The following is a 72,089-nucleotide window of genomic DNA, read 5'->3' on the forward strand; positions in this document are numbered from 1 at the left end:
AAATTGTTTAACGTGTTTAACTTGTTGCTTTTTTTTAAAGGTTTGTAATAAACCATATAAAAATAATAATAATAAAAGAAAATAGCGATCCTAGAAATCAATGGAGTTCTTCATTTGTTCATGGTTCAGGACATTCTATTACATCCTCATTCTTTTTTGTGTCCATCTCTACCCCATTTTAAGACAAAATGTATCCAGAATGGACATTTTCTCCTGGTGGAATAGGCATTTTGAATCTTTGGCAAAGATGGTTAGACCAGAGCATTGCCAATATGTTCTCCGCATGATTGATATGTTTTTTAAGGATGGAGATTAAATACATAGATCATCTAAATAGATCACGACATAGACATTGAGAATGTTAGAGAATATATCATTTAGAAAATATGGAAAAGCTGCAGCTGTGTTGCATAATCCGAAGGTCATGATGAGATATTCACAATGCCCAAAGTATGTGAGAAACACTAATTAATAAGAATGTGGGAGCTGCGAGAACTGGAAACGAACATGGTTCAAATAACCTGTTATATGGAATGTCTACAACCACCTTTAATCTTACTCCACCCTTCACAGAGGAGACATTTCCATTTTCCTATCAGTTTGGTCCCACCTACCAGGGCAGCCCATCACCAAAATGCTAGATTATTCTCCTCTGAACATGAGTACCATCAGCAACCCCATACACATGTTTCGGCCTTGTAGGGCCCCCTGAGTGAGGTGAAGCTGAGCCTTTCTAAGGCCAGTGAGCAAGGGGTCAATGGGTCTCATTACACGGATGGTGGTAAGGGTTTACTGGTACCGGTATTTTACCGGTACCGGTAAATCCTTACCGTCTTACTACGAGGTCCCTTTGCGGGTTGGGGAATTTAACACCTGCTTTTTGCATGATCTACAATGTTATCTGTTTTCTTCTGTTTTCACAAAAATTGAAAACATTAAAATAATGTCTTTAGGCCAAAGAGATCAATCCCAAAAAGATATAAAATGTGCATCGTCTTTCTCCTATTTTCCCATTTCCCATTCCCATTTCAACTTTGCTGACAGTGGTGCAAGTGGTTTCAATTGCTCATTGTGGCCCACTCACAGACCTGGAGAGCCAGGCCCACAACAACTGTGGACTATATGTTTGCCTATGGTGTGAGTACAGTGCTGTGACTTCATAAGCACATTTTCTTACATCTTGCCCACTGCCCAGTCTGTCACCTACAAGAGGACAGGGTGGTGCCTTTACCATGTGCCCCTCCATTGCATCCACCACTGTTGTGTTGTTCAGCTCCTAGTGATGCTGGTCATCTGGCATGATAAGCATTGTGCAGCAGCATAATGCATCATTTGGTTCCTCCATGCTTTCCAAAATAGCAGCACACCCAAAGAGCGACCAACAGAAATAGACTGGAATGGTGATGGTGAGGTGACTTGTATATTAATCCTGGCGATTATTTGACTTCTTGCTCTGAAGGCAGCTGCTTTCCCTTCATTTTGATGCTTATAAAGAATCTCACCCTGACGTCACCTTCTCTGACTGGTCTGAAATCTTCAGTTTTGGGAAAATGTCTTCTCAAAGATACAAATGTCAGATGCTCCTAATTCAATTGTCAAAAATTAGAGAAATTGTGTAAGTGATCAATTTTTCTATCCACTCCTCAAACCATGCTTTACCATGTGCTTGATCCCACACAAACTCACAGCTCACTTTACATTATGACTACATTAATAGTTAAACAGCTTGTGTAGCACTTTGCTATTTCTCACACAGCTCACTGTACTGTTAATTCTCCTAAACAAATAAAACGGGCTCCCTGATTCAGACTTAGGAAAACAGAATTTTTATGTTTTGCCTTTGAAAATCTTTGTAATAAAAACCTAAAAATAGAATTGGTTCTAATTTGGCTTAATGGGACATACTGAAAAAGAAGCTTGGTCAGGAATTTCCCGATGGCGCTGTTTTCCACTTTAATCTGTAATTTGGTCAGCTTCTGCACATCCACCAGCTTCCCCATGCCCCTATTTGTGTTTCCCATTCTGATTCCTCCTACCTATCGTAATTGTATATAATGTAAATGTTCATAGAAGCATTTAAACACAAATTAAAATCACAGTTTGGTGTGTATGGACTATATTTCCAGTCTGCGGACAGACACACTATATGAGTTCAAGTAGATAATATTGCATACATTTAAATTTGCTATTAATTACATGTAATCAAAAAAATAAGATATTGAGGTGTGTAGCTCATACACAACTTTCAAACATTTAAATGTAATTCACGGGTACAGTATTGCAATACCCAAGATCAACAGTCATGACTGTCGTTTCCGAGTGTGCTCGCGAACAGGCACCAAAATCTGTGGTGCCGTGACACACTTTTAATTAGTCTGCAAACATCAATTCAGTGCTGAGGTCACATTAGCGCATTCAGATGACCTCACACTGAATGCACTGACGCTAGTGGTTGTTGCACTGCCCACCCTACAAAAAGAGCAAATAACCAGAAAATATCACTAACAAAAAGGTAGGCTCCTTTGGGAACCACCTGTCATAGTTAAAAAATAGAATGAAAGAAATAGTGTATCCTACCGTGTATTCCTCCATGGTGTACACACACAGGCAGAAATGTCAGCAAACTAGAAAATAAAAAAACTGATAATGGAAGCTGCATCAACATAGCTGCTTTTTTATCTCATTCATGTTGGCTATTAAAGGAGCCATTTCGTTTTTTGTAAGACTGTGCTGTCAACATCTAAACATACACTGTGTAGGCTTATAGATTCTCATTATATACTGGTGTTTTGACAATGTTTATTTTTTAAAAAAATAAATCAGTGCATTCTGGATATGACACAGAAAATGCTAATTTGCAAGATTTGTAGGATGTACTCCATCCTTTCTAAAAAATATTCACTGCATCATGACACATGTTGTCATTTTCAAAAGATGTGATTCCAAATCTCAAAGAAACACACAGACAGCCTGGCTTTTGCAATTATGGACAAAACAGTTTTGACCTTTTCCACAATTGTCTTTCTGTATTTGTGGAAAAAGAGTCATCAGACTTCTAAATGTATCTTTCAAACCCAACTGCAAAGATATTCCAGTAACATACCCTAAACTATAATCTCCACAATGAACAATAATAATTTGTGGATGTTTCAGATGAGCAATATCATGGAAAACAGGTAACAATTGATTTCACTCCATACTGCGAACTCCATAGCATAACACCTCACATTTAAAAAAAAAACAAAGATGTTATGAGATGTATTGCACTCCATAAACAGCACACTGGATTGGCTGAGCCTTCCGATGTCTGAAGACATCAGCAGTGTCCACATGCACTGCAGTCCTCTTTCCCAGCAGAGCATGGTAAAAGTACCTAGATGGCACGTGCGATCCGTCTGTGAACAACTGCATTTGTCCGAGGGGTTAAGGGCATCCCATTTTCTCTTTTACTATTATTTCTCTAACACTCTCCATTATGTGATACATAGTCAAGGTACAACATGTGCATAAGCTAAACATATGAATCATCACTCCTAAGACTACAGTAAGCACTGGCCAATTGAATTCATCAAACATATACAAACACAACTTCAAAACATGGACTATTTCAAGACGGATTCTTGTGCAACTTCTGTGCAGGTAAATAGTGTCAGACCAGTAGCATAGAACCATATTTAAATGAAGAAGCATACAGCCAACAGCAAACAAATCCAACATCTGGAAGAGGCTATGAAATAGTTGGAGATACTAATATCACAAAAGAAAGATTCATTGATAAATCTTCCTAAACAAATGTCCAACCAATAGTCATTCAAATATTTACGACAAACTTCTAAATCCCTGAACATGAAAGACAAAAGTAGAAGGACAATTCTGCAAAACATTGACTCCCGTCCAGTGCACATCCACATCAGACTACAAGGACATTCTTTACTCTGCATTCAGACACATCTCGCAAAAGCACATTTCATCACATTAAAATGTTACCAACACACCACTCTACACTGCATACCCTTGTGCATAAATTAAACTGTGTTAAAGGTCCCACTCTAGAATTCTAGAAAACCCATTTACATTCTCTTTAACTGTAGCAGCACAAGAAGTGCTGTGAAAAACAGAAGACATACACACTAAATATTTTGGAACTGAAGTAGAAGTACAAAATAAAACTAACATAGAAGTACCAAACAACAATGTGCAACCACTAACCTTCTTTCAAATGCATGAAAAAAAGAAATAGCAATGTTTCAAACCACCGCTGCTGCGATTTCAGACAACATGTGCTGTTGTTTCAGGACTTTTGACAAGCAAAGTAAAACAAACCAGTGAATATGTCCTACACAATTGTAGACAATAAGGAATCACAATGGTTCCAAAGGGTCTTGTATCTAACAGCAGAGAATAAATACAGCATACCAGGCCCCTTAATACTTTGCACATACTGCAATGCTAATCTTGATGATAACCACATGCCATATGAAGTTTTCAAGAATACTGTGGCTGCTTCCAAATGCTCTCCAACAATTTTCAAGGACTACGCAGATGACACCCAGTTGGTGGTGGAACTTAGTGGCCACTACCCTAAAGTGGCAACATTATACAACATCATTGAGACATGGATGGAAAAGAACTGGATGTGCCTCAATGGCAATACAACTGAGATGATGATTTTTGAATCCCAGCAGGCTCGAGCTAAACTGGGAACAGAATATTAATCTTTTAACATCAAAGACTCCCCCATTAAGGTCTCAGGGAAAGTGAAAATCCTAGGACTTTTCCTGGAGGCTTCAATGGGTGCAGATGCTCAGGTTACTGTAACACAATGGGTGTTTTCTCTTTTTTGGATCTATAGAAGGTCAACCTTACATTCCTACCGTGTATTCAAAATACATGTTAACACTCTATCACGGTCTATGGAGAAGTTATTCTAATGAACCTATTACATGTGTATACTCAGTACATCATAAACGTTTAACAACACTTACTAGGGGGCCATCCCTCAGAACGGGTATGGCACCACTAATACAGAGGAAAGAATGGCGGTGACTAATTCCAATTCTTACAGGGAAAACAAAACACAATTGTTAAAAATCATACTTCGTGTTTTAATAACAGCTAGAAACAACAGCTAGAAAAAATGGGGCATTTTACATTAGACAATGCCCAGTTCTAGATTTTTTTAGTGCTTTCTATGCATAACGTTGTGTTCTGTTATATTTAATTAAACAACGTTGTGCTAGCTACTAGAAAAATCTAACACCTATTACTGATATAACACACTCATAAGGATCCTTAACAATAAGGTCCTTATTTACATATAAACTTCATAAAACAGACCTAATACGCAACTCAGGTCTCATTAAATTCTTTTGGACTATGTCAGATTGCTTTATTAGTTCAACATGGCCGAGAATAATTATCTTGCATACGCAGAGGAACTGGTTGAAGGCATTTTATCTCACCCTTCCATGCTGATTGCGGTTCTGGCAATTCATATCACCCCTAATTCAGATGAATGGAATGAATTGGAAGTCATCAGAAAAAAAAAAATCCGAACAGAACTCCATTGGGCACTCATGATAGAATACTTAAGAGCGCATGCTGCCCCAAATGGCCTTATTATTCGCATTGAACCGCAGATCTTTTTGGATAACTTAGAATTCAGGAAGGATTGGTCATATATAGCCAACGAGTGTACTAGAGACTGGCTTATCCTTATAATTAATACAGCAAAGAAAGTGACTGAGCAACTTCTGAAAGAACTGAATGACAAAAATGATGCTATGAAACTGAAGATCACTCTGGACATTTATAATGCAAAACCTTTGGCTCTAGAGACATCATTGAAAGAATTCAAAGATTTCAACCTAAATAAAAAGTTGTCCAAATTAAAAAAAGATCTGGCAGCATTCTCCCACGAGAAAATATATCCCTATGTGGGAGTTGATTACTACACAGAAGAAGCCAAACAGTCCAGACATGACACAGCCCAGCTTAGATTTCATAATATGCAGAAAAACACAAATAGAAACAGATCAGGCTCGTCATCTGGGTCATCGAACAGTTCAAGTAACCCCAGAGTACGCTTTTATACCAACCAGGCCTCGGTAGCACTCACAAATGCCCCTTTTTTAGGACAACGCGGAAGGAACAAAGGCAACAAGCATTGGCAAAACCAATCTCCGCGAGTTACCCGAAGCAGAGGACGAGGTCTTCCTCAGCCAGTGTTTCTCTAATTGTGAATCTATCTACACACACATTAACGAAACCAGAAGAAGAAATCCTGCAAAAAGGCTTATCTTTTGTCCCGACTGCCTACTATGACCCTTTTCAAACTAGAATAGAGGTCATTCAACTTATGAGGAAAATTAGATTGAAACAATACTTTGCAGCAATTCCACCAGGCAAACAAGATGCAACTGGCTCGAAGCCACCATCACAATTTTTCCCAAAACATGGCACTAATACAGTAGAGTCAATAACTTTCGAACAAGCTTTACTTAAGAGCAAAAGCAAAATGGAAGAGAATATCTTGTTTATACACTCTAACTGTACTAAACAACAAATGGCAGCACTGAAAACCCTTGCTGACAATGAAGCCATTGTCATTAAACCAGCAGATAAGGGTGGAGCCACTGTCGTGATGAATAGAGCAGACTATAACAACATGGTAAATGCCCTTTTACAAGACACAACGAGTTATCGCGTTCTCCCAGGAAATCCTACAAATCAACTTAAAAATCAAATCAACATTATCATCGAAGAAGCGGAAGCAGAGGGACATATAAATGCGAAAGAGGCTGCTTTCTTAACACCATCACATCCTCGGATACCAGCCTTTTATGCTACCCCTAAAATACATAAATGCATCAATCCGCCACCTGGAAGACCAATAGTGTCTGGGATACAATCCATTTTGGAACCTCTTTCACAGTTTGTGGATTATTTCATCAAAGAACAAGTTCCAAAAATGCGAGCATGCATCAAGGACTCCACTTCTATGCTAAATTTACTTTACACCATTGCATTTAATCAGGAAACAGAGTGGTTAGTTATGATGGACATAGAATCGCTATACACCAAAATACCACAACGAGCCACACTCTATATGGTTAAACATTTCTTGGAATCAGGAATTGAATTACACAATACACCATCTAGTTTGATAATTCAACTGGAAGAAATAGCTTTGACTAGGAACTTCTTCATATGTGACGATATTTTTTACCAACAGATATCTGGTACCGCGATGGGAGCTACCTTCACCCCTAGCCTAGCGAACCTATACGTTAACTCATTTGAATGTGATGCCATCTACCCGGTTTCCAACCCTTTTCTAGAAAGGATAAAACTCTGGAAAAGATATATAGATGACATTTTTATGATATTCACAGGCACAGAGACAGATCCTCAAGAGTGCCATACCTGGCTTAATGTACAGAACCCATACTTTAAATTAACTTTGGAATTCAACAAAAAAACAATACATTTCTTAGATCTCAATATCACGGCAATAGAAGATAAGTTATGCTCCAAAGTCTACAAAAAATCAACAGACAGAAACTCACTCTTGACATATTCAAGCAACCATCCTCAGGCACTGAAAGACAATTTGCCTTTTGGCTAATTTCTTTGATACAGAAGAACATGTACTCAAATAGTTGACTTTGAAGAACAAGGTAAAAACCTTAAAAAACAACTAGCTAATAGAGGTTACCCAAGAAGGATTATTGAGTCCACCTATAGGAGAGCCCGCAATATTCCTAGAAGTATTACTCTCCTGCAACATCCTAAACCACCGCAACAGGACAATATAATGGCTGTTTTGAGTTATTCACCTATGGTGAATAAACTAAAAAAGGAAATAAAGAACTTGTGGCCGATTCTTAATACTGGACAGCACAACCTGGAAGATCCAATATTTGCTCTAAAAAGAAGAACCAACATCAGAGACAAACTAATAACAACATTACGTGAAGATAGAGAAAAACGTACCGCAACCATTTGGCAAAGCAGCTATCCAACAGGGCATTCCCCATGTGGGTCTTGCTCTATGTGCCCACAAACAGAACGCACAAAGGAAATAGACCTGGGGTTACGAACTCCATGGGTACAACAACAAATTACCAATTGTAATACATCAGGAGTAATATACCTGATAGTTTGGCCTTGCAACCTGAAGTATGTGGGTATGAAAATGAGACCTATTAAAAAAATGGATGATAGAACATTGGTCGTGCCTGAGAACTAAAAAACTCACATCTCCAATGGTCAACCATTTTATATCAAAAGGACAAGGTCCTCAAGATTTTAAATGGACTGTTATTGAAAAAATACAAATTCCCAAACGAGGTGGCAATTATCATAACATTCTCTTGAGAAGGGAACAAAATTGGATTTTTAGACTAAACACGCATAAAAGCGGTCTGAATGAACAAATCCAATGTAATGAGCTGGCAGTTCTCCCACGTTGATCCATCGATAGTGTCACTATAATTCCTGTGGATATTCATAAGTCTTTGACCCTCTGATATAATAGTCGCTACAGTTCTCAGATGAGAGGGACCCCCAACAATAGTAACTGATCCCCTGGGTTGCCATATGGGCACAATTGGTGAACATAATGTATTTCTTGCTAAAACCCTGTAATATGCATTTATGGGTAAGTGTATCCTCATTGGACATTTAGACGGTATGATATCATCTGAGAAGTGAATTTTCTAAGAAATAGGGTCGGTGGACTCACTCCCCTTCTCCCTCCCCCTCTTTTTCCCCCATTCCTAACTTTATGTGTGGGATCTGTTTTGTGACTGTCTGCTATGCATTATTAATACCTTTGTTAACAAAGCATTATAAATGACATTCACAACGCAATGTATAACCAGTGTCATTGTAAAATGTCCAATGATGAGAGACTGTCAATCTGTACAGAAGCATTTATTACTTCACTCTCCATCTGTTTAGATACACCAGAACATTGGGGCACGTGCCTGTTAGGGCCGCTAGACACGCCCATTAATTCTGAGCTCATCTTTCGAGACTTTACCATTTGCTAACAAACAAGAAAAAAGAGTAGGAAAGATAGTAAGTTTTCCAATAATGTGTATTCTTTTGCGCAAGGTAGGCACACCTGTGCGATATGAAAAGGGTTCCACTAAGCTCCGTAAACATATCGGCCACATTGCAGCTGCCTGACCAAAGATGGCGACGCAGTTGACGAAAACCAACATGGCGTAGCAACCATAGAGTGTTTATGGACGCGAGCCACTAACATAGGATACCGGTCTCATGCAGCCCGTTTTGAACAGTAGCTGCAGAGTGACCAGAGCAGCAGACCCGACAGTGTTTTTCACACGTCAGGACTCTAGGTATGAATGAATTGATTTTGCACCTTTTTTCTGTTTCTGCCCTGCCGACGCATCACGCCGGCATTCAGACATTTTCAGAGTCATGTATCTATTTACAACGCTGACAAAATTGCGGTCTGGGTTTCTTTCCCTGTAGGAAAGAAGCAATACAGCCGCTTACCCAGCCGATTCCACGGCACCTCCAGCCCTCTCCTCCTTTTCTCGCGCAATGAGCTACGTGCGTTAGAAGCACAGTAAAGAGCCGGTAAGCACCCCAAGAATATGCACTGCATTTCTCTGTGAAAATGAGATGTACTTTTCTGTGAGTTAGTTATAGTGCCATGTAAATGGAAGTTTCTTCCATTGTTCCTTTTATCTCCTTGTTGGCCGCAGGGAAAAAGGGAAATTGCGCATTGCGTACTAGGACTGGCACCAAAAGTCAGCGCCATAAACCCGAAGATGGCGGTAAGATAAAATTCTAAAAATACCAAAATAATTTTTGCACATATCCATTGCACAAAAGGGTTATAAGGTGGACCAATTTGTGCCCACAATGCCTGTATAAGTCGGACAATGAGGAGCACCCCTGAGCACGCCCCCCCTCCCTTTTTTCCCCTTCCTTTGCTGAGTGCTATTTAAGGCGCTGTTTTGAATTCTAATCAGCAGCCTTGTTTTATCAGTCAATATTTCAGTCAGAATTCTTTGAGATACTTTTTTCCAGCCCTGTATTTAGAGGAAATTAGCACACAAATGCTACACTAAGCGACTTTATGAGTGATACATCCCTTCTGTTTGTCTAACTTCGTTGTAGGAGTAAGAACACACAACACTGGGAGAAAAGATTTTTCCGTAAGGGAGTTAACCCCCTCTTGAAATCAACGTCCTGAAGAAGATGACCTAAACAAGTGTGGTTATGAAACCGGTCGACCCCGTTATAGTATGAGCTGGTCTCATGCTTTTTTATGACCTATGTAATAAAGCAATCTGACATAGTCCAAAAGAATTTAATGAGACCTGAGTTGTGTATTTGGTCTGTTTTATGAAGTTTATATGTAAATAAGGACCTTATTGTTAAGGATCCTTATGAGTGTGTTATATCAGTAATGGGTGTTAGATTTTTCTAGTAGCTAGCACAACGTTGTTTAATTAAATATAACAGAAGACAACGTTATGCATAGAAAGCACTAAAAAAATCTAGAACTGGGCATTGTAAAATGCCCCATTTTTTCTAGCTGTTGTTTCTAGCTGTTATTAAAACACTAAGTCTGATTTTTAACAATTTTGTTTTGTTTTCCCTGTAAGAATTGGAATTAGTCACCGCCATTTTTTCCTCTGTATTAGTGGTGCCATACCCTTTCTGAGGGATGGCCCCCTAGTAAGTGTTGTTAAAAGTATATGATGTACTGAGTATACACATGTAATAGGTTCATTAGAATAACTTCTCCATAGACCGTGATAGAGTGTTAACATGCAGATGCTCAGCTCCAGAATCTAAATAAGAACTGCCTCTACCATGTACGTCTTAGAGCAATCCAACCTTATCTAAGTGAAGGCAATGCCGCAATAATTGCCAAGGCAACTATTCTATCCCAACTTGATTACAGTAATGCTTTATTGCTGGGCGCAAACAAGTGCTGCACAGCAAAATGGCAAGTTATTGAAAATAATGCAGTCAGAATAATAAAAAGAACAGCAAAAAGTGACCACATTACCGCCGATAGAATAGCGCTACACTGGCTGACCGTCAAAGACAGTATTCAGTTCAAAACTATGACTCTGGTCTACAGATGCCTTCACAAGAAAGCATTGGCGTACTTGAAGGAAAGGATCACTCAACATGTACCAAGGCGCTCTCTAAAATTGGAGGCCCTTGGTCAGATCTCAGTCTTAGCCCATAAACATTCCAATGGGTTGGAAAGAGCGTTTCCAGTGTTAGCAGCACAAACATGGAACAACCTCCTGCTACGGCTCAGTCTTGAGTCTAACTACGCAACTTTCAGAACAAATCTGAAAACATATCTCTTTAAGTGAAGGGAGGACTTTTTAGTTTAGTCAGGTGTTTTTACGTAGGGCTTCTTTTGTCCCGTGTATTACATGTTTGCTTTGCCTATGTCTATGTTTGCGCCCTGATGCCTGTGGGCTTTCGGCGCAATATAAATCAATCAATAAAATAAAAATAAATTAAACCTGTCTGAGATTAGGATAATTAAAAAAGTACAAGCATTCCAAGCTATAATACGACTGCACCTCGGGACAGCATTCTTAAAGGCATTTGTGGCAAGGTAGCATATTTACCATTTGACCTCAAAGACAATGGCCCTCATTACGACCCTGGCGGAAAGCGACTGACCGGAGCGCCACAGCGTAAATAGCGTTTCCGCCATTGTACGAAGGAGCAAAGTGCGGCCCATTCCGACCCATCGGGCACGAGCACCACGCCACGGCGGAAGTGCAAAGTCCGCGATGGCGGAAATGACCCCAAAACGGCCCACACCGCCGCCGTACGGCGCCCTAGGTGCAATACCGCCACCCCTCTTAGCGGTCACCGCAGTGTGCGCCTACCGGAAAGTACGGTGCCCGGAAATATACGGAAACGGAAGTTAAAACATGGGCCCGGAACGGGAAACATCCCGGCGTACACCTATAAAAACACTAAAACCACACAACCACTAAAATCACTACCCTGAAACACACCCCAACCCGTCAACCACCCTAGCGAAACCAAGAAAAATGGGAAAAGTAGCGAAGAAAGCGTGCGACCGCAAGCGGCAGGTCCACTTCTCCCGTGAGGAACTCACCGTGCTAACAGAGACCCTCCAGGAGAATGCTGCCGTCGTCTTCTCCACGCAAATGACCAGAACGGCACTTGCAAACAAGAAGACCATATGGGCTCTTGTGGCACAGCGGGTAAGTGCGGTGGGGACCGCACCCCGCACCCCACAGCAATGCCGCAAGCGATGGGACGACCTGCGGATACGCGTCCGCAGCATACTCTCTGCCAACCGCAACATTGCCACAGCCACCGGGGGAGGTCCTGAATCACCCATCAAGTTGACCCCCTGGGAAGAAATCTGTGCCTCCACCATCGGAATGGAGAGCATAGAGGGAGTCGGAGGGATGGAGAAAGGAGTGCAGACATCCGAAGATTCAGGTAGGTGGGCCAGATAAAACAATGCCAAATCCACACAGTCCATCCATGTGCAGTACCATGCGTCCACATAGTGCAACAGAAACACATGTCCTGGAGAACGTCCACACACATCGGCCTGAAAGCGCACGTCAAAACCCACAATAAATACATAAATAATTAAAAACCCCTAATACACGCACTACACGTGCAGCAGGCACACCCTAACTGCAGGCTGCCAAACAACTGCACCCTCACTCCACACACAAATCAAAGCACCTCCAAGACCCCGACCCAAATCACCCTCAGGTACCACCCCAATGCATGTGATACAATGCCATTCCAATTCCCACTGACCCATCAATAACCCTCGCCCTCCTTTACTCCACCACAGGGTCCGATCCAAACGACGAGCTACAGGACACCCCTACCAGCACACCTGCAAAGAGGGCCAAGACCAACGGCCAGAGACCCTCCACCTCAGCTGCACGCATCAAGACACGGCAGCAGCACAAATCAGGTGGCAGCACAGAGGAGGGAACATCAACAGGCACCCCAGCAGCCAGCATGCCCACAACACCACCACCACAGGTCCCCCCAATGGATGCCACAGAAGGCACTGCCTCTGGTGGCAGCAGCACCATAGGTGACACCCCATTGATGGCAGCATGCTCCGACACAGAAAACGGGGATGTCGAAGTCAGATCCATCCATGACCTGTCCCAATCCCCCTGTCTGTCCCATCCCGTACAACATGAGGATACCACGCAGGGGCACCCACAAGACAACGACTGGCCATCCCCCCCAAGCCCTGTGGCAAGGCAACATGAGGACAACAGCCCCTCTGTGACACCCCCGCAAATGGGCATGGCCCAGCAGAGGCAACAGTCCCTCGACCAGTTAATCGTGCAACAGCAGCAAATGGCCACGCTCCTCAAGGACCATGCCGATGAATGTGGGGGCACTAAGGCAGACATAGAAACATCAACTGAGACACTTAGGGCAGAAATGGAGAGAGGCACAGAGACGCTGAGGGCACAAATGGAGAGTAGCACCGAGAGCCTGAGAGTCCAAATGGAGAGAAGCACCGAGAGCCTGAGGGGGGAACTGCATGCGACGTCCAAAGACGTATGTGCCGAACTTGCCGCAGTGCGCCGTGTGCTCACTGAGCTCTCGCAAACCCTTAGGGACATGCATGGACGTGAGCAGGCAGACACATCATCCGTTGCAAGTTCCGTCCAGGGCAGCCCCCAACGTAGATCTGGAAGGAACCTGCGCTCCACAGGCAGGGGTGCCCCTGATACCCGCAGAGGGGGCATGCAATAGCGACAGCCCACTGACAATGAGCATCTTTGGACACTGGTGTTCGGGGGGGAGGTAGGAGGGTGGAGGGGGTGTGTTGGGCTCACTTGGGTGGCGGGTCGATAGGGTGTTCAACATGATATCACATATGCCATAAAAAGTGCACGATCAACCAATGAGAAGTGTGGACATTGATCTTTGTGTACTAGGCCATCATAGGCGTACAGTCCATATTGTGCATGTCCCAGACACACGCAGTGCCACGAGTCCCGTGTCCATGTATCAGCCACCAGGCGTGAGTGCTAGAAGCATACATCAATGAGATGCTGACGAATGTCACGGGCCTCCGGTGCCTCGCAGACTCCATGAGGTGCTGCCACATCCCCACCCTCATCATGACCATCATCAGGTGCTTGCAGTTCAGCGTCAGGGGGCATGGGCACATTTCTACGTACGCACATGTTGTGGAGCATGACACATGCCATCACCATCTTTGCAACCTTCTCATGGCGGTACAGGAGTGCCCCGCCAGACCTGCTGAGGCAGCGGAAACGGGTCTTCAGTAGGCTGAATGCCTGTTCAATGACTACACGGGTACGTGAGTGGGCATGGTTGTAGTCCTCCTCATGCTGGTTCCGTGGGTTCCGGACTGGTGTGAGGAGCCATCTCTTCAGTGGATATCCAGCATCACCTGTATGTGGACGAGAAACGTATGATGTGGAATGCCATTGATACGTACGCACACCCCCCCCCCCTTCCTGGCAGGTCATTGCCAATTCACATACCCCACATCATCATGCATGTAATGAGACTCACCGAGTAGCCAGGATCTGTTCCCTGCGTGTCGCTCCATGTAGCGTGGTATTGTAGAGTTCCTCAAGACCATAGAATCATGGGTTGATCCAGGGAATCGGGCACAACAATGTGTAATGATCCTGTTGGAGTCACACACCATCTGTACATTCAGGGAATGAAATTGTTTTCGGTTGCGGTACTGGGCCTCCATGGCATGTGGGACGACCAATTCAACATGGGTGCAGTCGATGGCACCAATGCAACCCGGTATGCCGGCAAGTGCATGGAATCCCACTTTTGTGTTGGTTATTTCCTGCTCCGAGCGTGGTAGAGAGATGTAGTCGTCTGCGTGCTTCAGGAGGGCATCGAGCACTTGCAATAGTGTCCGTGAGAACAGTGGCTGAGAAATGCCATGCAACTGTCCGACTGTGTGCTGGTAGGTGCCTGTGGCCAGGAAGTGGAGTACAGACACCACCTTCAGTAGGGGTGGGATGGCGGTTGGGCTATCTATCATGCTGACAAGGTCAGCCTGTGTCATATCCACAATGGCGGCTATGGTGTCCCGGTCCAGACGGTAGAGGGTGTGGATCTGCTCATCAGTGAGGTTGAACGGATGTGCTCGGAGGCGTGGAATTGCGGGCTGCCTGCGTGGTGGTAGTGGCTGTGCTGGTGGGCCTTGCTGGCCCTGCCTTAGCCTCCTCCTCCTCCTGCGTCTCCTCCGTGCGGCTGGTTGTAGTTGGTGTTCGTCTACTTCTTGGAGTCGGAGCACTTGCAGTGCTATCAGGTCCCCCAGGGCCAACATCGCGAGTCCTGCCGGTAGCATTTCGGTGTGGTTGTGGGAGGAGACTGGCTGTGCAATTTATGTGTTTTCAGGCTGTATGGCCTCCACCTGTGGTGATTGATTCCACCTGTGCTAACTGCTCTCCCCTTTGGCCGAGCACGTCCCGCGCACAACGCTGCAAATCGGGGAATTGTATCTTGCTATTGCAATCATGTATTTGTACCCGATGGCCGTGTAAGATTGGTTGATATGTTCATTCTGCTGTGGTCCCATTGTTTCACATACTATCTGTGCAGTCGCGAACAGACTTGTGAGGGGTCAGTGGGACGTAGTACTCGAGTAACGGTGGGCCCTCATGCATCACTGTACCGAGTTGCAACGACGGGCGGGGCGTCCCATTCGTGGGTGAAGGCAGTTGCCATTTTCACACACAGCCGCACTCGATGGAATAATTAGTGATTTCAAACGGCCACAGATGCCTTTTCGACGTGATGTTGCAAATGAGGAATTCGAAGGGCGGCGCTTTCGGTTTCCAGCTAGCGGCGAGGAGATGCCCACAGGTCTGACTGCAAATGTAACGTTCTATTGTTCTATGTCCTTGAGACAGGGCCCATGGCGAGGGAGCAATGATTGATATGAATAGTTTGGGATGCGCAATAGCTACGTGGGCGATGAGGCCGTCCGTTCCCAAATACATGTTACTTCACAACACTGGAATTACGGGCTGGGGCACTGTGGATTTAGCAGGCTGCATAACGCACAGACTCAATGGATGTTTCTAATGTTATGTGAGTAATTATTCAGGCATTTTGATCCCGGGATGAGGGAATGATGGATGGATGCATGGGCAGGTGATTTGATACAGAGTTTGCCATGTACAGGGCTTCTTGGGATCTATCCGCCTCCCCTACGCTATGTGATGCAGGGCTGCCATAGTGGGACCATCGTCCATCTGGCCTTGTTGAGCCCTCCCTGTCTCGAGGCGCCCTCAGACACTCGTTTCTGATGGTGTTTGCACCTCGATATAGATGGTTATGAGTCGCAAGTGGTTTTGGGGTGGTGATGTTCCTTTGGAGTGGGCTAGCATGCATATGGCTGTGGATTTCGTGTGATCATTGAAGTGAGTTGTTGGTATGTAGTTCTGATGGCCATTCTGTTCTTTTTCTTTTCTTTTGGTTGACAGGTATCTCCTCCCCTTTTGCCACTGCCATCTGTATGCCACTCCTGCAGATGGATTTTACTCCCGACACCTGCTGCTTCGTGTTAATCAGTGGAGCAGCATTACGATCTTATGGGACGATCGCCAATGGGCCACATGCCCTTACGCAGTACTGGTGGCTCGGAGCAACATTTCGGCCTTTCAGCTGGACTAGTGCCTCCCCATTGGGACGGCCCTGCGGTTCTGTGCGCTTCCATGTTGCCTTTTCGTACGTGAATGTGGCTCTGTGTACCATGGGGGAACAGGGCGACACACAGGTAGTGGCTGGTCATTTCTTGCGGAAGCAGCCCACAATGGTGATTAGTGTTTTGGAGTTCATGGCCTGATGGCTGTATGGGCTTGGTGATTTTGATGTGCATTAAATTTCTATTCTGATTTGGCCCGTGTAGCGTTTTTCTTTGCAAGTGATGTGGCATATGCCTATTTGGGGGGTGATGTATTGTGAGGAGATCTGCATTGGGTTCCAGCTTCGAGGTTTAGTTGCGTGGTACTGTGCTGTGCGCGTTTGCCTACGAAGCCCAGTGAGGTCAGGGATGGGGGCTGCCAATATGCCAGTTTGAATGTTGTCATGCTCAGGGGCGGGGGATTGGGTTTTGTGTAACAGATGCCGGTCAGCCAGGTGGACTGGTGGAATGATGTGGTTTTCGGAATATTGCTGGTCACAGGTGCCTGTGTTTGCGTGCGTTTCTTGGTGGGGGACTGTGGTCATGTCCATTGGGATGGCTTCTGTATTCGTGCCATCTGTGCCCTGCAGCTCCCATTGGCCCCTCTTGTGTTTCTTTTGTTCGTTGGCATGCATGGGTGACTTGTACATTTCAATGGTTGCATTGTGGCTTCATTGCACCTACGGGGAGTTGTACTTTGTGGGCAGGGAGCGGTGTACAGGCACTCAGTGGGGCCGTTTACGGTTGATTCGCGATGCCGTACTTCTCGCCATGGCGGAATGGTACATTACGCCGTGCCTGATGGCGTTAGGTACATGTCCGCTAGGGTCGGAATTGGCGTACCGTTGCACCATGGTGGTGTTTGCGGTTTGGCATGGCGCGCGCGCGCGTGCTTGGTGCAGTTAGCGTTGGCGTTCACTACGGTGTCGCTAATGGCTTCGTACTTTGCGGTGACGGGTCATAGTCGCACCGAGCGCTATTCGATGGCGGTATTGCATTTCCGCCATCGTTTTTCGATTTCCGCCAGGGTCGTAATGAGGGCCAATGTCGAAACACTAGGGGGGTAATTCATAGAATTCAGGGCACAAGTGGCGCACGCGGCTGGCGCACAATGTGCGCGTGCGAATCCCTGCGCCAGCCGTGTGCGCTAAAATACATTTCGGCACACAGCGTATTCATGGATTCCAGCCACCAAAACCAGCCGTGGCGCACAGTGGCGCAGCGACCCTGCAGCAGTGCCAGTTACGCCCCCAAGAACGCCCCTTGCGCAGGGAAAAGCCATCAAAATCCCCAATCCAGCGCAAAGGGCTGCGCTAACGCTGTACCAGCACGGCAAGCGGGCTACGTGTATCACTGGGGTGCGCAGGAAGTTCCTCACGTGATTTCAGCTGGGTACGTGTTTTACTGGGGTGCGCGGGAAGTTTCACACGCGATTGGCCCTGTGTGAGCGGGGTACGTGTATTACTGGGGTGCGCGGGAAGTTTCACACGCAATTTCAGCAGGGTATGTGTATTTCAGGGGTGCGCGGGAAGTTTCACACGTGATTTCAGCTGGGTACATGTTTTACTGGGGTGCGCGGGAAGTTCCACACGCGATTGGCCCTGTGCGAGCGGGGTACGTGTATTACTGGGGTGCGTGGGAAGTTTCACACGCAATTTCAGCAGGGTACGTGTATTTCAGGGGTGCGCGGGAAGTTTCACACGCGATTGGCCCTGTGCGAGCGGGATACATGTATTACTGGGGTGCGCGGGAAGTTTCACACGCGATTTCAGCAGGGTACGCGTATTTCAGGGGTGCGCGGGAAGTTTCACACGCGATTGGCCCTGTGCGAGCGGGGTACGTGTATTACTGGGGTGCGCGGGAAGTTCCACACGTGAATTCAGCTGGGTACGTGTATTTCAGGGGTTCTGGGGAGTACTACACGTGAACGGCCCCTGCAGGCAGCCCACACCACGGGGGACTACCCTGCACCCCTGCTCATGTCCCGCAGGCAGCCCAGCCACCATGGGCATGCCCTCCAGCCAAGCCACATGTCACCTTGCACTACTGATCAACAATGCATGTCTCCCAGCACCCCCACCCCCAGCAGTGCAGGGCACCCTCCACCAGGCCCCCACCCCCCACCAGTCAGGGGCACCCTCCACCAGGCCCCCACTCATGTCTCCCTGCACCCCCACCCCCACCAGTCAGGGGCACCCTCCACCAGGCCCCCACACATGTCTCCCAGCACCCCCACCCCCCAGCAGTGCAGGGCACCTTCCACCAGGTCCCCAACCCCACCAGTCAGGGGCACCCTCCACCAGGCCCCCACTCCTGTCCCCCTGCACCCCCACCCCCACCCCCCAGCATTGCGGGGCACCTGCCAGCAGGCCCCCACTCATGTCCCACTCCTGTCCCCCTGCACCCCCACCCCCCAGCATTGCGGGGCACCTGCCAGCAGGCCCCCACTCATGTCCAACTCATGTTCCCCTGCACCCCCACCCCCCAGCACTGTGGGGCACCTGCCAGCAGGCCCCCACTCATGTCCCACTCCTGTCCCCCTGCACCCCTACCCCCCAGCATTGCGGGGCACTTGCCAGAAGGCCCCCACTCATGTCCAACTCATGTTCCCCTGCACCCCCACCCCCCAGCACTGTGGGGCACCTGCCAGCAAGCCCCCACTCATGTCCCACTCATGTCCCCCTGCACCCCCACCCCCCAGCATTGCGATGCACCTGCCAGCAGGCCCCCACTCATGTCTAACTCATGTTCCCCTGCACCCCCACCCCCCAGAACTGTGGGGCATCTGCCAGCAGGCCCCCACTCATGTCCCACTCATGTCCCCCTGCACCCCCACCCCCCAGCATTGCTGGGCACCTGCCAGCAGGCCCCCACTCATGTCCAACTCATGTTCCCCTACACCCCCACCCCCAGCACTGTGGGGCACCTGCCAGCAGGCCCCCACTCATGTCCCACTCCTGTCCCCCTGCACCCCCAACCCCCAGCATTGCGGGGCACCTGCCAGCAGGCCCCACTCATGACCCCCTCATGTCCCCCTGCACCCCCACCCCCCAGCACTGTGGGGCACCTGCCAGCAGGCCCCAACTCATGTCCCCAGCCAACATGTCATCACAATCTAGATCCCTGGTCCCTATGGTCAGCCTCCAAATGCAAAACACCCACCCGAGTATTGCATCCACCCACTTAGAAATGGCAATAACATGATAGAACACCAATTGCAAGTTTGGAAATGAACACATGTCCCTCACATACACCCAATGGGTGTCAGTGAATCTCAAAACCCATACCATGACATGCATGAAACCAATGAGATGATACTACACATTGAAGTTTGACCAAAAAATATGTAATAAAGGAAACATGAATTGAATCAAAAATAAACAGAAATGGGAATGTAAAAAAATAAAAAGAAGCATGTCCGTGAAAAAATGCAAAACCAAAAATCATAATCCAAAGGAATGGTGTCCAAAGTCACAGTCCACAAAAGAAAATCCAATGGGAAATTATAATTGAAAGCCATTGCTCCATGGGTAAATTGTAAAATGAAAAGAAAATCCAACAGTGAACTATGTACAGATGAACAAGCCAGGGTCCATGATCCCAACAAAAGAAATTAAACCTATCTAACAACACTACCTAATAAAAAAAACTATATACAAAAATGTGGCCCATTGTCCAAAAGGTCCAAAAAAAATGCAAAAACAAAGGAAACCTAACACTAACTACATAACTATTTACAAGGGCAGCGGGCTAGTCCAACGGCTCACTGGATGTTGTCAGTTGCTGGTGTGTCCACCCCTGCTGGACCTCCGACTCCCGACTGTGGCAGGGATGGGATCCCCACTGAGCTGGCTGCATTGGTCGGGGCAGGTCCACAGGGGGCCCTGGTGGCATCTGGGCCGGAAGACGGCATGGAGAACGACTGGTGCATAGTCTCCACAGAGGAGGAGAGGGTCGCCAGATTGGCCGACACATGTAGGAAACCCCCGACCATGGCCGATCCCAACTGGGCCACGTCGGCACGGTGCTCTCCGTGATGATGTGCATGCTCCTCCCGGGAAGCACGCACCTCATCACGAATTGCACCTGTGCGCAACGCGACACCAATCAGGACCTTCTCCATACGGACAGGGGTCCCCTCGTCCGCAGGTGGAGGGGAGTCAGATGACATGGACATCCCCCCTACCTGTGGACAGGCCTGGGATGGGGCATCCCTGCTGGTGCATGGTGGTGCAGTCACAGTGTCAGGGACAGTGACATGCACAGGCCCCTCCACGGCGACCTGTGCTGCCTCCTGCCCCTGGACTGCAACACTTGCACCAGCAGGGATGCCCCCACCAGGCCCCATGTGCACCTCAGTAGCGGCCTCCTCCTCCTCTGTGGAAACCACCAACCTGGATGGCTCCACCCCGTCTTCCGCCGTTGCAAGCCCCTGTGGGGGCTCACCCACCCCTTCCGCTGCAGCTGTGGGGGCATCCCCGCCGCTTTGCTCCACAGCGCCGTCTCCGCCCTCTTCTTCACGTGGCGCTGTGTAGAGGGAGACATAGTACACAAGCACCAGGGTACTGTACAATGGTCCCCTAGACAGGAAGCAAAAGCAGATGAGTGGCACTGTCAAAGATCACTTCCATCATGTCCATCCACAACACATGGGTCAGTGCAGGTAAAACACATGCGGTAACAGGCATGGCGCATGCTATGGACATTAGCATACATGTCCAAGGGATTCTAGAAACATACAATGTTGTTTTGGAACTCACATGCATCATGGGCCAAGCCTATCACATGCACACACTTCACCCTAGTTTCATCCATCTGGCCTCATACACCACAGACACAGTGGGTACAAGGATAACTAGGCTGCATCAGTGAACCTGAACATTGCGACAGACATGTGTCATGCATCCCTGGCATTCCCAAGTCACAGACACGCAGGTCAGACACACAGACATGGACAGCATACATGTACATGACATCAGCACCCATCCCTCACCCCCACCCATGTCCAGGAACAGAGACTGGCATGCTTTCATGTGGCCATTCCGCATAGGGCAACCCATGTTGCATTTGAACACATGCACCAACCGTGTGGTTCACACATTACTGGTCTCACATGCATGACGTCCCTGCACACACACATGCATACATGGCCTATGTCACACATACAGGCAAGTATCAGACAACCAGCACACTGCGACATGCCCTGTCTCACACAGCAATGCTTGGCCACTTACCGCTCAACTCCAGACGGGTCTGCCTCTCAAGGATCTGGGCGTGGAGCGCTGGGCCTACGCGTTCCAGGACCCTCATCTGGATGGTACTCATGCGGCCCCGGCCCCCCTCCACGAGGCGCCAGGCCTTCAAGAGGGTCCTGGACCTGCAGTCATCCCAGCGCTTCTTGACATGTTGGTAGTCGCAGACTGCCATCCCCTCCGCGTTGATGGCAGTCACGATGTCCGTCCAGATCCGAGTCCGTCCTTCCTTGTTGGCGCGCTTACTTCCGAAGGGGGCATCATACTGCCCCAGGACTTGCTCCACCAGGACACCAACTCCGGTGGCAGTGAAGCTGGTGCCCCTCTGCCTCTCTGGCCGGGGGTTGCCAGTGGTGCCAGATGTTGCAGTGCCCGACATGGCAACCCCAGAGGCAGGAGTGGGTGGGCAACTGGGTCCTGGGGCTGGGCTGTGGAGCGATGGTATCCCAGTCGGGAGACTTCTGTTCCAGCAGGGGTGGACACAGCAAATGGACCCCTGCAGATGGCTGATGTGCAGGTACCAAATGGCAGGGCACAGTGGCGGCAGGCAGGCAGGCAGGCAGGCAGCAGCAGATGGATCGTGGGAGGCTGCTCAGGGCTCTGGGGGGCAGTAATTCGGCCTTTTGGGAAGGAGCGTGGTCTTCCGTGTGCTTACGCGTGGCCAGCTTGATAAGGAGTAATTTGGCACGTGAAAATCTTGCACGTCTGCGTGTAAATCGAGGAAAGGCCCTTAGCGCGTAAGCGCGTCAGCACGCATACGCAATTTAATTGGACCAAAGGCCCTTAGCGCATAAGCGCATCAGCACGCATACGCGATTTCATTGGACCAAAGGCCCTTAGTGCGTAAGCGCGTCTGTGACGTTTCGCGCACGGGCGTTTCCCTGGCAGGGCTTGTAGATCCCACGTGCGTTTACATGGCTCTGTACGTGCTTTTCGTGGGGTGCGGTGCGTGTGTTTTCCAGCCGTTGGGGTTCACATGCTATTACTTCACAGCGGGTGTTGGCTACGCATTCTTCTACATGCAAGGCAGACGGTGAGTGGTAGCCCGCTCCCCCAGGCCCGATCGCGTGAAAAACTTCACGCGAACCCCTGTAATACACAAAGCCCGCTCCCCCAGGCCGGATCGCGTGAAAAACTTCATGCGTACCCCTGCAATACACGTAGCCCGCTCCCCCAGTCCCGATCGCGTGAAAAACTTCACACGAACCCCAGGCACAATAGCAGTATGGGACATTCATCATTGCTGTATATTGGCGCTTTTGTGATGCGCAGGGACCCTACCGCCTGCCTTCGTGTGGCGGACGTGTTTAGGCCTGTGCGTGTCTTTGGCCGTGCGCGGCTTTGCCCTATTCGATTCCATGAATACGTGTGGTTCGCGTGCGTGTGGACGTTCCGTCTGCTTCCCAGCAGTACATCCCAGTTACGCCCTTATTTTCGCGCGTTGTTCCCCATTCCGTGTGTTACGCCCCGTCTTCCGCCCCCTTTTTGGTGTGTGCACCGAGGTTGTGCGCTTTCACTGTGCGCGTCGCGCACGCCGTTCGGGATGTTTCAGTGACGTGTGCGCCATGCACGGGTTTGGCGCACATCCCAAGGAAAACACGTGCAGGGACTTCCATGAATCGCATGTGTGCGCGTGCGCCTGTTTTTTCGCGCTTGCGCCTGCTTGCGCATAGATTTTCGGCGCACGTTTGTTCCATGAATCGGCCCCTAGGAGTAGGATAACCAGTACAACAGTCATGAATTGTTCTAGTTAATGGTGTTCCAACAAAAGATGAAACAATTTGGCAACAACTAGTTAACTTAAACAAAATTAAAGAAGCCCTAAACTATCTCAAACAGAACAATGAATAGTACAAAGTCATAATCATGGAAGAAAATATAAAATAAATTACAGAAATATATGAAGATACACCACAAACTGGTCAATTTAAATGTGTTGATCCTAGCAAATGGACAACATCTTGACCAATACACAATCCATCCACTACATTCCAGAGATACCACAGAAGATGCATTACAAACATTCCAAATGTGTTACATCTAAGGGTCTCCAATGAATATTGTGAGAAATCTGAAGGTGTTCTCAACCCCTAGTCCCTGGATATCTGTCATCCAGGTGACCAGGACATGGCCATCGCTTTTGGATAAAGTTCCTGGGGCTGGACCCGCGTGGGAGGATCACCTGGAAGCGGGGTCTTTGGGGAGTGGAAGTGGGACTCTGGATGGTGAGACGCGGTACCCCGTTCACTCTAACACCTTTACACCATCCTACCCGGTAAAATACTTAGGAACTCAACCCCCTGACCCCTTTCCTGACACAAACACTTTCTCATGGAGAGCTCATTGGGAGTGAAAACCGGACTAACGCCAGCGCTGTGTACCTGACATGTCCCAATACAAGTATAATGCAGAGTCAGGCAATAACTGATAATTACACACACACTTGACTTCCATCACACTTCCCCATATGGATAACAGGTGGAGCACAAAAGCGCACTCCGAGCAAGGCAAAGCACACGAGGAAGCAGCAGTTCAAAGATGGCAGTTTAATACAAGGTGGGGGACAGCAAGACCGTAGAGGATTTCAAGGAGGGATATACCCTTGACCTTTTCACCAGCAAACCACATCTTTCATGAACCTTCAAACGTAGAAAGCGTAACACCCGGAATTGAAGCAAAAGAACGCTTCAGTGTGTGTCGGAGGTACCTGGGCTCTCCCGCACCGATAGTGAAGGAAAGGAACAACGGTTGCCACCGTGGTTCTGCCCTTGGCTCCTACAACAGCAGAAAAGCCGGTGAGTTGGGGAGACTGATACCAGACCGGTCTGTCTGGAAACCAAGATTGCAAGTGGCAACAATGTATGAAGAAGATTATTAAGACAGCAGATGAGTGAATGAACATTAAAACTAAAATATGATACCGTAGACAGAGTCGTCCAGCATCGCGTGGGTGCTCATTCGAAGGTCTCTGTCAGGTATCCATCTGCAAGGGTGCGATGTTAAAGAAAGAGAATCGTGAAATCAAAGTGATCCTGTAACGGGTTAAGCCAAACCACATTCACTTTCAAAAGTCTTCGATACTTGATGTAAAATTGACATTGGTCCAAGCCCGGCTGAGGGAGACTAATAGTGTAGAAAGGATCTGAGACTGACTGAGGGGGATCCGGGGTGAACTGTGCGTCACCAGAAAAGGAACGACCTACGAACATTGTGTGACAGGTTGAGCCCAGCAGAGGGAAGCTTGTGCAGACGTTTATGCTAAAAGGATCTGAGCCCGGTTGAGGGGGATCTGGGTGGATATTGAATCACCCAATGTGAATACTTGTGAAAATCTGAAAGGTCAAAATAACTTGTGGTATATTTGGTTGCATCAGGCCCTGGGAATGAAGAGACTTTGGGAAGCAAGAAGACTTATGCTCCGGAGGCCCTGATGCTGAAGAGTGAACTGTAACCTCATGCTAAGGAAGCCAGAGCCTGTGCTATGCTTGAGTGAACCGCCTTATCCCATGTTAAAAACATGGGGAAGGGAGGCCAACTGCCTGAAAACGTGACATATCATTTTTGAACACTTCTTTCTTTTTCATAACAACATTTCCAACACAATTTCACCTAGTGGTAAGGATTGGGAATAGATTTTTTTTTTTGTATGCGCTCTTTTATTTTGACAAACACCACTAGGACTGTGTTATTATTATTTGTTGGTCGTAGCTTGATCCCATGGGTAGATTTTGGATTAGAAAGGCATTTATCTCACCCTTATTTGATGTTCATTAAACACCATTGAACTATGGTCACTTGTGTCTGTCTTTATGTTGATGCCATGTCTTTTCTTACAGTATATAGCTGTTTTCCACTACTCGTTCATGCATGAAAAAAAGGAGATGATGAAAGACCAATAAAAATCAGTGCAGTTGAATATCATTCTCTAAGAATGTACTCTGAGGATTGAAGGAACTGTCAACATATTGAACACATTTTCATCTTTTGATTGAAAGTGAACTAGCATCTCTATGACATTGAAATGCAAACACATTTAAAAATGGAACCCACTTTATAAACATGTCAGCTAGTGAACTACTTCAAAATATAAAAGGCAAAGATGAAAGGTTTAAGTAAAGTATTAGAAATCTATTGGCAAGTGTAGGGGAGGGCAGGTCAATAGGACCCCCCCTCTAGCCTACATCTCCTACCCAGGTGAAGACTCATGACTCGTCGGCAGCCCCCGCGCCCCAGGGCCCGGGAGGCGAGGTTGCTGCGGATCGACACGTGAGGCTGCACGACCACATATATGGCACAACACAGACACCATTTTGTATTAGACAACTCCATTTTGTCAAAGGCGCTAAAACCTAACACCGGCAGAACAACTTGCACACATAGAAAGCTACAGCCTGACCCTTGCTTGACCTCGTTCACAGAGGCCTGCACTTCCCCCGGCCTCCACCTCATGGTAGATCTGCTGAGAGCTTGTTCTCATGAGCAACCAGGCACGAACAAACAACAAAATAAACACTGTATCATTTAACCTTCCTCAGTATATCATTGCCCCAGTTGTGACCGAGCTCATTAGGAAGCAACCGAAACCAGCCCAATCCCGCATGCCATGACCCTGTACCAAGCCCTCAAAGTTGGGCTGTGTGGCGCCCCTTACCCCCGCCCACCTCCAGGCACCTTGTATTGTGTGGTAACCATTTTTGTGATATTTGTCGCGTTGACTAACGTTTGCTGCTATTGTGTAGAAGAGTGGCCATATGATATGTGATAGCTTTTTGACAGCCCCTGTACATAATGTAATAATGAACCGCTGAAATGTATGTAGGTCCACCAAGGGACTGGAGCCAGACTGTATCATGGTATAATATGTATTGTCCTCTTTTGCACACCAACCAATCTAACACTACCTCATGTTCGTATGTCAACTGTCGTTATGAAATATTGTGCTAAATGACAAAGTCACCCAGCTTATATTCTCACTAATGTAAATATATGTGCACAACCCAGAAGCCCCCAAGTGTTGTCACCTGCCCCTTGCCAATGGTACAGTACACTGCCCTGTGCAGGGAGACAGGCTCAGAGCTGCAAGGTCGTCTCCCCCCTCCTCCCTCATCCCTCCCCGGCTCACCGGGGATAGCTTGTGTTCGAACAGGACAGCCTCGCCTCCCCTCCCAATCTTGCTGGACCCGCTTCAAACATTCATCTCCCCCATGTCAGAGGCCGCCACAGCCTGACACTACGAATTACGAGCTACCTGGTCCTAAATCCCACCGTCTCCCGGGCACTGGTTAAATGCCCCCCACGGCCCATTGGTATCCCCGTTCACCCAAGTTAATGGCCCTCGAAGGGGGGCCCCCACCCCTATACCAACAGATCATAATACCATCCCTCACCGCACCCATCAGGACAGGACAATCAAGTAACCCCTCCTGTGCCCCAGACCCCACACATGACTCATGGGATTAACGTGTTTGAACCTAAGGTGTCCTTACAACAGATGTATTGGGGTATTTCCTATTATATATCAATATCCCTGTCTCATTCTCGATCTGAGGTCAATGTATTACAAGAGTTACAAGACAACTGAAATTGTATAGCATGATGAATGAATGTGAATGTTTGGCCACAAGGGCAAAGTATCAGAGTCGCCATTTATCATTACTGCAAGTCATGTCCGGCCCAGCACTCCACCCCGATGAGCCCAGCTGACCGTCCACCCCACGTGGCACCGCACGGATGTCCGCCAATCCTGGAGCAGCAACTGTATACAATGTATACCTCCTAGCCATCATCACCCAATCCCTAAGACTATGTGCCCCCTAAAGCTTGTGTCATGCATGACGTAGTTTTGTAATAAGTAGGACTGTCTTTGCTATTGTCAGACAGAGAGCTCTCGGAGTTTGCAGAGTCCTTTGCATGCCCTATATTGGTTTAGATAAAAACCCTTTTGATCTCACCCGCACTTGGTCTTGGTCTCATTCCCTCCTGGGGTGTGTCCGTTATTGCTTCTCACTAAGGGGGGGTGCATTTCTGGGGATGCTTACATTCAGTGGTGACCCCATAGATGCGATTTATTTTAACAATTGTCCCCTTGGCATGAGACGGACCCGGTCGCAGTGGAGACACACGGTGCGCCCGCTCAACAGAGCCGCCCACCTACGGCAACTGGTACGCAGAGACGTGTGCACGCAGTCAGGGCAAGAGGGTACGGGTCCCATTTGAAAAAACCCTTAGTACCGTTTGCCAGAGCCGGGTGGGGCCTTTGAGTGCGAGGCCGCACCGCTTGTACGGACCAAGTCCGGAGGGTCTCGGATCAAGATGGGCACTTGATTATTAAGTGCAAGCGATACTAAAAGGGGAAACAATCGAGAAGACAAGGGGAAATAAGTTGGGGACATAGAGGGGACTTTCAATCTCTAATACTTTCTCTTTCTTTACATATGGCCATTAGGATATAAAAGTGAAAAAGGGAAAAGAAGACGGGAACCTAACTCTGCAAGGGGGTAGAAGGCTGCGCCGCATAGTGCTCTCTCGACTAGTGCTTGGAATAAGTAAAACAATGGAAAAATAAATTGAGGGTGTCTAAGTAAAGAGACACGGTAAATAAGTTAGAACTAGCCTTTCTTTCTCTTCTCCTTCTTATTTGGGGTAAAACAAGGTCCGCATAAGGGAATAAAATAAAAAAAAATAATACAATAAATAAATAAACAAAAGAAGTTGTGTGAGGGTTAGGCGGTGTCACCGTAGAGAAAGGCAAAGGGCCAGGCAGGGAGGGTAAATGCTATGCGTGTATGTGAAGTATGATGAATGTCTGTCGTATGTTGTGCACATTGTGTGTTTATGATTTTTTACAATCAGTTGTCTATATATATATATATATATATTACTACTGATTTAAGTGATTTCCAGGTGATGTGGTCAATGTAAGTGTGACCTGGTAAGATTTGACAAAGAAATGTTTTTGTTTGAGTAAAAGTATAAGTTGATCGTTGGGAACTGACAGTGAGTAAAGCCCCACATATACAGTTACACACGTATAGTGATCGAAGAGATTCACTCAAGAGAATAGAGTAACACAGGTCTAAACATGGGGGCGGAGACACACTTAGCGCACATTTGTAGGAGTTTATCGGGACATGCGGAAAGAATAACTAAGTACCATGACCAGTGGGTCACGGAGCTGAAGGGGGAGGGTCTCCCCGAGGTTTGGCCACAAGGAGGGTCCTTTGATAAGAGCGTTCTGGATATGGTGGCCACCTGCATATTCCTAAAATACAAGGGAAAAAATGTTCATAACAGGAGAGAAATACTAGATCTGTGGCGATTTTTCAAGGAAATACCCCCACTGAAGAAAATAGACACCACACTCGATCAACCTGCCCTCACTGCCACCCCATCAGCAAGAGCAGAAGGTGGTAAGGAGGAGGGGAGAAAAGAGGGATCAGTAGAGGTAACCCGATTGTACCCACTCTTGAATAAGCCTGCACCTGCTGAAGGTTATAGTGACCCCACATATGTGCCCACCAGCACCCCTGCCCCCACAGCACAACCAACAGCACCACCACCATATGATTGTCACTGAACAAGTGGGCAGGTGAGTACGCCGTCAGTGAACATATGTAAACTAACAGAAGACTTAGATACACGACTCTCAATAGCCAGAGAAGAGCTATCAAGGATACAAAGCATATGTGAACAAAGTGAGCCAGGCACGACAAGATCAGAGCGATTATCCAGATCACACACCCGAGATAAATCAAATGAGGAGGGGTAGAAAAAGAGGGAGATACTATTCAGGATACAGGAGGAGCCCACAAGGATAGCAAAGCTGGGAGCACTCAACCTTGGAAGGAGTGCAGAGGGGGAAGAAGTGGCGGACGAAGGGAGAGAAGAGCTATGGTGTGATATAGAATAGGACGAGCAAGAAGCTGGGAGATTAGGAATGGGCACAGGGGGTGATTTAGTGGAGTTTGGGGAGACACCATTGGAAAGAGCAATGGAACAAGAATGGACAGGGAGATTAAGGAACAGGATGGGGAGGATGGCCCTGGTGGGAAAGAAAGGGTCAAAGGTGAGTATTGGAAGAGGAAGCAAGGGATGCCTACAACTCCCACTGATACATTAGGGGGTGGGAAGACCATATTACATACCCTGGGCACAAATGGATAAGGCTAATTTACTAAAATTGTTGCCCCCGCTATCCGGAGGAGCCAGTAAGTGGATATATTCCTTCGACAAGCATACCGTGGGAGTACCCCTGGCCATAGGAAATGTCAAGAGTTTACTTTGGGTAAACAGTAGGTGACCAATCAGAACGGGTGTGGGCAAAAGCAGGTTTCCCGGGAATAACATTGGACAGTGACAGACATGATGGAGCTGCTTTCAATACAGTGTGAGCGCGAGTTTGGGACGCGTTGAGGGAAATATTCCCAGATACGCCAGATTTACAGTCAGTGATGCAATGCACCATGAATGATGGGAAGAGGCTATGGATTACATTTTCAGAGTGCAGGAGATGTGGAGAGCTGAAACGGGTACGCCGTATGACCAATCAACATCCTTATTTTACTTCATAATAAAGAGGGGGCTCCTGAAAGAAGTTCAAAAAGCACTTGACAAAATAGCAGGGATCGAGGCGAAGGGATGGCCAGAAATACAGAACATTATAGTTCACCATTGCAAAAGAATCAAAGAGAGGGAGAAGGAGGTGGTACAAAAAAGGCTGGCAGATGAAGCTAAACTAATACAAACAAAACTAGTGAAGGTCGCTGCCGCTGTAGCAGCACTCCCCCATGACAGAGACGCAGAGGAGGAGGAGGGACTGGTAGCGATACAGGGGAGGATGGCTGCAAATTGGGCAGACAACGGGCAAAGACAGTGGAACAGACAGGAGGACTATGGAGGGCAGCAGTGGCAAGTGTGGCACCCCGGCAACAGGAGAGGTGGGTACAGGGGACGCCGAGGATGTGGACAGGGATATGGAGGTAATAGCGGAAATGGGGGACCAGGACCCAGAGGGAGGCAAGGAAACTGTTGGAATTGTGGGAGGTGGGGACATTTCTCACGTGAGTGTAGAAGCAGACCGAAGACAGCTTACCAAGCCGATCAGTATTGCGGGCACCCCCATCCAGGGAGCCCATACGGATTGCCCCGGGACAGGGGGAGAGAACAGCAAGACCACAGAGGGCAACAGCAATATAGGGAGTGACCACATAATGTTCAACAACACCCACAAAGTAGTGAACACCTCCCCTACACACAAAACAACCCCTTCACCACGACACTGAATGGCGCACCTGGCCCATATGGAGGAGCAGCGGTAGTGTCAGGTAATGTTTTCAGCCAAGGGGGAACGACAAGACAGCCAGCATAAGACAGCCCACAGGGAGCACTTGCATGTCCAATCCTATCGACGACCTTCAATGCAACGGAGGAACCATTGATAGGGGCAGAGATAGGGAATAAGCAATTCATCTTCATGGTTGATTCCGGAGCCGAGAAGTCATGTATACGTGAAGGCCGGTTCCCGCTATCTAATTGTAAATTAGAGATGCAGGGGTTCTCTGGGGCGGTGGTCGAAGTTCCTTACACAGAAGATTTGGATGTAACAGTAGGGGGAAAAACAATATGGGCACCCCTATTGTATTATGAGCAATCCCCTGTCAACCTACTGGGGAGGGATCTCCTCAGCAAGCTTAACATGACTATTTCGTTTACCAGAAGAGGAGGGATTGTTTGCTCAACCCCAGGGATGTGCTCCATGCGTGTAATGTTAGTGATATATTTGCGAGCAACATGCCCAGAGGTGCGCGGCATACCGATGGACCCAGATATGTTCCTCCATGGGTTAAAAACATAGACCCGGTTGGTCCCAGAGTTAAAAAAGCTGGAGTGGAGGGTGCCAGCAGAATTTTTTTTTCGTCCAATAGCCCGCGCAGAGATAGTACCAGGGACAGTCATGTCACTAGACATACATGCAGTACAAGTCTCGGCCAAAAGAATAGCTGTAATTGCAATGGACATACATGGGTGCGAGCGGCGTACAGTGTTATGCATAAACACCAACATTGCACTTCAAGATTTGTCAGACGAGGAGCTTTTCACAGACTCAGAGAGTGATGGAGAAATCATAATGGAGATAGTGATCCCTTGTGAAATAATGATACAGCAAAGACAGGTGCCAGTACAGTTAATGGTGGTAGTGGGGGCCCCACCATCAATCTTCAATGACATGCAATCAGTGCCCTACCAATTATGGACAGCAGGTCCACATGACGTAGGGCTACTACACGGGGTCACTCCAGTAAAAATCACCCTCAAACCTGGAGCCATACTGCCCCGGGTGAAACAATACCCCCTGTCCCGGGAAGCAGAGGAAGGGATAAAAGAAACAATAAGTGCCCTACTGACACAGGGGATAATAGTACCTTCAAACTCCCTGTGTAACACATGTATTTACCCCATCAAAAAGGCAAAAGGAGGGGCATGGAGGATGATCCAAGACCTATGCCCACTTAATGACGTCATTCGGAAAGAGTTCCCGTTGGTCCTAAATCCTGCATCCATTCTCTGCAGCATCCCAAAAGATGCATCCCACTTTACAGTTGTGGATCTGAAGAATGTATTCTTTTCAATACCACTCGAGTGTAGATAACTGACAGCATTCACCCTAGGGGGGAGGAGGTACGAACACTGCAGATTGTCCCAGGGTTATTGTGAAAGCCCCAGCATATTCAACAGAATATTGCATGAAGATCTTGGAAAGATGACAGCAGACAGCATGATAATTCAGTACGTGGATGATCAGCTGATCTGCAGTAAAAACGAAGCCGAATGTAGAAAAGACTCCATTGCCCTCTTGACATTGCTAGCCCAAAAGGGGTACAAGGTTGACAGAGAAAAGTTGCAATACTGTCAACGTGAAGTGCTGTACCTGGGGCAATTGATTTCAAAAGATAGCAAGAGAATAATTCCAGACAGAGAAGCAGCAATTTCAGCTGTAGGAAGACCAAAAACAGTGAAGGACATGCAAAAATTCCTAGGGATGTGCAACTACTGCCGTGCATGGATTTTGGATTATGCTTCATACACACACCACTTGCTTCATGCATTCAAAGAAGCACAGAAGGAAAACACAGAGATCCAGTGGGACTCAGAAGTGTGTGACGCATTCACTTCGCTCAAAGAACTCACATCAAGTGCACCAGTACTCGCGAACCCAGACTATGAACGCGAGTTCTACTTGTTCTCACACTGCAAAGGAACGCTCATGACAGCAGTCTTAACACAAAAAACATCATTGGGGCACAAGCCTCTGGCATACTACAGTGGAACACTAGACGGAGACACTTTGCGTGCAAACAGGCCCTCGCAGCTGCCGCGTTCGCCATTGAGAAAAGTGCCACAATAGTAATGGGGTGTTCAGTGACACTGTACGTGGAACATTCCTTGTTCGCCATACTAGAACGATTCAAAAGCACACTGACCACACAGAGAACCACTGCATATGAGGCAATTCTATCATGCGCCAACATACATGTAGTAAGGTATAAGGTAGTGAACCCCACAAGATTCATTTCAGAACCATGCACTGTGGAGGATGTACAAGCACATGACTGTGCAACATATCAAGGAGAGCAAAAGGGGGCAAGAATAGTGAGTGAAAACGCACTAGCTGAAGGTGAAATATTTTTCATAGACGAGTCAGCCTCCATAAATTCAGAAACAGGAGAAAAACATGTAGGGGTGGCTGTTGTGTGATTGGAAGAAGGTGAGTATGAAGTGCTAATACAGCAGCACCTGCCCGCCCATTTCTCAGCACAAGCGGCAGAGCTCATAGCATTGATTGAAGCGCTGCGTGCTGTAAAGGGGTGTGCAGTCACAATCTACACAGACTCAGCATACATGACCACAACGGTACTTGGTGGACTTGCAAGGTGGGGGAGAAGGGCATTTAATAGGGCTGATGGGTCCCTGGTGCACCATGCAGAACTCCTGAAAGAACTTATAGAGGCCTTGAGAGATCCCACTGCAGTGGCAATAGTGAAATGTCAAGCCCATACCACCGACAACGATTTCGTCTCTTTGGGAAACCCGGCAGCGGACGCTGCCGCCAAAGAAGCATCCTATTTTGTGAAAGAAAGGACAGGTGAGTACTTATTGAGGAAGGAAACAGTGGAGGACCTCCCAGACGGTTACAACACTATACCCATATCACAAATATTAGAGCTTCAAGAAGGAGCAACAGAAGAGGAAAAAGAACTTTGGGAAAAGAGGGGATGCAGCCAGTCAGCAACTGATTTATTGTGGCGACAGAACAACACAGACTGTTCGCTCAGACAATGGCACGCACTTCGTTAATGATCTCTTTAAGGAAGTAACATCAATGTTGGGCATAAAACACAAATTGTGCTCGATTTATCACCTGCAAAGTAACGGCATGGTGGAAAAAATAAACGGCCTGCTGAAAGGGAGACTCTCAAAGCTTTGCTTCACTCTTAAAAAGAATTGGGTGCACTGTCACCCCTTGGCCCTAATCGAGCTGAGAAATCAGCACAGCAAGGACCACCATCTGTCACCCCATGAGATTGTGACAGGAAGACGAATGCACACAGCAAACTCACCCCTTCGCAGAAATTCTGACGCCCACAGGAGCACAAATGTACTGGGAGAAGAATTTAATGAGTATCTGACAAAACTCACTAAAGCAGCCCGCATGATAGCAAGGCAGCTCGCACCACCATTCAGAGGCGAGGGAGAATCAGACGCATCAGATAAAGAAAAAGAAACACCAACAGGGCAGCTAGAGCCAGGATACATGGTTTATGTCAGAAGCTTTGTACGTAGGTGGAATACCCCAAGATTTCATGGCCCATACGAGGTGGTATATTGCACACCCACAGCTGTAAAACTAATGGGCCTGAGGTATTGGATACATTTGACAGACGTCCGAAGGGCTTATGATAGCGTCACACAGGTGAATAGCACAGAAGGTGAGAATGTACAAGAATGTACAAGAAGCACAAGAGTAGAACAATGACAAAAGAGCCACACTGCTCGGATGTACAAGAAGAGTGAATGACAATATATGACAAATATATTTAACGTGTGCTAAAATGTAAAATAGGAAAATGTGAATAAGTGAAACCTCTCTCTCTCTCTCCCTTTCTCTATTTCTCTCTTTTATCTCTCTCCCTTCTCTTTCACTCTTTTTTCTATCTTCCACTCCTTACCTATACTATCGGAAATTGAGAAATTTGAATTTGAATATAACTGTATGCTTAATACGCCTTTAAGTTTTAACATATAGGAGAAACGATGGCAACGAACAGGCAGCCTGCAATGGATAGGGATAGGGAAATTAGGAATACATATGTAACTTTTGATTTGCTGACTTATTTGTATGAATGTGGTTTGACTGTTTGTGCAATTCTATTTTTTACTATCATGTTTGGGCTTGTAATTTACTGGGTCGTTGCATTCATCTCCATTGAGATAAATGAGTGGGGAGGTAATGGAACCATCACAGAGAACACAACAAAACCGTTTGAGGAGGGTAATTATTTGATATGGGATGGTTTCCAGCTGGTATGAGGTACAGCCCTCAAACCAACCAGGCTAAGCAGCATAATAATACCAGTAACAGCCCAACCACACTCCCAAAGCCCCAACTGAATGCAAAACATTTCAGTGTATATGATTTAAATGATCGCAATCCCTCTGTTATATCATGGCTATATGACACCACTGCTACCCTGCCCACCCCAGCAACCAGTCAACTAATAGAAAATGTTTACCCCACAGATAGAATTTAAGAAAATGCAGAAATGACTAACAACTTCATGACCCTGTATGACGAGTGGGAAAAGGGGAGGGCGGGGGAAAGGGATACACTACTACGAGCAGCCAGGAATGCGAAAAAATTCCTTAACGGCAGTAGAAGGAGGAGGGAGGTGGGTAGGAAAAAATATGATAAATACTCCGTCCTGGGGCTGGACACAATAGAAGATCCCAGACACCCACAACAATCAAATAAATGGTATACAGACATGAGCTCCACAGCTAAGCAAACAACTAACGAAAGTTGCTATGTGTGCTCATTGATTCCCCATGCTTCAGGCACACCTAAGGTCTTGATGTCACAAGAACTGCCTCTCACAAATGCCCAATGTCTCCTTCATCTCACTCTGTGTAGAATTAAGAACACCTTCCAGGCACACACGGTATCGTTCGAAATGATGCAAAATGAGAAGACATGCTACTCAAGAGCCAAAGGAGTGGTGTGCTTGAAAAAAACATTCTTCATCATAAAAGGAACACTATTCTCTGAAAACAAGTGGAAGGATGACGTGATAACGTGTAAGGCTGAAGCACTGCAAGGGTTGCCAACCGAAAAGCTACAATGGGTCGAGAAAACCTGTACCACAATCTGGACAGAACACATAGCCAAACTGACGTGGGTGAGCGCCATAGAAAAACCGTTCAAGCTGCAGAAAGAAATCTCAAATGAACTTTGCTTTCTGGGAGAAGGAAAAAATGATTTGGGAAGAAACACGAACTGCAATAAAACACTCATGATACCAGACATGAAAAAGGGGACAGCCGCCCTGATGGACACTTACTTGGTCTGTGGCAAATGGGCGTACATGCACCTCCCACCATCATGGAGGGGCACGTGTTCCCTGGCAACGCTGCACTCAGCCCTAATGGTGATCCTGGAGAGCCACATTGGAGAAGGAAGCAGGACAGCGGTCCGATTAGCAGCCAACGCCCTACCCACTGAGGAGCCACTGCTGTATGCCCTGGCGGAGGGCCACATCAAAGGGAGTGTATCCCGGAAACGAATGTCGTCAAACTATATACCAAAAGCCTCCTCAGAACTATTGGCACAGATCCCAGACAGGTACAGGTTATTCAGTTCAGCATAGACTGTTTTCGCCTCCCTTGTCCTGAGCATCCAGGCACGAACGAACGCGAAGTGGCTGCAGATCACGCGGTGGGAGTTGATCCAACTGGCAAACGACACTGAAGAAGGGTTCAACGTGATCAAGGTGGAGCTAAGGGCTCTGAGACTAATGACAATGCAAAACAGGTATGTACTAGACCTGTTGACGCCAATGGATGGAGTTGTTTGCCAAAAAATCGGGAGCGCGTGTTGCACATTCATGCCTTCTGAAGACGCAGATAATGGGCCACTATCGCACGTTGTCACCGCAGTGCACAACTTGGGGGAACGCATGAAGAAAGAGGGTGGCGCGGAGTCAAGCACATGGTTCAACAACATCTTTTCATGGGTGCCTTCCTGGATGGGACTCGCCGTCAAAATGCTGATGCCCCCCATCGTGTTTTTTCTCTTGATTTTTTGTGTGTGCCAGTTGGGTCTTCGCTGCTGCGCAGGCGCCGTCCCTAATGGAGCAATGATGATGGTGACAATGGGCAACGCTAGAGGAGTGGCACGAACGCAACAGGAGGTACACATACAGACTGGTGAGAACTCTGAGCCAAAGTTCAGAATGGTGCCAATATACTATGATGGGGATACAATAGATAGGTTATATCATACAACAATAAAAGAGCCCCTGGAACTAGAATGGTACGCAGAAGTATGGGTAGACCTGGAGGGAGATGGGGGATGTATATATATGACCTGCACGCCAGATGAGTATGCTAGAAGGGGAGAAAGCCTCCGGGGAGTATGTAGAGCGTGGATGCCAATAAAGGGGACACCAGCATGGGAAGAAGCAGTAATGGATGAAAAAGGAACGCGAGTGGCTATGGGAATTATGGTATTCGTTACTTAAGTAACAAAAGGGGGGAAATGTAGGGGACGGCAGGTCAATAGGACCCCCCTCTAGCCTACATCTCCTACCCAGGTGAAGACTCATGACTCATCAGCAGCCCCCGCGCCCCAGGGCCCGGGAGGCGAGGTGACTGCGGATCGACATTTGAGACTGCACGACCACATATATGGCACAACACAGACACCATTTTGTATTAGACAACTCCATTTTGTCAAAGGCACTAAAACCTAACACAGGCAGAACAACTTGCACACATAGAAAGCTACAGCCTGACCCTTGCTTGACCACGTTCACAGAGGCCTGCACTTCCCCCGGCCTCCACATCATGGTAGATCCGCTGAGAGCTCGTTCTCACAAGCAACCAGACATGAACAAACAACAAAATAAACACTGTATCGTTTAACCTTCCACAGTACATCATTGCCCCAGTCGTGACCGAGCTCATTAGGAAGCAACCGAAACCAGCCCAATCCTGCATGCCCCGATCCTGTACCAATCCCTCAAAGTTGGACAATGTGGCACCCCTTACTCCCGCCCACCCCCGAGGCACCTTGTATTGTGTGGTAACCATTTTTGTGATATTTGTCGCGTTGACTAACGTTTGCTGCTATTGTGTAGAAGAGTGGCCATATGATATGTGATAGCTTTTTGACTGCCCCTGTACATAATGTAATATTGAACCGCTGAAATGTATGTAGGTCCGCCAAGGGACTGGAGCCAGACTGTATCATGGTATAATATATATTGTCCTCTTTTGTACACCAACCAATCTAACACTACCTCATGTTCGTATGTCAACTGTTGTTATGAAATATTGTGCTAAATGACAAAGTCACCCAGTTTATATTCTCACTAATGTAAATATATGTGCACAACCCAGAAGCCCCCAAGTGTTGTCACCTGCCCCTTGCCAATGGTACAATACACTCCCCTGTGCAGGGAGACAGGCTCAGAGCTGCAAGGTCGTCTCCCCCCTCCTCCCTCCCAGGCTCGCCGGGGATAGCTTGTGTTCGAACAGCACAGCCTTGCCTCCCCTCCCAATCTTGCTGGACCCGCTTCAAACATTCACCTCCCCCATGTCAGAGGCCGCCACAACCTGACTCTACGAATTACGAGCTACCTGGTACTAAATCCCACTGTCTCCCGGGCACCGGTTACATGCCCCCCATGGCCCATTGGTATCTCCGTTCACCCCAAGTTAATGGCCCTCGAAGGGGGGCGCCCACCCCTGTACCAACAGATCGTAATACCATCCCTCACCACACCCATCAGGACAGGACGATCAAGTAACCCCTCCTGTGCCCCTGACCTCACACATGGACTTGTGGGATTAACGTGTTTGAACCTAAGGTGTCCTTACAACAGATGTATTGGGGTATTTCCTATTATATATAAATGTCCCTGTCTCATTCTCGATCTGAGGTCAATGTATTACAAGAGTTACAAGACAACTGAAATTGTATGGCATGATGAATTAATGTGAATGTTTTGCCACAAGGGCAAAGTATCAGAGTCCCCACTTATCATCACTGCAAGTAATGTCTGGCCAAGCACTCCACCCCGATAAGCCTAGCTGACCCGTCCACCCCGCGTGGCACTGCACGGATTTCCGCCAATCCTGGAACAGCAACTATATACAATGTATACCACCTAGCCATCACCTCCCAATCCCTAAGACTATGTGCCCCCTATAGCTTGCGTCATGCATGACGTAGTTTTGTAATAAGTAGGACTGTCTTTGCTATTGTCAGAAAGAGCACTCTCGGAGTTTGCAGAGTCCTTTGCATGCCCTATATTGGTTTAGATAAAAACCCTTTTGATCTCACCCGCACTTGGTCTTGGTCTCATTCCCTCCTGGGGTGTGTCTGTTATTGCCTCTCACTAAGGGGGGTACGTTTCTGGGGACGCTTACATTCGCAAGTATGTGGGGCATAACATAATACTGGTTCAGAAGTCACACTGACATTTGCTGCATGTTAAGGACTGTCAGGCCCCCATATGGTCCGTTACACTCAGTTGTGCAGAATATGCTTGTGATGACTTACAAGACGTTCACCGTGGTGCAAACCTGTGCTCTAAATATCAAGCTACTAGGGCTGCTTTAAAAAAATCACTTTGTTCATTAAGATAAGGCTGTTAGATGTGTAACTGATGAAGATGAATCTAGAAACTAGCAAGGACAGTTTGGATAAACATATCTTCTTCTCTCTGGCTGAGTCATGCGTAAGAAAAATAAATTAAACAATCTTTTTCTTTCAACATGGCATGTCTGTCAAAGGTTTGTTGGGTGAATATGCACATATCTATGCTAGTTGGGATAAGCATACTTTATTCTGGTGCAAAATCTATTGAAAGTTAAGGAACGTATGAAAAGGATGGACTGGATCGGAACCATTTCGGCAATGAGATCATCTATGATTTTTGCCTCTATGACTCCAACAGACAAACCTAGATCACTCATACCTACATATCTGAAAACATTTCCTGACTCGAGTATAAGATCTGAATTTCTGAGATTTTGTTTGAATTTGTTGCCAACTCGAGAAATACAACACATCAGAGGCGGAGTCGAAACTCCTAAAGACATCTGCCAGAAGTGTGAGTTGGCAGAAACACAATCCCTGAGGCATTTGTTGGTCACCTGTCCAGGGACTCAGGAGTTGAGGGTGCCAAGGCTAGTACGATTTGTTGACCACAATTGGTGGCTAAACATTGATTGCTTTTGGAATAGGTTAGCCTCAGGCAATGAAGTTTTCTTAACAGTGGAAGTGGTACAATTGTTGAAAGAATGGAATTTGGCAGGTTTATGATAATAGGAGAGTGGTACATTGACAATGGGAAAGCTATCCTAGCTGGAAAAATGTCGAGGCAACCTATTTCTTTTTCTTTCTTCTTTTATACATGTATGCCTATAGAGTATATGTGTATAGATTTTATCTGATCTATCTTGTTTGCTTAAATTTGTAATGCGCTTTGATCGCTTTTTATATTTTGCTCTTATTTGTTATACAAATGTTTTGTTTTCTTAAAAGTTGAAATATTTTTGACTATAACACAATAAACATGTTTTTAACAACATACTTTATTCTCTCTATGAGTCTTAAGTAATGAACATGAAGCTGCAACCATTTCTTGTGATGGCAAAAAACATTAAAAACTAAAAATGTAAGTATTTTCTTCCCAATGGCAGTGCAACCTAACAGTTTAATATGTTCAAGCCAATGAGATCCTTGACCCTGCACTCGTATACATAGTAAAAACATGCTCTAACCACTGAGCTGCTGATTCTTCCTGTAATTGACATATCTTTTTTTCAATATGACATGTCTTTTAAATGTTTTATGAATGAAGAAGCATCTAGGAACTATACCTGTTGGGACAAACCTACCTGCTTCTTTTTAAGTGTGTCAGCTGTATTAAGTAAATAGCTAAAAGATTGTTTTTATAATAGGAAAAAGTGGCGGAAATAAAAAAAATGTGGCCTATTTTCTCACAGCAGACAGCTAAACAGAATATATTCATAATTTCGAGCTAATGAGAGTCTTGGACATGCTACCTTGCAATTGGTAAGCCCATGAGCTGCTGGTTCTCTTTTAAAATGGAGATAACACAATGTTTTTTTAAAGCAGTACAAACCATACAAAACATTTACATATTTTAGTCCCAATGGACAGCTCAAGATTACAGTTTCATATTTTCAAGAAGAGAGTCTTGCACCTGCTACTGTTTAATTGGTAAACCCATAGACTAACCTCTGTTGCTCTTCAAAAACACATAGCCTTTTCATTATGATGTGACTGTCAAAGGTGAAATGAATTAGGAAGCATCTGGGTACTAGCAATGCCAGTTAAATATATCTGCTTATCTCTGTTTGTTTCATTTCTAATGAAAATAAAGATAATTCAATGTTTTATAAAAGGAAAATTATTTCAAACTTTGCATTTGACTTATTCAGTCTAAATGGACAGTAGAGCCAGAGAGTTGGAGTAATTTCTAGTCAATGAGGTGCTTGAACAGAAGCATTGATATTGGTTAGCCAATGATATGCCCACTAAACTATTGTGTATCTTTTTAGAAAACAGAGCTTTTTTCATTATGACGGATGGAGATGACCATTGGATATAGCAAAGCAAGCTGGGATCATCACATCTGCTTCCCTCTCTCTCTGGTTCATTTGTAATGGAAATACAGATACAATGATATTTTATGATAGTAAAAACAATGGGAAACGAAATATATTACCTATTTTCTATAAATGGATAGTTGAACGCAACTGATTCATATTTTCAAGCCAATGCGCCTTTTGTGCTTCCAACTTTGTTATAGCAAAGCCATGCTTTAATTACTGGGTTATTGTGTTTCCATTTAAAACACATAGCTGTTGTCATAATAAGCAAGCTGTCAAAGATGTGATGGATGAAGGTGCATACTAGAACTTGCTGTGCCAATTAGGACATACCAATCTGTTTCTCTTTCCCTATCATCCTCTGAGTCAGTTGTAATGAACTAAAGATATAACAACGTTTTCAGAATATTAAAAAACTTTAAAAATGAAAAAATAAAATCTTCCATTGGGTAGCTCAACCTACCAGAATGTATAAGTTCATGTCAATGAGCGTCATGAACCTGTAAGCTTAACATGGGACCTCCGTGGACAAAGCCACTGAGCTACCTAGTGCCCCTTAAGAAAGCACAGCTTTTTTCATTATGACATGGCTTTCAAAGGTGTAATGGATGAAGATGCATATTAGAACTAGAATGTCAGTTGGGATAAACAGATCTGCTTCGGTTTCTCTCAGTCATTTGTCATGAACATAAATATAAAGCAATGATTGTACTACAGTCAAAAACATTAGAAGCTAAGCATTTTACCACTGTTCTCTCAATGCACAGTTCATCCTAACAACATTATATTTTTCAGTTAATGAGAATCTTGAACCTGTAATGCTCCCACCACTGAACATCTGTGTCTTCCTGAAGAAATAGAAATGTTTGATTCTTGGCATGGATGAAAAGGCAATTCCAGTTGGGATAACATAGCTGCACCTCTCTGAGTCAATTGTAAGCAAATTGAGGATAACATATCGTTTTGTATACTTGTAAATAGCGTTAATATAACATGACCTATTGTTAGCCAGTGTGCGCCTCAACTCACTAGCGTATGCATTTTCAAGACAATGAGGGTTTTCAACATGCAGCCTTGCTATTAGTAAACCGATGCTCTCACCAATGAGCTACTGGGTCTCCTATTAAAAGTCCTAGCTATTGTCATTATGACATGGCTGTCAAGGGTGTAATTGATGAAGATTCCCTTTGGAACATTCAATGCCAGTTGGGACAAACATGGCTGGTTCTCTTTCTCTGAACCATTTGTAATGAAAGCAAAAATACAATATTATTTTTACAACAGTAGCAAGCATTATAAACTAAAAGATTGAAGTGTTTTCTCTCAGTGGACTGCCAAACCTAATAGGCTCATATTTCCAAGTAAACAATGGTTTTGAACCTGCCACGTTGTTATTGTTAAACCCATGCGCTTACTACTGAGCTACTGTGTTTCCACTGAGGAAATACAGCTGTTTCTTTATTAAGACCTGGTGGTAAAAGGCGTTCTGGATTAAGATGCATATTGGAACTAGCAATGCGAGTTGGAATAAACACATCTGCTTTTCCATTTCTAAGTCATTTGTAATGAAAATAAACATACAACAATGGATTTAGAACAGTCAACATTAAACACTATACATTTTACCTATGTACACCGAATCGACAGCTCAACCTAACGGTTTAAGAAATATTTCCCCAATGAGGTGCTTGAACCTGAACCCTTCCTATTGGTTAACCTACGCACTGCCGACTGAGCTATTGTGCCTCCATTTTGAAAGAAGTGCTTTTTTTGTCATGCCATGGAGGTCAAAGGTGTACTGGATGAAGATGCAGATTGGAACTAGCAATGCAACCTGGGATAAACATATCTGCTTCTCTCTCATGGTGTACTATGTAATGAAAATAAAGCTACAACAATGTTTATAAAATAGTGCAGAGCTTTCTAAACTAGGAAATTGACCTGAGTTCTCTCAAATGACAACACATTATTTCAGCTTCAGTATTTTAATGCAATTGAGGGTCTTGAACCTGCAGCTTTCGGAAACTCATGCTCTCACTAATGTTTGTCTCGGGAGGATAGCTCAGGGGCAATGCATTCGCCATGGAAGCAAGACAGTGCTGTGCAACACGGGTTTGATCCCTGGATCCACGTTTAGAAACCTCTGGGTATTAAGCGTGTTATAAATAACCAATTACAATTACAAGATACTGGGTTGATTTTGAAAAATGTTAGCTATTTGAGTTACCTGTTCATGGCTTTTCCTTGTTGCAGTCTTTACTTGATGAGCAGCATCCCACCTCATGGATAGCAAAGCCTGTATAATGGTAGGAAAACAGAATTCTGCATGGGTCTATAGGTGGGGTCTAATACCAGGCTGGACTACCACCCTTTCTGTTTTTCTGTTCTCAAAAATAGGGCCTCCGTATTGCATATCTGTCAGTGTGGATGTACTGTAAGAGGATTCAATTCAACACTACAGCTAAGTCAATGCCTAGTCTGGGATACTGAATGGAAACCCTTATTGATATATCTTTATGTCCAGTTCATGCGTTCTGGATGACTACCCCTATATAACACCCCTCTCTTGGAATCCCCCTGACCCCACTGAGCCAAGAAGTAGTTCTGTTTTGCAAGTTAAAAGGTTTATTTGAGAATTTAAACAATATATATATATATCACACTTTATAATAACTTAATAATTGAATATCACACTTAATCTGATATGATAAAGATTAACAACGGAAAATCTGGCACTAGCACACTTCTTTATAATCACTAAGGAGTTGACATGAAATGGATAAGATAGCACACTGGTAAATAGGGACAGAAGAATAATGTGGTAGAGAATGCTTTATAGGGTTCAAGGAAATGCAAGGTTGAATGAATGAAATGCAGTATAGAAGATAAACTGATATGGTTTCACAAAAGACAAGGTAATCACTTTCCCTTTGTGGCAATTCCCCCCCTATACAATATAAGGAGATGGAAGGAAGAGCACACAGTTCAGGTATACAATCACAATGTAATACAGAGTTCCAGTTTCCCAGCAAGCTTAGAGGAGAATAGATATGAGTTTTACACAGGCTCAAAATGCTTTAAAATGTGATAGCAATATATTGGAAAATGTGCTAAAATGATTTTAATTCCCTCTGGAGGTTCAGGTTGAGGATTAGTTGGTTTAAATTAGTTCAGGCTTACTTTAGCAATGTTCTAGGAATGATTGGCAGGTTAAACGAATTTTTGGCAAATGAAAGCAAGGAAGCTGCTGTTTTCACACGTGGAGAGATTTGCAAATCGCGGCAAATTCGCGAGTGCGTTTTTCGCGATTGCGGCAAAAGTATAGGGAGTAGGAATGCGGTTCTAGGTTCGTTGAAAAGCCAAGATTCCCAGCTTTCAGAGGAAAGTTACTAAGACAAACGGTCACGGAGATATGAGCGATATGGTAAAAGTCGTTTTTCAGATTTGAAATTTTAAAAGTTCAAAGTGACAAGTTACAGCTAGCAACTAGAAATGACAGGTGACAGCTTTGCAAATGACAGGTGACAGTTAGGAGACAGTTCTGGTTAGATTAAAATAGATTGAATTATATTATTTTAACTAAGAGATTGGTTCTGCACAGTTCTGCTAGGTACTCACAATATATTTAGAAATAGAATGGGCCTCGCCACGGATCTGGTCAGGTTTTCTTCACTCGCCACGGACGGTCTCTGCGCACAGTGGTCTGGGTCAGCTCTCTGGTTCTGCGAACAGCGGTCTCCGGTTCAGCTGGTCTCTCTCTGGATACAACACTGCTCTCTGGCAAATGGCAAGAGTTCTTGCAAAGAATTCAAACAGCTCGCCTGGCTGTGATAATGGCAATGATTTGAGGCCTGCTAAAGAGGGATTTAGCTTGTAGTTGACCTCTCTGCTACAAATTCTGAAGTAAAGTCTTGGTCTCTGAAGGTGGATAGATTGAAGTCTCTATGTTGGCTCTCTGGAGGTTGATGGAGGTAAAGTATGGATTTTCCCGGCAGAGCGTCCCACAGCAGATGGAATAGAATGTCCCTATCTGTCCTGACTGTCTGCCTTTATGTGTTTTGAAAGTGGGTGGAGAGGCAGGCTTTCTAGACCCTACCCCTCTCCACTTGTCATTGGCCACTTCATCCTCTTCCCCTTGATTGGGGGAATGAAATGAAGTGTCATCATGATGAGGTCTGTTTATGATACAGAGAACCCACCCCTGTCAAATTACACACAATCTATATTTTGACCCAATAAACATATTTGCACTGGTACACATTTGTTTAAAATTACATGCACCCATCACATATCACAGGAGGTATACCCTGTCCAAATCTGCTCTTCCTGAGAGCTTGCATTGAGAAATGGCAACATTTGCACTTTTTAACTGGTTTTGCAATATCGGACATTAACCCAAATGTACACACATGTGCGCAAGGAGTATGGACATTAATTGATGAAGTGTCAGATTTTTAACATGCATACATTTTAAGTAATACCCTCTTAACTGCTAGCTTGCCCCCAGATCAGACCACCGGTTCTAAAAACCTCTTAAAATGTGGGCAGAAAAATCACAAGAATTATGGTATCATTTATAAAATTTTCACAAGTCCGCTCTATGAATGATCCATCTTTTTAGAGTTATGTTCTGGCCCCAAAGGGGTGTGGTTTCCCCCCAGCACAAGGTTGAATTTCTGGTTTTTCCAGTTCTGCCAAGCTCAGAGACCCTGCCCCTCCCAGCTTCTGCCAAGAGGAAGCTGTTTTACGGTCCCCCCAATAAAGCATCTGCCTGGGTCCTGAAAGGCCCATTGTTCAAGAGGAAGCCATTTATGGCCTCCCCCCAATATACCCTCTGCCTGGGTCCTATGTTTAGTCTCTAGCAGTCCCTTGGTAATTCAATCAGAGAAGTGTCATATCCCTTTTGGTGGGAACAGCAAAAGGCAGCTAGGCCTGGGAACACAGCTGTTGTGCAAGTCTCAACTCCTGTCGGGGGTAGCTGGTGGGCAGAATTCAGTTCCTTAAGACAGGCCCCAGCTAATGTCACTTTTAGTTACCTAGTTTTCTGCATTCAAATAAAACTAACCATTTTTACATATGCAGCTAGAATGCTGATTCTAAGTTTAAAACTATGACATTTAAACAATTGAAACCTATGTGACACTCAAAAGTAGGTCACTCATTTCTTTTAAACATTTAGATTTTTAGTGTCTTTCAGTCCAAATTTACTTAAACTGCTGAAATCCACAGCTCAGCCAGTCTTGTTATAAACCTTCAAGTCACTTCAGAATATAACTTTACTTTGGACCCACCTCTCAGTAAGTCTTTCTTTGGCCTGCTTTGGGTTCATTTATTCAGTTTTACACAAAAAAGTCTGTTGTTGTTTTAAAACGCCGGCTTTCTGATAGTGGTGAGTACTGGTAATGCACCCATTTTTGGGATTTAAGAAAATGAATTCCCCACAATTCTAGGTTGCTTTTGGCAATCAGCATTGCCATTGCCAATGGTTTCAGGCTACTGTGTGGGTAGTCCAATGGTGGTTTTAGGCAGTGCCCTTCTGTGCCCATAACATCGGCAAAAATGGGTGGCAGCCTATTCTTCCTGCATTTCCCTGGGCATTTTCTGGGAAGCTCTGGCCATCATGATGTTTTCAATGCCAGTACTGCACAATTTTTGAGGTAGGGCTCGGATGCATGGGTAAAAACATCCCACAAGCCCCCCTCTTGCGATGGCCATTCTGTTTCACTGATGGGACTCGCAAGACCTGGGATGTTTCCTCATCTTCTTCCAATAGATGGCACAGTTCAGCATGTTTTCCTCCATCCGGTACTGATCGATCGGTTCTCCTCGCCAGTCCTGATGGGAATATTGGGCGGTACACTGGGCCCCTTGCATCTCTGCACCCGGTCTCCGGATCGTCCTCCTTGGCCAGCCTGCAGGTTTTCCTTCTCCTAGGACGACAAAGGAAGAGCGGCAATACCTATTCATAGACATTTTTCCCCCACCATTGATATTGTGGGGTGGCATATACATTTATAGTCAAAACATATGAACATGCACATTTCTTTTTGCATTCAAAAACGAAAACACCCACATTGAGAAACTCAGAATTTGATAGGCGATATGTAGGATCTTTTAAGTTAGAACTGAATTAATCTGAGACAGTACCCTCTAGGATTCCAGAGGATTCCTCCAGTTGTTGCAGAGTGTGCCTGGGATGGCAACACTTCAACTGGTTAATGTGGACTCACTTGTCTTCCCCCTCTGCCAAACCGCCTTTGGGGATGCGGATCTTGTAGGCCACAGGGGAGATCTTGTCTATAACCTCAAAGGGTCCCTTCCATGTAGGCAAACATTTTCGCTGTTTGGCCTGGTTCCTTTGGAAATTGTATAGATAGACCCGGTCCCCCACCTGATATTCCTTCCTGGAAGTCTTCAGGTCATAGTGGGTCTTCATGCAATCAGCTGATCTTTCTAGATTCCGCTGAGCATAAGCAAAAGCATGTTGAAGGTGTTTCCTTAAATTCTCCACATACTCATGAGTTGTGGAGGGATTTATCAGTGTCTGCTCTTGGGTCCTGTAGAGCAAATGCTGAGGAAGCACCATCTTGCGCCCAGTCATCAACTCAAATGGTGACATTTTGGTTGCAGATGAAGGGGTAGATCTGATGGCCATTAGGACCAGAGGTAATCGGATATCCCAACTTGGCCCAGAATCTGCCACAAACTTCTTTAATATGCTCACAATGGTTTGGTTATATCTCTCTACTGCCCCAGAAGAAGCTGGCCGGTAAGCAATATGCAACTTCCTTTTGACCCCCAGTATCTCCCACATCTTTGTCATCACTTCACTGGTGAAGTGGCTACCTCTGTCTGACTCAATCCTTTGAGGTAGGCCGAAACAGGAAAAGATGTGGTTAATCATCAGGGCAGCTGCAGTTTCTGCCTTGCAATTTGGGGCTGGGAGACATTCCACCCACTTCGTAAACAAGCATGTTACGGTCAACATGTACTTGTTTCCTCTAGACGAGCGAATCATAGGGCCTACAAAGTCGATTTGCAAATCTGACCATGGCAGTGTCATCCCCCGCTTTTGGAGAGGCGCGCGGTGTGTGAGGGACGTCGGCTGAAATTGCGCACACACAAGACACCCCTTCAAGTATTGGTCAAGGTCCTGCCCCATGTGTGGCCAGTATGCAACCTCTCCTAAGATTTCCAGTGTTGTGTGAAACCCCCTATGACCGGCGGTGGCCGCATCATGGGCGTGACTTAACATCAGGCTTCGGAATGAGGTAGGAACCACCCACTGATCGTGGCCAGCTTTGGATTTCCTTACCAGCAAACCGTCTTGGATTCGGAAAATTTTTGGACATTTCATCAACACTCTTAGGTCCTCTTTCCCAATATAATCGGTATCCGTTAGGGGAAAGTTCTCAGGGTCCTCAAGGTGTTGGTAAAACTTACCAATAATTGGATCCCCCTTCTGAGCGGTAATCAAATCAGCATCAGGGGTCTCCTTACTCCATTGTGCAATTGAAAGGTCGTTGTGAGCATTTGTCTGGGACCTAGTGATAGCAGTGACCTGGATTTCCCCCAACAGGGACTCAATCTCAATTAGATCCCCTTGGATGGCCCCGGTTTTGGCCAGCTGATCAGCTAAGTCATTTCCAGTTTTGTCTGGTCCCTCTACTTTGGAATGACCCTTGATCTTTTTCCAATAGATGGTCATCTCATTCGAGGTGACCAGATCATCAATGTTTTGGATCAACTTCCCATGTTTCAAGGGTTTGTTGTTAGCACATAACATGCCTCTGGTTTTCCAATTAACCAGGTGCTCCACGAACCCGTTCCGTACATAATCCGAATCTGTGATTATGACCAGTTCGTGGAGTTGATGCTGGACAGCAGTGAGGATGGCTTGATGCACAGCCATCAATTCTGCCACCTGACTACTTCGGGGACCAATTTTGTATCCAGCGGAGGGTTCTGGGGACTCATTCAGCCATGCATTCCCTACGCCGGCCACCAGTTCTTTCTCCCCGTTGTTGTCAACATGGTAAGAGCATCCATCAACATACACAGTGGGCATTCCCTCACACTTGTCCTCTTCAAAGGCTTTGTGTGGGGAATTAAGGTATGCCTCCGTGTTGTCCTTGATCTTTAGTCCTCGAGACAGTTTTCTCTGGCACAATCATACAAGTCAGCCAGACCTTGCGCGAGGGGACTCTTCTTGTTTTGGCCATATCGGACCTCCACAAGAAAGCCTTGCATTGACAGAATCCAGGAAGTAATTTGGGAATTACTCACATTTCCGGCCCGGATTCTGTCACTTTGGAGATATTGCAGAGGCTGGTGTGGAGTCTCCACTATGATGTGTTCCCCCTGGATAAACGGGCGGTAATTCTTCAATGCCCACACCGTTGCCAGGAGTGCCTTCTCACAATCGTTGAATTTTTCCTCCACAGAGGATAAAGTTTTGCTCGCATAGGAGATTACTTTATTGACCTTGTCATGCTTTTGGTACAATACTGCCGTCAAGCACGTATTAGAAAACCCCGTCTCCAGGAAGAACTCCTTGTTTCTGACAGGGTAAGCTAGGTAAGGCACTTTTGAGAGGCTTCTTTTGAGTTGTTTTACCGCCTCGGCTTGTTCTGGACCCCATTCCCACTTGACCCCCCCTTCAGGAGATGAATCAGGGGTCTGGTGATCTCTGTGTAGCCCTCAATGAACTTTCTGCTGTAATTAGTCAGTCCAAGGAGGCTCCTTAGTTCCCGCAGAGTTGTGGGGTCTTTCAGTTTCTGAAGTGCTTCCACTTTCTTTTCCTGGGGACAGAGACCCTGAGGAGTAACCTCATGCCCCAAGAAATTAACATGGGTTCTACACCACTGTGCTTTCTGAAAGGAAAGTTTTGCTCCGGCGGCCCTCAACTGCGTCAGAACATAACGGATCTCCGCTATGTGTTCCTCCACAGATGAACTTTTGATGAGGACATCATCTACATAAGCCAGGTTACCCCTCGCACCCAGGTCGGGCATGGCCTTATGTAGGAAAATATTGAACTCATTACCAGAGTTAAGGTATCCGAAGGGAGTCCGGGTCCATGTGTTCTGCTGGCCCCCAAAGGTAAAAGCCAGTTTGTATTGGTCCTCCCTGCTGACAGGCACGGTCCAGTATCCATTGGTCAGGTCTATTGCAGTGAATACCTGTGACCCCTGAATATGGGCCAGCCCTTGGTCAATGTAGGGAAGAGGCCATCGGGAAGTATGTACCCGTTTGTTGAGCTCCCTGAGGTCGGCGCAGAGTCCTCACTGGCCGTTTGGCTTCAATATTCCCAGCACCGGATTATTGAAGGTGCTGTGGACTGGACGGATTATTCCCCAGGACTCAAGGTTCTTAATTATTTCAGTAAGGGACTCCATTGATACGAGAGGCAAGCGATATTGCTTCACAAACACAGGAGTCATGCCAGGGTCCGTGGGCATTGTTGTTGTGTGGATGTCAGTGCGACCACAGTCATATGAGTCTACCGCAAAGAGATCTTGGAAATCCAAGAAAACTTGTTTCAACTTTTGCTTTTGTTCCAGAGTCACACAGGCATCAGCTAGGTTGACTCTCTCTTCCACCATCTGCCTGAAGCCTGGAAAGACTTCTGGTTTGGCTATCTCCGTGGCCTCCTCCAGCTGGGTGGAGAAGTCCCTGGTCAGAGTTCTGATTTGGACCGGAGGCTTCTGGTGGGAAAGGCAGCCCTCATGGACCTGGAAAATCACCTCATCCCTCCTGAAGTCACAAGTCACATCTTCCTTACCATAGGGGCAGGAAGTGTACACCAGGAAGTTCCCCCCATGCCGGGTAAAAATCCTGTCTGGTGTGGTATTGTCCTCACTGTCACCGTCAAAACAGTCCTTGGGGATTGGTCCTAACAGTTAATTTCCTAAATCGATGGAAAAATGTCGGTCATCAACCGCCATTCCAATAATGGTGCTTGCGGCTAGAGTAATACTCTTTAAGTCGCTGTTATCCACCTCTATTAGAATGGTGTCATGTTCTATGTTGAATAATGGAGTTGGGTTTACCCCCAACCCTTGCTGTTGGAGAGAAGCGTTTAGATATATGTAAGCATCAGGGTTTTTCAAATGTTGTCCTCTTTTAACTTTCACTTCCAGGGAGAATTGTCGGGTCCTTTCTGGGATGGTGACTTCCTCTTTAATCTGAATTTCAACTGCATAAGGTAGCAATTGAGCTGACCTAAATGCTTTTTCTGGATCATCAAACCCCATGGGATTATCCGCTAATCGGGACCAAGCTTTGAAGTTTATTAGGTCCAAACTAATGGCAAAGCGATTGAGAATGTCACTGCCTAAGTAAAAGGCGGCAGTGACGTCTCGCACGACCCAACAATTATGGACTATGCTCTTGTTGCCAATGGAGATTTTGAGCATACACCTGCTTGGCAGGAGATGTTTGGAATTAGGCGCTTCCAGGTCCATTTCCCATTTGTCTATCAGTTTGAATGTGGGAATGGCTGGATCTTTTGGGAGTTGGCGGAACATGGCTTCGCTGATGAAGCTCTTACCATTGTTCACACACACTCGAGCGAGAACAGAGTCCTTCCCATCATTTAACTGAACAGGGATGAACAACTGCTCTCCAATTTGCTGAATCTCAGCCAGGCTCTGAGCTGATTTCACATCTTTCTGGACTATAGGAGTGGGAATTTCTGATTGTGGATTAGTAAAGAATTTCAGGGTGTTTCCTTCCAGTGTGGAATACCACCTTAAACTGGAAGGAAGGTTGATTTTCAGAAATAGAGAGGACCCCCCATCACCAGTCTGTTGTCCTACTGCTATTACTGTCACGTCTGGAATTTGGTTGTTCTGGAAGTGAAATTCTACTTGGTCAGATTTTTGTTCAACCATGTGGCAGGTGCCGTTTAAACTAACATGGTTGACACTCTGTTTTAATTTTATTGGTCGGCTAGTCTGGGTCCAGAGGACCTTGTTTACGCAATCTATTAAGGGTGACAACCTCCTCAGGAGGTCATTCCCCAGTAAACAAGGGGTGCCCTCTGGAGTCACTACTATGACCGGGTGTTTCACCTTGTGTCGCCCGATCTTAATGTCCAAGTCTGCAGTCCCCTCAACGGGAATTTCCTTCCCGTCAAAGTTCTGCAGTTGTCCAGGAAGAGAGGTGAGAGGAATTTGGTAATTCTCTCCCCTTCCTGCATTCAGTTCGTCAAAGGCCCTTCTGGACAGAAGGGTAGCTTGAGATCCAGTATCCACCAGTGCCAAAATTGTACCCTCCCCCTGTACTTGTATCGGGGCATAGTATCTTCCCTCCTTCTCCTCAAGGGGGCACAGATAATGCACATTTTTGGACAACTGGTGGGCTAACTTTCTGGTTTTGGACATCGCTAGCGAAGAGATTTTGGCAGAATTCTGTGGAGAGCCTTGGGAATCTGAAAGAAAAAATTGGCAACTGGAGATCAGAGCCATTGTGGGTTCCCCTGGCTCCGGTTCCGGGCTGCCCCCCCCTTTTTGGAGGCAGTCACCGGGATGGGTTTGAACCAGGGGATTTTCTTGCTGTTGGTTCTGGGATGAGATGGTGGGCGGCGGTAGCCCAGTCTCCACATCTCCCCAGTCTGGATTTGCATCCCTAGGGACCCATTTTTCTTTGGGAGGAGTTCCCCCCTCTCTGAAGGAGAAGATCCTTTTCCCAGGATCCTCTGAGGATCCCTCTCCCTCAAATTGGAATATCTGTACCTCCTCCTCAAACTGAGTCTGTTTGGGTCTTTTGTTTCTCCTACCCCCCCTCTGCTCCTTAGGAGGCAGACTTTCAGGGGCAAGAGATTTTGTTTCTGGTTCCTGGGTTTTCAGGGGCTGTTTACAAGTGAGGAAGGAAGCTTCCTCCAAGGCTTTACACCCCCCTTCCCTTTGTGCCTCCTCCCTGGGAACCGGTGAGTTATCGGGGTGCTGCCCCGTCATTGTTCTGGAGCACCAGATCCAGAGTTGGGTGCGTTCTGCGCCAACATGACGATCTGAGGGTTCTGCTGAGCCCTCAGTATGTGACCCAGATCCCAAGCCATGTTTTGAACCTGGCGCTCTAGCTGGGAAACCCGCTCAGGCTGATACGGGGCTCTATTTTCTCCCCTGGGCTGATCCCGGGAAGGGTAGCTATCCCTTCTCTGGTAGTACTCCGGGTTGGGAAGATTTTGGTACCCCTTCCCCCTTGGCCTCCCCTCTCCCGGATTAGGTTGTCTGGGCTCAGGGAATTGGGGAAAGAAGGATGGATGATTTTGGGGCTGGAAATTGGGTGGATACCTGGGGAAAAAGTTCTGCCCAGGATTTGGAGAATTTCTGCCCTCCTGTGGGAAGTTAGGTGGGAAGTTCCCTGGGTTAGGTGCTTGGCCGGATCCCCCCCTTGGGCTGGAGGAGTCCACACATAACCCAGGATTGGTTGGTTTCCCTTATAGCGGGGACTTACATAATCAGGGGAGCGGGGGACCCCATTTGTGGGACTACCTCCTCGACTCCCTGTCTGGGACTGGCCCGAGGGATTTCTGGGCTGTGAATTATTAGGTGCAGGTAGGTTTTTAGGCCCCCCCATCTCCAAATCCAAAACAGGGGTGACCTTTACCTCTGCCACCTTGGCAGCAGCAGGGGTGCTGTTGGTTTTGGGATTTTTCTGGGTATTGCTTTTATTTTCTATGGGCTTCTGCAACTCATAGATCCGGGTAGCCTGTTCAATGACCCAGTCTAAAGATCTTTTCTCATGAAAATCTCTCACGAGCTGGGTCATTATATATTTGGGCAAGGCATGGAAAAATGTATTGACAAATTCTCTGCTGTCTGTGCACACCCTTCTGGTGGTCTGCGCAAAGGCACGTTTCAGTTCTTGCACGAATTCTTGTGGGGCCTGATCCTCCCCACATTGCAAATTGTAGGCTGCCTTGCGAGCCTCTTGAGGATTTCTGTGAACAGAAAAATGTTTCAAGATGGCCGCCTTATAGGTGGACCATCTTAAATGATTTTGGTCCTCCAGCCCCGCAAAGAAACTGAAGTATTCTGGGGAGAATGTCCATTTGATGTACTGGATGCAGCTACTGCTGTCCTTCAAATGGAAAGTCTCCATCATTTGCTCGTAAATCTCCAAGTGTTCCCAAACAGAATACTTGGCGTTCTTGTGATAAGGCGTGATGACACTCCTTATTGCCTTTATTTGCTTCAATGGGTCCTTAAGCAAGGCCCTTTTTGCCTTATTGGCCTTTTTGGTTCGGGTAACCCTGGTCCATTCATCCTCCGACTCAGAAGCGCTGCTCCCAGAGGTTCCTGTCTGATCTTCCAGGTTTTCCCGGATTCTGCGAGCCTGGGAATGGCTGGCAGAATGTGGGGACCTGGGCTCCTGCGTCCTGCTCTGTTCAGAGGAGTCTTCAGATTCCTCCTTGCTGCCAGGATTTGATGGGTACCCCCCCCACTGACCTAACTGGGCAGAGGTTTTCAGGATGCCCTTAATGGGCCTACTCTCCTGGGGTTCCCCACTAAATTGCACTGTGCTTGGGTGCCCATACCCGGATGCCCGCCCATCCATTCCTGGGAGGTACTGGCCTATGAGCCCCATGCTTCTGGCTGGATAGTAATCTGCCATCCCTGTGGCCCGGTGCTCATGTGCGCCAGGGGACAGGGGGGTGGCAGAATCCAGAGACTGAGAGAGATAAAGGCCTCTGGTACTAGGGCTCCTGAGGTTATGCTCAGGAGTTTCCCTTTCCCAGCGCACCTGGTCTCTATCCGCCCCTGCTACCTGTTGCAATGCAAGAGCCTGCGCCTTCAGTTCCTCAGTTAAGGCCTTACTAGACTCTATCAGTCTCTCCTGCATCGCTAACTGTTTTTGGAGCCTATCGTTGTGCTGGCAGAGAGCCTCATTCCCTCTCTGCGTTTCCTGATTGGTCCTGGAGCACTGGGCCAGTCTTTGCTGCAGGAGGGTTACCTCCTGAGCTGTGTCCCTATTGGCCTGCTCCTGTCTTGCCAAAGCCTCCTCCACCCTCCTGGTGTGCTCTAGCAAGTCCTGGTGTTCTTTTTGGAGGTCACCCAGTCCCTGGTGGGCCAGGTGATTGTCTTCCATTTTTCTTCTTAAGTGGCAGACTTCCTGGCCTAAGGTGTCCCTTTCCTGACCAAGAGCTTGAATTCGTGACGCCAGGTCGTCCCTTTGCCTTTGGAAGGCACCAGCTTTCTGGCGCTCCTGATCAAACTCTGCCTGGGTATCCAGGTCTTTCAGGATCAGCTTGTTGCTCTCTGCCTTCACTCTATCTAGATGACTTTGCAGGGTGGCTACCTGCTCCGTGCATGCCCTGTTAAAGTCTAATTGTTGCTCCAGCTTTTTCTGGCTCTGCAGTAAGGACACCAAACTGTCTTGGTGCTCCTTCTGCAGGGCCAGAAATCTAGTATCCTGGTCAGCCTTTACCTGTTGCAGTATATCTTTGTCCTCTTTTATTTTAATGATATTCTGCCTACTATCATTTTCTGACTCCTGGCTCCTCTGCAGCCTCTGCTCCAAAGAGTCCAGATCAGATTGGGCCTTCTGTATTGCCAGCAGTTGCCTACTCGCCAGATCTTGGCCTTCAGCACATTTGTCCTGCATGGCTCCCATATGTAAATATAAATATGCCGCTACCCTGGCAATCTTGCTGTGCTCATCCTTGGCCTTAGAGGACATATATAGTTCACTCAGGGCCACATGTAAGGGACCCTGGTCTCTCCATTTATCTGACCCTGTTTCAGTCATCTGGGGTGCGATTGCTTGCAACCAGACCGTCTGGTCCTGAGAGTCCACTCACCTCTCACAAAAAGCTTATGTAAGAAGTGCTCTCTGGCTATTTTCATATCTACCAAGGTCGCCATTCTGGAATTTGAGTTCCTTCCTGACTTACAGAAGTTCGTATTTTATTTTTGCAAAACAGACCTTTTCCTTAGAGCGTTCCTTTGAGGAGTGCTTTACAGCGTAACACAGCGTGGTGATCCGACCGGATATGTGTATCTGGTCAGCTGGCACACTGTATTAATCTGCACAAGTGATAGATCTAATCCGGAATCCCCGGCTACGAGCCCCCAATTTGTAAGAGGATTCAATCCAACACTACAGCTAAGTCAATGCCTAGTCTGGGATACTGAATGGAAACCCTTATTGATATATCTTTATGTCCAGTTCATGCATTCTGGATGACTACCCCTATATAACAAACCTCTCTTGGAATCCCCCTGACCCCACTGAGCCAAGAAGTAGTTTTGTTTTGCAAGTTAAAAGGTTTATTTGAGAATTTAAACAATATATATATATATATATATCACACTTTATAATAACTTAATAATTGAATATCACACTTAATCTGATATGATAAAGATTAACAACGGAAAATCTGGCACTAGCACACTTCTTTATAATCACTAAGGAGTTGACATGAAATGGATGAGATAGCACACTGGTAAATAGGGACAGAAGAATAATGTGGTAGAGAATGCTTTATAGGGTTCAAGGAAATGCAAGGTTGAATGAATGAAATGCAGTATAGAAGATAAACTGATATGGTTTCACAAAAGACAAGGTAATCACTTTCCCTTTGTGGCAATTCCCCCCCTATACAATGTAAGGAGATGGAAGGAAGAGCACACAGTTCAGGTATACAATCACAATGTAATACAGAGTTCCAGTTTCCCAGCAAGCTTAGAGGAGAATAGATATGAGTTTTACACAGGCTCAAAATGCTTTAAAATGTGATAGCAATATATTGGAAGATGTGCTAAAATGATTTTAATTCCCTCTGGAGGTTCAGGTTGAGGATTAGTTGGTTTAAATTAGTTCAGGCTTACTTTAGCAATGTTCTAGGAATGATTGGCAGGTTAAACGAATTTTTGGCAAATGAAAGCAAGGAAGCTGCTGTTTTCACACGTGGAGAAATTTGCAAATCGCGGCAAATTCGCGGCAAAAGTATAGGGAGTAGGAATGCAGTTCTAGATTCTTTGAAACGTCAAGATTCCCAGCTTTCAGAGGAAAGTTACTGCAAGTCTCTAAGACAAACGGTCACGGAGATATGTGCGATATGGTAAAGGTCGTTTTTCAGATTTGAAATTTTAAAAGTTCAAAGTGACAAGTTACAGCTAGCAACTAGAAATGACAGGTGACAGCTTTGCAAATGACAGGTGACAGTTAGGAGACAGTTATGGTTAGATTAAAATAGATTGAATTATATTATTTTAACTAAGAGATTGGTTCTGCACAGTTCTGCTAGGTACTCACAATATATTTAGAAATAGAATGGGCCTCGCCACGGATCTGGTCAGGTTTTCTTCACTCGCCACGGACGGTCTCTGCGCACAGCAGTCTGGGTCAGCTCTCTGGTTCTGCGAACAGCGGTCTCCGGTTCAGCTGGTCTCTCTCTGGATACAACACTGCTCTCTGGCAAATGGCAAGAGTTCTTGCAAAGAATTCAAACAGCTCGCCTGGTTGTGATAATGGCAATGATTTGAGGCCTGCTAAAGAGGGATTTAGCTTGTAGTTGACCTCTCTGCTACAAATTCTGAAGTAAAGTCTTGGTCTCTGAAGGTGGATAGATTGAAGTCTCTATGTTGGCTCTCTGGAGGTTGATGGAGGTAAAGTATGGATTTTCCCGGCAGAGCGTCCCGCAGCAGATGGAATAGAATGTCCCTCTCTGTCCTGACTGTCTGCTTTTATGTGTTTTGAAAGTGGGTGGAGAGGCTAGCTTTCTAGACCCTACCCCTCTCCACTTGTCATTGGCCACTTCATCCTCTTCCCCTTGATTGGGGGAATGAAATGAAGTGTCATCATGATGAGGTCTGTTTATGATACAGAGAACCCACCCCTGTCAAATTACACACAATCTATATTTTGACCCAATAAACATATTTGCACAGGTACACATTTGTTTAAAATTACATGCACCCATCACATATCACAGGAGGTATACCCTGTCCAAATCTGCTCTTCCTGAGAGCTTGCATTGAGAAATGGCAACATTTGCACTTTTTAACTGGTTTTGCAATATTGGACATTAACCCAAATGTACACACATGTGTGCAAGGAGTATGGACATTAATTGATGAAGTGTCAGATTTTTAACATGCATACATTTTAAGTAATACCCTCTTAACTGCTAGCTTGCCCCCAGATCATACCACCGGTTCTAAAAACCTCTTAAAATGTGGGCAGAAAAATCACAAGAATTATAAATTCTCACAAGTCCGCTCTATGAATGATCCATCTTTTTAGAGTTATGTTCTGGCCCCAAAGGGGTGTGGTTCCCCCCAGCACAAGGTTGAATTTCTGGTTTTTCCAGTTCTGCCAAGCTCAGAGACCCTGCCCCTCCCAGCTTCTGCCAAGAGGAAGCTGTTTTACGGTCCCCCCAATAAAGCATCTGCCTGGGTCCTGAAAGGCCCATTGTTCAAGAGGAAGCCATTTATGGCCTCCCCCCAATAAACCCTCTGCCTGGGTCCTATCTTTAGTCTCTAGCAGTCCCTTGGTAATTCAAGCAGAGAAGTGTCTTTCCCTTTTGGTGGGAACAGCAAAAGGCAGCTAGGCCTGGGAACACAGCTGTTGTGCAAGTCTCAACTCCTGTCGGGGGTAGCTGGTGGGCAGAATTCAGTTCCTTAAGCCAGGCCCCAGCTAATGTCACTTTTAGTTACCTAGTTTTCTGCATTCAAATAAAACTAACCATTTTTACATATGCAGCTAGAATGCTGATTCTAAGTTTAAAACTATGACATTTAAACAATTGAAACCTATGTGACACTCAAAAGTAGGTCACTCATTTCTTTTAAACATTTAGATTTTTAGTCTCTTTCAGTCCAAATTTACTTAAACTGCTGAAATCCACAGCTCAGCCAGTCTTGTTATAAACCTTCAAGTCACTTCAGAATATAACTTTACATTGGATCCACCTCTCAGTAAGTCTTTCTTTGGCCTGCTTTGGGTTCATTTATTCAGTTTTACACAAAAATGTCTGGTGTTGTTTTAAAACGCCGGCTTTCTGATAGTGGTGAGTACTGGTAATGCACCCATTTTTGGGTTTTAAGAAAATGACTTCCCCACAATTCTAGGTTGCTTTTGGCAATCAGCATTGCCATTCCCAATGGTTTCAGGCTACTGTGTGGGTAGTCCAATGGTGGTTTTAGGCAGTGCCCTTCTGTGCCCATAACATCGGCAAAAATGGGTGGCAGCCTATTCTTCATGCATTTCCCTGGGCATTTTCTGGGAAGCTCTGGCCATCATGATGTTTTCAATGCCAGTACTGCACAGTTTTTGAGGTAGGGCTCGGATGCATGGGTAAAAACATCCCACAGTACCCGAGGTGTGGAAAAGTAAGTAAGGGATCCCAGCTTCCCCACCTTTTGCTGGCCCTCTTCTCTAATGTGTGGACTTAGCAATCCACCTTATGCCAGTTTAGCTAAGTTCCAGGTGCTGGACAGAGGAGCAGTGTTCACAGGGATCCCAGCAGGCTGGCCAGCTCCTGGCAGCCATCCCTGTATCTGTCTCAACTGCTAGGGACTGCCTCTCCCCACGAGAAGGGTCTCACTTCTAGTGTCAGGAGGAGGCACTCCTTGGCCTGCTCGACACCTGCCTGACTGACAGACCCCTCTTGCTCCCCCAGTCCCGGTGAATCCTGGGCAGCTCAGGTGGCAAATCAAGCCTTCTCCACTTAGAGGAATGAGCCACGTTCTGATGCATGTTGGCCTGGGGGAGAGACTCCTCCTCTGCCTTGCCCGGACCAGGGAGCTGCTCTGATGGGCAGAGGTGATTACAAGTGAAGCTCTTCTAAGTCGAGGAGGACCACCAGAGCTGACTAGAAGCCCCCCTATGAGTTATCAGGTGAGTGCTGCCAGGTGCAATCGTGTATCTCCTATCAACAGCATGCTCTAGGTCCAGTTCTAGAAGAAGGGAGAGGAGCATAGGTTGGGGTAGATCGAGGAGAATATCTACTTCTTATGGAAGTCACCATTTTCCACCAGCTTGCAGGACGGCACTTAGATGCTCTCCTGGACCAGTGGCATCAACTCCACCATTGGCGTCTATCTCTCTTTCAGCAGCAGAGACTGTAAATGCTGCTATTAATGCTTACCACTCTGGTCTAGTCCACCCCCTCAAGCCCTTGACCCAGACACTCACCACTGAGGGCAGCATTGGGCCTGGATAGTCAAATGAATAATGAGCCTGAGTGGGACAGTGAGGAGATGGTTGAGGAGGTTTCAGCTCATCTCTTGCAGAAGTTGGACCTTAAAAATACAAATGCCCACCAGATAGAAGTAATATAGGATGCTTACAGTTGTTTCTTAAAAACTCCTCCAATGGGGCTGACATTTCTCCAGTGCATGGGAAACATTATCTTCAGAGAATGGAGGGATACAGAGAAGGCTGCGACATCCAGAGGGTTTACCAGCCGCTATCCCATCAATGGATTTGGTACAGAATTCCCCAATACTCTATAAATATGCTCTCTTCTTCCTTTGTGGGACATGCATCGGTGGTTCCCTAAGATATGACCTCCTCTGACACCATAGATAAGAAGGTGAGAATACCATCAAGAGAGCTTATGGGGCCTTGAATTTCACGTTTAGAGCCAACATGAATCTGAGTTATGCAGCTGAGTCCTTGTTGAAGGACTTTCAACTTCTGGTCTCCCTCTTAGAAGAAGGGGCAGGCTATGCTGACATACCAGAGATCCTGGAGAAGGAGATTCTGTTTTGTTTAGACATCTCTCATGGCCTCTTCAGAGCCATCACCATCCTGAGTGAGTCAGAGGTCACAGCTAGGGGATCGTTTTGGCTGTGTATAAGAAAGTGTGATGCGTCACAGAGAGCCATTCATCTTCCGCTTCCCTTTCTTGGACAACCTCTTCTTGGCTCTCAGTTGGGGGAACTGGAAAAAGAGGCCCAGGATGGAAAGAATGTATCTACTTCCATCAGAACTAAGACATTTACAACCTATATAGGAGGTTACAGCTACCAGTCCAATGGAAAATTCCAGATGTTCGGAGTTCCTCAACCAGGTTGTTCTTAGCAACAGACTTCCTTTAAGCCTATTTCTGCCAGTGCAAATCCAGCTCTTTCCCCACCGACAAGTCATCCCGCCCACCGTGGTTGCCTCCTACAGAGATGGGACATTTCCTGCAGGATTTCTTCCCAGTTTGTTAAAAAGAGGTCCCTAAAACCTGGGTCCTGGACATTTTTTGAAAAGGCTACTGCATAGAGTTCACTTCATTGCTCAGACTCAGGGTTGGTGGCCACACCTTGGCCATGCAACCCTGCAAAGTGGGAGGTACTACATGAGGGAACCCAGGTTGTACTGAACACAGGGTCAGTGATTTCAGTCCCTCATGCAGAGGAGAATATTGGGGTCTTTCCCATCCTGGTCCTTGTGCAGAAACCTGTAGTGCATGGAGACCAATAATAGACCTCAAGACAGCAAATGCCTTGATGAACAATATTCCTTTCGACATGGAAAGAATTCAGTCCATTATTCCTTTGTTGTCTCTTGGTATATCTGGAGGATGCTTATTTCCATGTGCTGATCCATCCTTGGTACCAGAGGTTCCTTCACTCTGTGATGGAGGGTCTACAGCTTCAGTTTCAGGATCTACCCTTTGGACGGGAGTCAGCTCTGTGGGTGTTCTCTAAGGTCATGGTCCCCCTTATGTATTTCCTTCATCAGAGGGGAGTTGTTCTATACTGATTGGTTAATTCATGCCCCCGCCCAGCACCACTTCCCAAGGGACACCGAATTGCCTGAACCACCTTTACTCAGATAGGGTGGCTACTAAACTACAATATACCATACCAGCAACCAAACTAAATCCAGTCCTGGCTAACAGCTCCCATGGTGTCGCAGGGGGACATATGCTCTACAGAATCTGACCACCCTTGCAGCAATTGTCATCCCCCTAGCAAGATACAATCTGAAGCCACTAGTGAATCATCTTCTGGAACATTGGCAGGCACCCTCCAAGGATTACTGTACTTGGGTGGCCATGCAAATGGAAATCTTCAAGAACATGGAATGGTGGTTGTCATTTTCCAATCTCTTAGCAGGATGTCTGCTTGGCCCTCCTCTGCTGGTCATTTTCATGATGGATGCCAGCCAGATCTTATTGGGAGCCACCTGTAACTTGCCGATTATCCAGGGCAGGTAACCATCCTCATACAGCCAAAAGGCCTCCAATTGTAAGGAGAAATCAATGATTTAGGAGTTTCTTTCAAAGAATGGATGTCCGCAATGTGCACATCATAATGATCTACATCAACAGGAAAAGGCACACATTCTCATTCTCTGCAGAAGGTTGTATCATGGGTCATGGACTGCTCTCATTAATAGTGTCTTGTCTTCCGGACATCCTTAACAGCACAGTGGAAGCCCTCAGCCACCACTTTCCATCAACACTGGACTACTCCCTCAGTCTAGACCTTCCAGCTGATCTGTTACCATTGAGTGCTCCCCTCGGTAGATATTTTTTGCTTCTTGAGCATACGATCTCCACCCCCTGTTCTTCTTCATTGCCAGGCATCATCCAGCCATGTGAGTGGATACCATATCATCAGCTGGTCTCAGGCTCGTCTCTATGCCTTTCCTCCATTACCTCTCCTCCATAGGATCCTACTATGTATCAAGAGGGAAAGGCCATACACCATTCTTATTGTATCATGATGGGCAATACAGCCATAGGTTCCCCTTCTACTTCAACTGTCACCTGACATGTTTGCCCTTCTTCTGAGCTCACACCCCCTGTGGTAGCCCATTCTTCCCTTTTCAAAAGTCAGATGCATTCATATGAAGGCCTAGCTCCTGAAAGAGTAGGGCTTCACAGAGGGGCTGTTATCAGACCTCCCGGTGGCTGTACAGGATTCTCCACTTTTAGGCAACATGCTCTGCACTGGAGATCCTTTTTCATTTGGTGTCTCTGAGCCCATGTTGTCCCTTTGGCTTGTGACCACATACATCTGCTTGGATTTTTAAGGAGGGTTTCATGTTTGGATTGGCCAGTTCCTCCTTAAGAGCAAAGCTTGCAGCTACCCTGATGGTGCATAAGACATGTGTTCCACTCACTGATAATCAAGACCTAGAAGATTGTTTATTTAAGGATTTTGAGATCTACAGTCACCATGTTGTGTCTCCTTTTCTTACCTTGGACCTTTCATTGGTCCTCAGATCTTTCTCTCTGCTGTTTAGTTTGACCGACTAGAGTCGGTCCCAATTGCTATCCATTCCTACAAGTGTCTTTTGGTGGTGGCCATTGCTTCAGACAGATGGCTGTGGAAATTGGGAACTCTCATATATAGAGTCCCCTTTCTTTGGTTTGCACCTGAGAGGTTGATTGTACAGTAGTCTCTCCACTTTTCTGCCCTTAGGCTCTTTCTGATCTTCACCACCTTGAGGAGATGAATCCTCCCACCTTAGGCCTGTTCTCTTCTGAAAGTCCTGCTCCCCAACCCTTTGATGTGGGCAGAGTGGTTTGGATTTAACTTGTCCCAACCTCTGAGTGCAGGAAGGGGGATATTCTATTGGCTGCATAGGGCCCCAGCCATATGGGGAAATAGCCTTTCATGGCTACCCTGAGCAGATTAAGAGTACCATTGGGCTTACCTGTCACAGTGTTGAGAATGCCCTATGAGGCAGGTGTTAGGATATTCCATGCATCTTGGGTAGCCATCGGGTAACAGTTGTAGGGAGACCCTAAGGCTCCACCTGACATGTGTATTACTCTCTAACAGTTGAACATAGGCAGGGTCAGACTGGTACAAACAAATCGGTCCAGCCACCAAAGAAAGTGTAATTTACAATCACACAATACAATGTTTTACATTTATGAACAGACTCTATGGAATACTACTGAAGGGTTCTTTGTGGTAAAATATGTTGCAGATAATGATGTATTTAAATCTGATTTGCTTAACCATCAGTTGGTTAAAACTAGTGTAGTAATTTATGAAACTGGCCCAGTCTGGCCACAAAAGTGGGCCCATACTAGAATCATGGGAGGAGAGGGGAATTGCCATCTTGCCCTGTAGGTCAGTCTAAGCCTGAACATGGATCCCCCGTCCTTCTTTTGAATCATATGTATTGTCTTGCATGAATGATTAATTTTTCACTAATAAAGGGACGCTTGCACTGCCTTCTGACTGGTGTGTTCTTGACCAATATCCAGTGCATAGCTTTTGAGCTATCATTATGTAAATACTTGAAAGAGAAAATGGAGCAACGAGATAATGCCTAGATGACTTGCTGGTACTCCCCTTACACTGAGTCCTTCTCTTCCTAGTACCAGTCCTACTATCAATCCTCTTTACCCTGGGGTGGACATTGAGAAAGTTACTGCTTTGATTGACAGGCGGAGTGGTGGTCCAGTCTGGAATTACAGCCTACCCCTCTTAGGAGCAGGGATAGCGAGCCCTTGCAGAATGTGTTTTTCTCTCATTACACAAGCTTTCCTGTCCCTGAGGTGGGTTGTCCCTCATTCAGTAAGGATTGGGATGATGAAGAAAAAGGACTCAGTGTAAAATGGATTATTGGTAAGTAATGTGGATATTATGACATGGCTGTCAAAGGTATAATGGATGAATTTTCATTTGTGAACTAGCAATGCCAGTTGGGATAGAGAAATCTGATTCTCTTTTTTGAATCTTTTCAAATGGAAATAAAGATGTATGTATGTTGTTTATGAAGGTAGAAAGTATTGCAAACTAGAAATGTGACCTATTTTCTTCCAACAGACAGCTCAACCTAACTGACTGTTATTTCCAAGCCAAAGGGGGGTTTGAATGTGCAACCACTGAGCTGTTGGACCTCCTTTTAGGAAAGTTTTACTTTTTTCATTATGATATGGCTGTCTAAGGTGCAATGGCTGTAGATGCATCTGGAAAATAGCAATACCAATTGGGGGTGAACACATATGCTTCTCTCGCTAATTTGTTTGTTATGAATGTAAAGATAAAACACTGTTGTTATAACAGTAAAAAAAAATAAAACTAAATATATGATTTATTTTCTTCCAATATACAGCCCAACAGTTTGATATTGTCAAGCCAAGGTGTGACTTATACCTGCAACCTTTCTATTAATGAGCAGATTCTCTAATCACTGTGCTACTGGGTCACATTTTAGGAAAAATACCCTTTTTCTAATATGACATGGCTGTCAAAGCTGAAATGAATAAAGTTGCATATTGGAACTAGCAAAGCCAATTGCTGTAAACATATCTACTTTGCTCTCTCTCTGAATCATTTGTAATGAAAACAAAGGAAAAATATGCTAGTAGTGCACAATTGTGTGGTTTCCCTAGCCCTATGTTCTCATGGGTATTTCTATAGATCTGTTCAATGTTGCTTAAGAATAACCTGAAAGATGGCTTCTGCATTTGCAAACTGCAGGCAGTGCTGGGTGTAAGATGCGCTATGTGCAATATTTTTTGTATAAATTGCATCCAGGGTATGTTCGGACATTGGCCAGATTTGAGCAGGTTACTCAAAATCAAATTGGTAAGTGACACTTGTTTGTTGAGAGCTATGATGAGAAAAAGGTGATATTAGAGCCAGCTAATCTCATTATGCATATCAAAAATTGGGGCAGCATTTGGAGGAGCTGAAATCCTTCTACAGAACCTACTTTGCATTGATTGTAGGAGAGTCATATTCAGGTGGGCCGAAAGGCCCATTTTACATTGTGCAACTGAGCGTCAGGTCAAAAGCCTGTGCCTTAAACTCTTGTCAAAAATAAATATGCCTCCAATAGCAGGCAACATTCTTGTAGCCAGCTTTTCTATGTGTGGTTTATATGGAAGTTTATCAGAAATGTGGGTACCTAAGTAATCATATTATCGTATTCGTTTGACGGTCACATTTCATGAGCGAAAAATCCGATGCCTGACAGATCTTTCCCCAAAGACAAGAATTGCAGATTGTTTAGGGTTCACAGCCAGGCCTCCATCACTCTTGTAAAATGTTTAGGTGTTAATGAGTGTTTTCAGGGAGCTTGCTGTCCTAGCTAAGTGCACATTATCATTGGTGTACGAGAGTACAGGCTATTTATAGCAATCAATATGAAGAAAATCAGATAGGGTATCACACAACATCATGTGTTGTGAGTAAATAAATTAAACAGGGGGGGGGGTAGAACGCACCCCTGCCATATCGTACTCTCAACTGAAATTGGCAAAGCAACACAACCATCCCGACTATATATAACTACTGCACAATTGTGATCCTGTAAGTGGTATACCCATGTCCGCCACGGTGGGTGGGCCATAGCATTGAACGGTCTACTAAAGCAAATGGCACAGCCAGATCTAGGAATAAAACATGCAGATTTTCTTTCTGTGCATAAATGGATCTGCGTGAAGTAGATAAAGATTAAGGCACTGATGTTCCATCCTCAGACCTACCCTAAAACTGGGTCCAGATGCAGCAAGTATCTCACATTCTTCTACCTGGTCCGGGAGTCTATTTACTATACTGCCCCCAAACATTTTGGAGGAGATACCCAGCAAAGCAATATTTCTATAACTGTTAGGTGCCATCATGCCCCCTTTCTTGAAGATGGGACATTTGATGGCTTTCCTTCATGCTTTGGGGATACTGTTCTAGCTAAACAATGGTATTAAAGACCCTGGTTAGAAGAGGAGAGCAGATGTCTGTTTGGGTCATGAATATGTCTGATGGTATGAAATCAACATCTGGGCTTTTGCCAGCCTTAAGCACCTTTAGGGAAGTTACAACCATAGATATCAAAAGAGATAATCTCTGTTGCAATTGATGAACCATTGTGCATGTGTTAAGCATTGTATTGAGTGCTGCATTCATTATGAGTAGGACTGAGCATGCACAGGGACTTAAAAAGTGAAAGCCTATGAGTAATACCTATCCACAATTGAGGGAATGAAGACCATTAGCACTCCGGGTTCCCAAAGTGGTAACATAGGGTGCAAAAAAAAAAGATTTTTCTCCTCTCCCGCTGTTGGAAGGAAAATCCTTTTCCAAGATGGCCACCATTTAAGGGACGGTGGGGCTCCGTACAATTCCCTTTCCATGGCAGCCTGCAGAAGGCGAAGAGAGAACCCTATTACCATATTACCATGAGCACAATTTGTTGCCCTTTCAAACCTATCCCATTTTCGAATAACTTTACCACATAGCCAGTCCCAGGTGGACATAGCCACTTTAACTCCATTTGTCGTCCCTCGTGGTCATGGCCAGTAGCCAGATTGTCTGGGTCATGAACTTATGCCATGACCAAGACAATCTGGCCACTGCCCATGGCCACAGGCTGTACCTCACCAATAGTATATCACTATTTTTTGTACATACATTATGACACTTGTCAAAAAATAAAACACAGGGACATTTGCAAAACCATGCTTTAAGGTCCTTACCAATGCTCCTTACATGAGTTTGCTGGAAATACGCCCATGTTTTATTTTTTCAAAAGTGTCAAAATGTATGTACATACAAAAGGCTTATGACTTAGCCCCCACTTGACAAAACCCATTGAGACTTTACACAAACATTCAAGGTTGGGTCGATAATATTTCTGGAAACTTTTGTCTACATTCGTCAAATGGCAACAAAGTTATAAGCCATTTATGTTGAGACCCCACCTCTAATTTAGCCCCTCTTGACAAAATCCCATCAAACTTTACAAACCTTTGTGTAGATTCATCAAATAGCACCACATTTATAAGCCTTTACAATATTTTGGGACCTGCCCCCTCTAATTTTGCCCCCCTCTTGACAGAATCCCACCAAATTTTGCAAAACCATTCAGAATCAGGTCTAGTATAGAATTCCAAAATTGCAGTTTCCTTGAGTCCAGCCAAAGTTATAAGCCATCCAAAAACTGCTTTTCACCAACCCTGTATTGCAGAAATAGGCATAGATGTCCCCGAACATCCGAAGTGTTCACAAACATCACAGAAATGTCCCTGAACATCCGGACTGTTTGTGTACTTCAGGGGTGAAAAGCACCCGTTTTTTGGCTTCTTACGGCCATATCCCATCCAGTTCCTCATCACCGCTCATCTGCCCAGAGATTGTTCGAGAAGTTTCACAAGTGCACTATTGTGTTTTTTACCGTGATGTTTGCGGACAATGGTGGCTGTCTGCGAATCCAAAATGGCGGGCTGACGCTCTTCACGCTTTTCACCATCCAATCAGTGGGCGCATGCGATATCCGCAGACATCACATCACCCTCTATGCCAATTGGATGCCTGTCCAGGGATCAAACAGGGAAGTGGGTCAGCGGACCGAACCCAGATATCACACATTCATTTGTTTTAACCTACTTTTAGGCCAATTTAAAGAAAACTACTGGATGGATTTACACCTAATTTACAAAAGCACGATTCCAGGACCAAACCGCCGCTCCTGCAGCAAATTTGGTGAAAATCCATCCAGCGGTTTAGGCTGTAGGCATGAGCAAATTTTCTTTCCTGTTGCATCTATGACGAAACCCCCCTTGACGAAACCTCACCAAACTAACCAAAATAATTCAGAGCTGGCCATATAACATTTTTTCAAAGTCTGGTAACAAATCGTCCAGGGGACGCGAAGTAATAAGCCGCCCAAAAAGTGCTGTTCCTATGAGTTGAGCAACTTAATCATAACTACACAGCCGCTTCTGCAGGCAAGCACTACATATGAATATAAAAGGGAAAATGTATGTGTGCCTGTTCAAAATGTTCAGCATAGTTCACAACATGCTACACACCTGAAATTTGGCATGTGGGTAGGGTCCATGGTGTAGACAGTGTAAGAAGTATTAAATGCACATTTTTCTAATTTCTTTTTATTTAAGTGGTCTGCAATGCTTACCACTGCCATATATGGATATGTGTGTGTGTCTGTTCGAAATGTTCAGCATACTTCCCAAGATGCTACAAACCTGAAAAGTTGGCATGTGGGTGGGTTCCAAGGTGTAGACAATGTAAGAAGTATAAAATATAAATTTTTATAAATCGTTTTTTTAAGCAGTCTGCAATGCTTACTCCTGCCATATATGGATATGTGTGTGTGTCTGTTTGAAATGGTCAGCATACTTCCCAACATGCTACAAACCTGAAATTTGGGATGCGGGTAGATTCAATGGTGTAGACAATGTATAAAGTATAAAATATAAATGTTTCCAATTTTTCTTATTTTTTAAGAAGTGTGCAATGCTTACCCCTGCCATATGTGGATATGTGTGTGTGGCTGTTTGAAATGTTCGGCATGCTTCCCAACATTCTACAAACATGAAATTTGGCATGTGAATAGGTTCCACAGTGTAGACAATGTAAAAAGTATAAAATATAAATTTTCTACTATTTCTTTTATAAGCGATCTGCAATGTTTACTGCTGTCATAAGTGGATATGTGTGTATTTCTGTTTGAAATGTTCAGCATACTTCCCAACATGCTACAAACCTGAAATGTGGCATGCGGGTAGATTCAATGGTGTAGACAATGTATAAAGTATAAAATCTACATGTTTAGAATGTTCTTTTTTTTTGGCGGTCTGCCACGCTTACCTCTGCCATATGTGAATATGTGTGTATTTCTGTTTGAAATGTTCAGCATACTTCCCAACATGCTACAAACCTGAAATGTGACATGCGGGTAGATTCCATGGTGTAGACAATGCAATATGTACACTTTTTGTTTTTTTTTACTTTTTTAAGCAGTCTGCAATGCTAACCCCTGCCATATATGGATATGTGTGTTGCACTCACTTTTGAAGTAATGCAGGTGACACAAAACAAAACAGTGATTTTGTAGTAATGCAGGTTGCAGGAAACGGTGCATTTCTCTTTCAGTAGTGTCCACAATGATGTTGTCCGACACATTGAGGCAAATCTTACATGCTTCAGCCGTACACATATGGGTATGGCATTTCAAGCTTACATGCTTCAGCCCTAGGAATTACAGCGCAAAGCGCGGGTACACCGGCTAGTATAATATAACCCTAAATAATACATTAGGCCACCCTAAACACAAACACAAGCTAATAAAACACAGCCTACCTCAAACAACTGACTTCACTACTATTATGCCCCATTGAGCCGAGAGTTCCTTGATTGCCTGCAGTAACTCCAAAAATTGGGGATCACACTCCCTCAATACCGCTATATATAAACCAATGTCCAGTTGTATGGCACCCCTCCTCACTGCTGCAAGTACCACACTATTTCATTAGAGGCCACGGAACACAGCAATTTCCTTCACCAAAACAGAACTTCTTTCTAGCAGGAAACGATGCCTGCTCCAGCAACTGGTTCTTTTCTTTCAGATACACTGGCCAGTTTGCACTTGAAGACTGGCACACCCACTCGGAATGTCACTAGTCAGCACTGTCACCTCTCACAGGCCTCTCTGCACTATGCTCCACAGAATGTCTTGACATGGTTCACAATATATATATTTTTTTCTTTGATTTAATGCTTTTCTTCCTGGCGCTTCCTTTTCTGTAATCTCATGTGAAGAGAATTGGAGGAATAACAAGGTGGCTAAGCAACCCTTCCGGTCATTGCTTGTTGCAGAATGCAATGTTAAAGCTGCTTGCTTTGGTGTATATGAAGTGTTCATATACATCCGCGTGGTGCATATGAACACTTTCATACATACCAAAGTGAGCAGCTTTAACATTGCAGAATACAACGTTCAAGCTGCTTGCTTTGGTGTATATGAAGTGTTCATATACATCCGCGTGGTGCATATGAACACTTTCATACATACCAAAGTGAGCAGCTTTAACATTGCAGAATACAACGTTCAAGCTGCTTGCTTTGGTGTATATGAAGTGTTCATATACATCCGCGTGGTGCATATGAACACTTTCATACATACCAAAGTGAGCAGCTTTAACATTGCAGAATACAACGTTCAAGCTGCTTGCGTTGGTGTATATAAAGATGTTCATATACACCACACGGGTGTATATGAACATTTTCAAATACACCAAAGCAAGTAGCTTCAACTTTGTATTCTGCAACGTTGAAGCTGCTTACTTCTGTGTTCTCGGCAGCATTTTTGTGAAATAACGATTCTGTTGTTATTTTACAAAAATGCTGCTGAGATTAGATTGCGCCCGTTACAACTAAAAACAGGCTCAATCCACACAGTGCTCTGTCGTCCTCTATGAGGATGCCCAGGCCCACTTGAGAATAGTAGTGGAGCCTGGGCGT

Source organism: Ambystoma mexicanum, chromosome 6p, assembly GCF_040938575.1.
Source record: "Ambystoma mexicanum isolate Mex_15411 chromosome 6p, UKY_AmexF1_1, whole genome shotgun sequence".
In the NCBI taxonomy this organism is placed as follows: Eukaryota; Metazoa; Chordata; class Amphibia; order Caudata; family Ambystomatidae; genus Ambystoma; species Ambystoma mexicanum.